This window comes from Bos mutus, chromosome 20, assembly GCF_027580195.1.
Source record: "Bos mutus isolate GX-2022 chromosome 20, NWIPB_WYAK_1.1, whole genome shotgun sequence".
Lineage (NCBI taxonomy): Eukaryota > Metazoa > Chordata > Mammalia > Artiodactyla > Bovidae > Bos > Bos mutus.
In genome coordinates this window covers 21,069,565-21,141,653 of record NC_091636.1, presented here as the reverse complement: position 1 = coordinate 21,141,653, position 72,089 = coordinate 21,069,565, and positions in this window count along the sequence as shown.

Here is a 72,089-nt window from a genome sequence, read left to right as displayed (position 1 = left end):
GGATGGACTGGTTGGATTTCCTTGCAGTCCAAGGGGCTCGCAAGAGTCTTCTCTAACACCACAGTTCAAAAGCATCAATTCTCTGGCGCTCAGCTTTCTTCACAGTCCAACTCTCACATCCATACATGACCACTGAAAAAACTATAGCCTTGACTAGATGGACCTTTGTTGACAAAGTAATATCTCTGCTTTTTAATATGCAGTCTAGGTTGGTCATAACTTTCCTTCCAAGGAGTAAGCGTCTTTTAATTTCATGGCTGCAGTCACCATCTGCAGTGATTTTGGAGCCCCCCAAAATAAAGTCAGCCACTGTTTCCACTGTTTCCCCATCTATCTGCCATGAAGTGATGGGACCGGATGCCATGATCTTCGTTTTCTGAATGTTGAGCTTTAAGCCAACTTTTCACTCTCCTCTTTCACTTTCATCAAGAGGCTTTTTAGTTCCTCTTCACTTTCTGCCATAAGGGTGGTGTTATCTGCATATCTGAGGTTATTGATATTTCTCCTGGCAATCTTGTTTCCAGCTTGTGCTTCTTCCAGCCCAGCGTTTCTCATGATGTACTCTGCATAGAAGTTAAATAAGCAGGGTGATAATATACAGCCTTGATGTACTCCTTTTCCTATTAGGAACCAGTCTGTTGTTCCATGTCCAGTTCTAACTGTTGCTTCTTGACCTGCATACAGGTTTCTCAAGAGGCAGGTCAGGTCTTTCAGAATTTTCCACAGTTTATTGTGATCTACACAGTCAAAGGCTTTGACATAGTCAATAAAGCAGAAATAGATGTTTTTCTGGAACTCTCTTGCTTTTTCTGTGATCCAGCGGATGTTGGCAATTTGATCTCTGGTTCCTCTGCCTTTTCTAAAACCAGCTTGAACATCTGGAAGTTGACGGTTCACATATTGCTGAAGCCTGGCTTGGAGAATTTTGAGCATTACTTTACTAGTGTGTGAGATGAGTGCAGGTGTGTGGTAGTTTGAGCATTCTTTGGCATTGCCTTTCTTTGGGATTGGAATGAAAACTGACCTTTTCCAGTCCTGTGGCCACTGCTGAGTTTTCCAAATTTGCTGGCATATTGAGTGCAGCACTTTCACAGCATCGTCTTTCAGGATTTGAAATAGCTCAACTGGAATGCCATCACCTCCACTAGCTTTGTTCATAGTGATGCTTTCTAAGGCCCACTTGACTTCACATTCCAGTATGTCTGGCTCTAGGTTAGTGATCACACCATTGTGATTATCTGGGTCATGAAGATCTTTTTTGTACAGTTCTTCTGTGTATTCTTGCCACCTCTTCTTAATATCTTCTGCTTCTGTTAGGTACCTACCATTTCTGTTCTTTATTGTGCCCATCTTTACATGAAATGTTCCCTTGGTATCTCTAATTTTCTTGAAAAGATTTCTAGTCTTTCCCATTCTATTGTTTTCCTCTATTTCTTTGGATTGATCACTGATAAAGGCTTTCTTATCTCTCCTTGCTATTCTTTGGAACTCTGCACTCAAATGGGAATATCTTTCCTTTTCTCCTTTGCTTTTTGCTTCCCTTCTTTCCACAGCTATTTGTAAGGCCTCATCAGGCAGCCATTTTGCTTTTTTGCATTTCTTTTTCTTGGGGTTGGTCTTGATTCCTTTCTCTTGTACAGTGTCACAAACCTCTGTCCATAGTTCATCAGGCACTCTGTCTATCAGATCTAGTCCCTTAAATCTATTTCTCACTTCCATTGTATAATCATAAGGGATTTGATTTAGGTCATACCTGAACGGTCTAGTGGTTTTCTCCACTTTCTTCAGTTTCTGTCTGAATTTGGCAATAAGGAGTTCATGATCCTAGCCACAGTCGGCTGCCGTTCTTGTTTTTGCTGACTGTATAGAGTTTCTCCATCTTTGGCTGCAAAGAACATAATCAGTCTGATTTCGGTGTTGATCATCTGGTGATGTCCGTGTGTAGAGTCTTCTCTTGTGTTGTTGGAAGAGGGTGTTTGCTATGACCAGTGAGTTCTCTTGGCAGAACTCTATTAGCCTTTGCCCTGCTTCATTCCATATTCCAAGGCCAAATTTGCCTGTTACTCCAGGTGTTTCTTGACTTCCTACTTTTGCATTCCAGTCACCTATAATGAAAAGGACATCTTTTTTTTGGTATTAGTTCTGGAAGGTCTCGTAGGTCTTCACAGAACCATTCAACTTCAGCTTCTTCAGCGTTACTGGTTGGGGCTTAGACTTGGATTACTGTATATTGAATGGTTTGCCTTGGAAACGAACAGAGATCATTCTGTCATTTTTGAGATTGCATCCAAGTACTGCATTTTGGACTCTTTTGTTGACTATGATGGCTACTCCATTTCTTCTAAGGGATTCCTGCCCACAGTAGTAGATATAATGGTTATCTGAGTTAAATTCACCCATTCCAGCCCATCTTAGTTCACTGATTCCTAGAATGTCAATGTTCACTCTTGTCATCTCCTGTTTGACCACTTCCAATTTGCCTTGATTCATGGACCTAACATTCCAGGTTCCTATGCAATATTGCTCTTTACAACATTGAATTGGCTGAAATGAAATGGAAGCCAAAAGGCAAAGGAGCCCTGGTGAGAAAGATGGAAGGTGGTGTTATCTGCCCTCAGAGAAAGGACAAAAAAAGGCAAAAAGGCAGAGGATGGATTGAGGGGGTCAAGGGGTTGGGGATCAGTGAGAACTGGTAAACAGAGACTATAGCTCCTTAAACAGAGTCTCTTTGTCTTCAAGTCGATTAAAAAACATCTGTGGGCACACACATGCAAAACTGCAGGAAAGGCCACTGTGAGTGAGACTTGGCAGCTACTACAAGGAATACACTCTCTCTGTTGGGGGAAAAAGAAATAAACTTAAGAAAGTTAAACTACAGACTGAAGGAAAGTAGCAATTGAGTATAACAATATAAAAGAGGCGCTTAGCAGTACATGGTGATTGTCAGATTAATAATTATAGACCCTATATGTTAAAGGCATTCGAAGGATGAAAGATCACTCATTGTTTGTTACTGGAGGAATTTGAAAAAGGGTTTATGGACGAGGAATATTTTCAGTGGTACCGAAATCAAAGCCACCTTGACATTGGCAAGAAGGAGAGGCAGGCCTTCTTTGGGCAAATGGCACGAAAAGAGCATGGATGTCAACTTGAAGTACCTCTTCTCCTGCTAGGAGAGCTGGAGACCCTTCAGAGATTTTCAAAAATTTCAAAACTGTCCCAGGAAATTACCTATGAAAGAGCCTAAAGGGAATTAATTGGGTTGGGAGAGGTAGGAGTTGTGAATGGCCATTTCTTCACTTTCAACAAACAGTCGTTGAGGGCTTGGAATGTGTCAGACACTGCTCTGGATCTTCTGGTGCCAAGTAAAGTAAGACATTTTCTTTTTCCTTAAGGAAAGAGGATGGAAAAGTTAGCCAAGAGAGCAAGTCATGGATGTGCCCTGTAATTATAGAGTTGTGCAGAGATGATCTGTGAGCAAGTAGGAGATCATCTAAATGAGACTCAGGCATGGAGAGTGGAGGTGGTTAAGGAAGACTTCCTGGAGGAGGTAACACAATTCTGAGTTCTGAAAGGTGAGCAGGAGTTTCCAGTTGTGTATTCATTTATTTATACCCACCCTGCCACTTTCTAATAAAAGGAAATAAGATGATTCATAAGTAAGAAATGCACACAGCAGGGACTTCACTGGCAATCCAGTGGTTAAGATTCTGAGCTTCCTGGTTGGGAAGATCTAGCATGCTAAGTAGCACAGCAAAACAGGCAAACAAAAATAAAAACACACAGCAGAATATAAAGAAAATGAGATAAGACATAGGATGAGTTAATTTCACCTTTATATACACTGTCACATTTGATCTGAGAACAGCCTTGTGTGCCTGCTTGCTGAGTCACTTCAGACCTGTCTGACTCTTTGTGATCCTATGGACTGTAGCCCACCAGGCTTCTCTGTCCATGGAATTCTCCAGGCAAAAATACTGGAGTGGGTTGCCATGCCTTCCTCCAGGGGATCTTCCTGACTCAGGGATTGAACTCATGTCTCCTGAAGCTCCTGCATTGCAGGTGGATTCTTTATTGCTGAGCCACCAGGGAAGCCCTTACAAGCTTATAATTTTATCCTTATTTATTGGTGAGGAATTTAAGCCTTAATATTTAAAATACCTTGCCCACAGCACAGTCTTGACAGACAGTGTCAGAACAGAACCAGGCTAGTTTCACCCTAGAGTCTGTGATTTCCAGTCAAGAGATGAACTTGTGGCTTAGCTCCCCTGCATAGCGCCTATGGCTGGAAGGTGCATCACAGGGCAGTAAAGAATAGATGTGCATTTTGAAGGGTGAAGGGTAAACCAGAGAAGGGACTGGGAAGGGTGGCCCAAGCAGAGGATTTCACGTGTTTGAAGGAAGAGAGGTGTGAGAGAGCATCGCTTGTTGGAAGGACAGTAATAGCTCATGATGGTAGGAAGAGTCTTAATAGAAGAGCCGTGAGAGATGGGGCTGGGATAAGTAAGCACCAAATCTGAAGGGTTTTGTTTTCCCTTTACCTGAAGGTGGTGGAAGTTGTGGAAAGAGTTTAAGCAGGGAGTAATATGACTGGCCTAGAATTTTAAAAACCTCACTAGGACGACAGCGTGGGCAAGTCTGGGTCAGGACAGGACTGGTAAAGGGAGAGGAGTTAGGAGGCTTGCTGCAGTCACAGGGCAGGGTGACATGGGCAGGAGAGGATTCAACTGGGAGCTAATATGGAGAGACCATTAGACAGAAGTGGGCACCTGGATTTGGGGGCAAAGGAAACAAAGTCTCGTTGATCACCTAGTTGGGTGATACCATTTATGAGAAAGGGATCCTACAGAAGAGTTTGGAATTTGGGGGTGATGAAGTTGGATAATGATGGCCAAGAGTATCTGTTAAAGAAAATGAGCTTAGCTTTTTTACCTTTCTATTCTGTCTAATTGCTTAGTTTCCTGTTACCTTATAAAAAATGTGAGACCCCCAGAAAAAATATTGGTAGTCAATAAAAGTTGTTGCTATTTAGTCGCTAAGTCATATCCGAATCTTTGTGACCCTATGGACTGTAGCATGACAGGCTTCTCTGTCCTTCACTATCTCCCAGATATAATATATATAATCTATATGTATTATATATAATATGTAATAAAAAGTTAAATGTATTTATTTATTTTGATAAGGCTTTTTTAAATTGCAGAAGTGATATATATGCAGAAAATGTAGAAAATACAGACAAACAAAAAATTGTTGCTGTTACCCAAATACAATTTAACAATGACTTGTAACATTTTGATGAATATAATTTCAGTTTTTTCTAAGTACATATCTATTTTTTTTCCTAAAAACTTGAGTAGTGTTTTCATGATTTAAATATATCATGCACATCTTTCAATCACGTTAATAATTCCATAAGATTATTTTAGAGGCTGCATGGTATTCCATTTATGAATGTGCTGGATTCCTGTTGTGGACATTAAATTTTTTTCTGACTTTTTGCTATTATAAACAACAGAGCTGTAAAGTAATTAGAATTTAAATTTCCTAATTAACCATTGGTTTTTTCAAATTACAATTTAGATTATGAAATTAAGTTTGGGCATGCTTTGCTTTTATAAAATAGTTGTACAAAGAAGAGTTGTTTTTAAAGTGCTCTGAAAGAAATATATAATGTTCTTTTTAGTTTTCAAGGGAATTAAATGTAGCAAAGGAAAATAAACTGATGTAAATATGTATCAGAGGAAAATAATTATAAAGGAAATTGGTATGGCCATCAAAAAGAAAGTGTGGAAACTATTTTTAGTGAGGACAGAGACTATGTTTCCCAGTGAGATTCCTTTGTTTAATAACTTTTTCAATGTTTTCCCCAAGGCACACAAAAAATGTGATCAACTCTTCAAAATGATCTAGGAGTTGATCAATCTTGTAAATAATTGCAACCATAGTTAAGTTCAACTTGCTTTTGATTGTGTAAATTTTTTACATATATCTATTAAAGCCTTTGGAGAAGGCAATGGCACCCCACTCCAGTACTCTTGCTTGGAAAATCCCATGGACCGAGGAGCCTGTTAGGCTGCAATCCATGGGGTCGCTAAGAGTCGGACATGACTGAGCGACTTCACTTTCACTTTTCACTTTCATGCATTGGAGGAGGAAATGGCAGCCCACTCCAGTGTTCTTGCCTGGAGAATCCCAGGGACAGGGGAGCCTGGTGGGCTGCCATCTATGGGGTCGCACAGAGTCGGACATGACTGAAGTGACTTAGCATAGCATAGCATTAAAGCTTTTGCTTAATTTAGAAGCAATCTTTGGAGCCAGACAACACATTGTAGACTCTCTTTTTCTGGCTCATCATTACCCTTTTCCTCAGAATTCTTACTAACTACACTCTGTGCTAGGCGCCATTGTCAGACTCTAGTGGGCAAATATTTGATATTCCTCTTCCCCAGTGAAGATGTCGCAGACTACTGAAAGAACTGTTTCTGGTCTGTCTGAACAAAGCTAGAGTCTTGATCCAGCGTAAAAGGAATGTAGGAAGCCAATGTTAAAGGGGTGGTCTTGTTCAGACAGCAGATTCCTCCAAAGTGTTCAGAAAATTGCTCATAACTCTAATCACCAAGACCTCTGGGCCAGATGTAGATACATTTCACCAGTCTCAGCTCCCATTTTCCATTGCAAATATCTTTTATTCTAAAATGAAATAATAGATAATATAACCTAGTCCCATACATAATTTTACAAGATAGCCTTTTACGTATAACAAAGTGAAAGTTTTAGTCACTCAGTCATGTCTGACTCTTTGTAACCCCAGGGACTGTATTGTAACCCACCAGGCTTCTCTGTTCATGGGGATTCTCCAGGCAAGAATACTGGAGTGGGTAGCCATGCCCTCCTCCAGGGCATCTTCCCAACCCATGGGTTGAACCCAGGTCTCCTGCGTTGCAGGCGAATTCTTTACCGTCTGAACAATGAGGGAAGCCCTAAGTATACCACAAAGGAGAAATTAAAATAAAGCAATTTATAATAAATATGTATTGTAGTCAGATGGTGACACTTACAGAATCACTGTGACTGTGACAGCTACAAATGCAGACTGAGACTGAGATAATGTATTAATGGTTCAAATACCACACGTGGCATTGTCAGTGAGAAAGTGATTTTCCAAAATAATAAACAATTCTGAGTGAAGTTACGAGTGAGAAAATGTCCAGTCTTCCTTGCATTTATGTGGTAGCTACATTCCTAGAAAATTCAGTGCATTTAAAACAATTCAAAAAGACTCTGTTTTACATATAAAATGAAGCTGGGTTTTAGGCTCAGATCATTGTAAACAGTTTTTTCACCTACGAATGACATTCAAAGCTATCTCTGACATGGACAGTTCTTTGTCTGCATAACTGACACAGATTGTTGGATTTCCTTAATCCCAGAACCCTGACCAGTTATACCCTTTTTATTGTGTGAATGAGAAACACCCACAAAATTACAAAGTGTCCCCTTGCTGCTAAGTCGCTTTAGTCGTGTCCGACTCTGTGTGACCCCATAGACGGCAGCCACCAGGCTCCCCCGTCCCCGGGATTCTCCAGGCAAGAACACTGGAGTGGGTTGCCATTTCCTTCTCCAATGCATGAAAGTGAAAAGTGAAAGGGAAGTCGCTCAGTCGTGTCCGACTCTTAGCGACCCCATGGACTGCAGCCTACCAGGCTCCTCCATCTGTGGGATTTTCCAGGCAAGAGTACTGGAGTGGGGTGCCATCACCTTCTCCGAAGTGTTCCCTTAGGAGGGTAAATTTCCCCTATTTCATCCCAACCACTGCTTTAACAGATTCTCTCTTTTTGACCCAGAAGGATTTCCCTATGAGGTAGAGAGAAACAGGTTAAGCTGAGTTATGTTATGATTTTTTAAAAACTATAGTAAAAATACATATAATACAATTTGCAATTTTAACTCTTTTTAGTGTACAGTTAAGTGATATCGAGTACATTTACATTGTTGTACAGCCATCACCAGCACCCATCTTTATAATTTTTCACATTTCATCCTGGATTTTTTAAAAGGAATCATGTAGTGTTTTCTTTCTTTTATTTTTTAGGTCTTCCTAATAGTGCCTCGGAGAAGGCAATGGCACCCCACTCCAGTACTCTTGCCTGGAAAATCCCATGGACAGAGGAGCCTGGTAGGCTGTAGTCCATGGGGTCTCTAAGAGTCGGACACGATTGAGCGACTTCCCTTTCACTTTTCACTTTTCACTTTTATGCATTGGAGAAGGAAATGGCAACCCACTCCAGTGTTCTTGCCTGGAGAATCCCAGGGACAGGGGAGCCTGGTGGGCTGCCGTCTATGGGGTCGCACAGAGTTGGACACGACTGAAGTGACTTAGCAGCAACAGTGCCTACCTTGGGCATTGGTCTGTTTCTTGGTTCTGATCAGGCCGGATCTGTGACTCAGGTTTTTGTCAGATTGGCTGTGTGTTGACCTCTGCCTGTGCTGACACACTCCTACCCCTACGGGGGCAACCACACATCTCCCCCGCTCCCACAGGCCATGGTCTCCAGGGCTCGGCCCCTGTGTCTAAGGCTGAGTAACTCTATTATTCCCCATTAATCTCCACCCTAGGAAATTCACTTCTCCCTTGTTGTTGCTCAGTCACTGAGTTGTGTCTGACTCTTTGCGACCCAGCACGCCAGGCTTCCCTGTCCTTCACTGTCTCCTGGAGTTTGCTCAAACCCATGTCCATTGAGTTGATGATGCCATCCAACCATCTCATTCTCTCTCACCCCCTTTATCTCCTGCCCTCAATCTTTCCCAGCATCAGGATCTTTTCCAATTAGTTGGCTCTTTGCATCAGGTGGCCAAAGTAATGGAACTTCAGCTTCAGCATCAGTCCTTCCAATGAATATTGAGAGTTGATTTCCTTAAGGACTGACTGGTTTGATCTTCTTGTAGTCCAAGGGACTCTCAAGAGTCTTCTCCAGTGCCACACTTCGAAAGCATCAATTCTTTGGGGTGTAGCCTTCTTTATTGTCCAAGATTCACATCCATACATGACTACTGAAAAAACCACAGCTTTGACTATACAGACTTTTGTCGGCAAAGTGATGTCTCTATTTTTTAATATTTCAATTGGTTTTATCATTTTAGACCTCTTTATTTTCAACCTTACATCCCTGTTTTGTTGTTTATATCTGAATATCTTAAATCACATCTTGTTAGGCTGCATAGTTGTTAGATTATGGCAACTTGGGCATGATGGGAAGAGCACTAGCCGTGGAGTCAGAAGATGTGAGTGTTAACTCCAGTTGTGTCACATGCTAGCTGACAGAGAGGGCAAGAGCCTTCAGTGCTCTGAAACTCTATTTCCTCATCTGAAAACAATAGAACTGGTCACCAGATACTCTACAACTTCAAAATTACATGTTTCTAAATTAATTTCTTTTTTTAATTTTTAATTGGAGGATAATTGCTTTACAATGTTGTGTTGGTTTCTGCTGTAGAAAAATGTCTAAATTAATTTCTGTGAAAATAGTATCTGCTTTCCTTGCTTCACAGGACTGTTGGGTCAAATGTAGATGAAAATCATAAACACGTAGGTATCATAAGACAGCCCAGAGTGTAATAAAAGATGCTTAAACATGCTTTTTTAAATGACAAAATACAATAAAACAAACTACTAATTAAGATTCTAAAAACATAAGGCTGGATAATGCAACCTGCAAACTGGGGTATGGTTTGTTTTACTTAGTAGGGATCTGGTGCTCAATGAGTGTTTGTTAAAAGAATGTAGGTGCTCTAGAAAAGTTGTGTGAAATCTCAATTTTAAGGAGACTGGGACTCAGATAATTAGCATGAGAATAAGTTGGAAGTCCATGGAGAAGTGAGTCCTGGAGTGTGAACAGATATGTGAGGTTGACTTATGCTGGCTGTTGTGAGAACATAGCTTGTCTTTACTGGCTTTGAGTATTATCCTAAAAGTGGGCCTGACAGGGATATTTTTCTGTGAAAAGAGAGGCTACCACCTGAAGGAGCTGAGATAGGAGAGCTGAGGAGTAATGTGTCGTGGAGTGTTCCGCTCCCATTTACAGAGCCCTTGCAACGTTTGATGCTGGATGGTTAAGTCATAGACCTGGCTGGTGCTGTGCTGAGCCGTATGAGAGCCTGAGGCAAAAGGAAGAATGTGTACTACATACTGTCTATAACTAGGTACATGGTTGTATGTAGTTTTTCAAACTGGTGAATGGCTTTAGTGAAAATGTTATCAAAGAGTTTGCTCCCATTAAAGCCCACAAAGTAAAATGAAAATGAATTCTAGCTTTGGTATAAATAAAATATTTAAACTTAAAATAACGTGTTGTAAGTAGTTACAGCTACTTTTCAATTTTTAAAAATTTCTGAACTACTTTGAGGGCTTCCCTAGTGGCTCAGATGGTAAGGAATCTGCCTACAATGCAGGAGACCTGGATTCCATTCCTGGTTCGGGAAGATCCCCTGGAGGAGGGAATGGCTACCCACTCCAGTATTCTTGCCTGGAGAATTCCATGGACAGAGGAGCCTGGTGGGCTACTTGTAATGTTCTGGAAAAAACTACATGTATAGACGGTATTGTTATGTAACCCTGATAGCAAGTAAACAGAAAAACATATAAAAACATGTATATCGGGGTACACATTTTCCCTTTCGTCTTAGCGTCCCAGTGTAGCTTGGCATAGCCTTCTCAGATTTTGTTTTTATTTAAAACCTTGTTATTTTGTTCACCATGTATTTTTTGGCATCATGTTAGATACTTTAAAATATTTGCATTAAAATACCGTTAATCTTAATTACTGAGTTTTGGTTTCCCCGTAAATTCTGTGCTTTAGGTGAGCGTTTTGTTGCTACACCCTAGGACTGGCCTTGGTCCCAACCCTCAGTGTCAAGTAGCGATAATACAGATCTGCCTTGGGAGCCATCATCTTGCTCTCTGTGCTGGAGGAGACATCCAAATCCTGCTAATTTCCCCTCAGTCCAAGTGAATCCAGGAAGTCATATGGCACAGGCAGGTAAAGCATGAGCTTTGGGGTTAAACAGACTTGGAATCATACCCTGCTTTGCTTCTTTACCAGCAGAGCTATTAACCAATCTGAGCCTGTTTGCTCATATCTAAAAGGGGTAAATAATTTTTCAGCAACAGAGATAATTAAATGAGATAGCTTATGTAAAGCATCTGGACTTGACAAATGTTAGCTTGTCCCCTTTCCTATTTTATTTTTTTAAAAAGTATTTATTTATTTGGCTGTACCGGGTCTTTATTTATTTGGTTCCGGCATTTAGGATCTTTATTTGCAGCATGTGAGATCTAGTTCCCTGACCAGGGTTCGAATTTGGGCCCCTTGCATTGGGAACGCAGTCTTAGCCACTGGGCCACCAGGGAAGTCCCTCTATTTTAGAGATAAGTGAATTTACTTACAAACGTGGAGCTGCTCAAGGATGTGATCCCAGAAATGCCAGTGTCCAGATTTGCACCCAGTGTAGTGAGTGTAAATCCTGTGCTGGTTTCACAAATGGCGCTCGGTGATTCTAGCTACAGCTGGGCTGTGTCTTTCCAGTTCAGTTAAGTTCAGTCGCTCAGTCGTGTCCGATTCTGTGACCCCATGAATCGTAGCACGCCAGGCCTCCCTGTCCATCACCAACTCCCGGAGTTCACTCAGACTCAGGTCCATCGAGTCGGTGATGCCATCCAGCCATCTCATCCTCTGTCGTCCCCTTCTCCTCCTGCCCCCAGTCTCTCCCAGCATCAGAGTCTTTTCCAATGAGTCAGCTCTTCACATGAGGTGGCCAAAGTACTGGAGTTTCAGCTTTAGCATCATTCCTTCCAAAGAATACCCAAGACTGATCTCCTTTAGAATGGACTAGTTGGATCTCCTTGCAGTCCAAGGGACTCTCAAGAGTCTTCTCCAACACCACAGTTCAAAAGCATCAATTCTTTGATGCTCAGCTTTCTTCACAGTCCAACTCTCACATCCATACATGACTACTGGAAAAATCATAACCTTGACTAGATGGACCTTTGGGATATATGTAATTCCTAGTTACACTGCCTGAGAGAACTTGGATTAGCAGCTCTAGAACAGAAGCGTGATGAACCTGCCCAATCTTATTTGGGAGAAAATAAATTTAACAATTAGAACAATCCCAATATATGTTTGGGGGCTTCCCAGGTGGCTCAGTGGTAAAGAATCTGCCTGCCAACGCTGGAGTGCATGTTGCTAATTCGCTTCAGTCGTATCTGATTCTTTACAACCTTATGGACTGTTGCCCACCAGGCTTCTCTGTCCATGGGATTTCCCAGGCAAGAATGCCGCAGTGGGTTGCCAGGCCCTCCTCCAGAGGATCTTCCCAACCCAAGGATTGAACCTGCATCTTTTACATCTTCTGCATTGGCAGGAGGATTCTCTACCACTAGCGCCACCTGGGACACAAATGCAGAAGGTGCAGATTCAGTCTTTGGGTCCTGAAGATCCTTTGGGGGAGGGCAAGGCAGTGGAAGAGCCAAATCCTAAATACTAGGCCACCAGGGAACTCCTCTTCATGTTGTCTTTAAACTATCAATTATAGCTGCCAAAACCTAAGCAAAAATATGGGAGAAGTAAAATTTTATTCAATGATCGAATACCTGTGTCACATATTGAGGTAGGTGCTAGGTTTCAGTTGTGAATGAGGCTAAATTGTTATCTTCAAGGGGTTTATAATCTAATGAGGGTGTGGAGAAGAAACAGCAATTGAAACACAGTGGTTTTAAGTGCTTTGATTTGAGTGCCATGTAAAACTGTGGGTCACCTAGTCAGTGTGGAGAGAAGAGAGGTTTTCACTGAAGAGGAGCCAACCACATTGTGGCCTGAATGTGCATAGATTTAGCTAAATTCAGGAACATGGATATAGAGTGGAGGCAGCAGGCATTCTGCTGCTGCTGCTAGACTGAGACAAAAAAACTGTCAGAAAACTGTGGAGCCAAGAGAGAACCTAGAAATTCAAGTAACTCAGAACGGCTAGCTTAGAGTACAAGAAACAACTTAGACTGTATCAAGAAATGCTTTTTAAGCCACACAAGAATTTGGCTATAGACTGAGGGCAATGGGGAGCGGATTTGGAGCAGATGGCAAGAAAAAAAGATTTGCATTTTTAAAAATGCTTAGAAGTCCAGTTAGGTAGCTTGTGATATAATGCAGATTTGAACTGATGGTGGCCTCCATGATATAACTGGTGGCAATAGAGGATGGAGAGGAATGGACTGGATCAAGAGAAACTGAAGGTAGAATTGATGGCATAGGGTCATGGCTTTGACACGAGGGAGAGAAAATCCAAGATGATATTCAGGTGTCTGGTTTAGGTGCTTTGCTGGGTAGAGGTGCTGTCCATTGCGAGATGAGGAGGTTGTAGCTGAGCAAGAGAGGCCTGTAGCATAAACAGTGAAGAGGTCCTTCAGGGGGTTGGATAGATAGCATTGGCACTCAGTGGGGAGATCTGACAATTTAAGTGTTGACTGAATATGCTTAATAGTTGACACTGTGGATAAGATTACAGAGGGAGAATGGATCACCAAAGGAGAATGTATTATGTAAGAAAATCATGGAAGACAAATCTCCAGGAGACCTCAACATTTAAACGATACCATTTTTGGCAGCTGTTCCAAGTAAACAGCCTGGCATCTGGAACTCCACATTAAGACACAGGTCCCATGAAGGGTGGGATTGTCCTCCCTTTTGGATTATTACACACCCTGTGAATGAAGCATGGGTTATGACAGTAACAGAAAATTTACAAATGAGAAAGAAAAATAATTTGTTAGCTTCCCGCCTCCGTACCCATTCATTTTTTCTTGTGTTCATCTGGGCTTCTCCACAGAACTCAGAATCGATGCTAAGCCATCCCTCAGGATTCACCTTCGGCTTTTGTTTTGGTCAAAAGATGATAGTTCATGTCATGTTTGAGGCAAACACGTGCTGAGACTTAAGGGCCCTCATGAATTTTGTGTTGCGAGAGAGCCTTAGAGAGACCCCTGATCAAGGGCTCAAAGGGTATGAGATCAATTGTAGAACAAATATTAATATTAAACTTCCTTGCTAGCTGCCCGAGAAGAAGGTTTCTTATTTCAGGCCCCATCAGACTGCTATTTCCTAGGCTTGTTTTTAAAAGCAAAGCCCAAACTTATTTTTGAGAAAGGACAGAATTAAAATTCAGCAGATAGTTATTCATGTTGAATAAATAAATTCCTCCTCAGAAAGTGAAGTCATCCTTTCCCTCGGGGATTACAGAACTGCTTACAATCACGTTATCCTCTGATGGAGAGCTCAGCCTTTGAGACATTTTGCTCTTTTGAAAGAGGAAATCAGGCACCTATCATCTAAATGTATGTGATACACGCTGATTTCTACTACTAAGTCTGAAGATTTTGAGATATACAAGTAAATGTTTCTTGATCTGCGATCTCCCTAAAGTAAATGTAAAAATGCCACGATCCTGAATTGAAGAATAGATCGTATGGTTAAACCAGCAAAGATAGCAAACCCTGTGTGTGCTCAGTTGGGTCGGACTCTTTGCCACCCCATGGACTGTAGCACACCAGGTTGCTCTGTCCATGGAATTTCCTAGGCAAGAATACCAGAGTGGGTTGCCATTTCCTACTCCAGGGGAACTTTCCCAGCCCAGGGATTGAACCCACGTCTCCTATGTCTCCTGTGTTGGCAGGTAGATTTTTTACTATTGTGCTACTTGGGAAGTCAACAGTCCTCTTTTAATCTTCTGACACCACGTGAGGTATCTCATTATTTTGTGCCTTTCTCGCCCCATTTCTCACTGTGCTGCTGTGCTATGCTCTGCTAAGTCGCTTCAGTCAAGTCCGACTCTATGGGGTGCAGCCTGCCAGGCTCCTCTGTCCGTGGGATTCTCCAGGCAAGAATACTGGAGGGGGTTGCCATGCCCTCCTCCAGGGGATCTTCCTGACCCAGGGATCGAACCCATATCTCTTACATCTCCTGCATCGGCAGGCAGGCTCTTTACCACTAGTGTCCTGTTATCATGTCAGTGGTCTAATTTCTCAGGAACGGTTTCTTTTCCCACACAATTTTCCTCTGAACAATATGGCAGCCCCCTAGTTTGTCTTGATCTATAATCTGACACTACTCTCTGCAGATACATAAGCAAACTCTTTCTTTGGCCTTAGGAACCTGCTCATATATCAGATTTTGGTGGGATGTTTTCAACACAAAGGTGATGTAATGCAGTTAATTTTGACCCCCCCTGAACATGTGGGATCACCGTCACTGAGACCCACAGGCTTCTGGCCATCACACACTCTTGGAAGTGAAGTCATAACATACCCAGTGACAGTGTTTATCCTCAAGCGAATAACGGAATAAGAACAGATTGCATTCCTTGGATGCAGATATTTGGCTAAATACTCCAAAATATTTTTAAATAACATATATGAGAACATAAATTTCTAAACCAAGAAAAAGAGTACGATTGCTCTCTACCTTCTCTAAAATGGGCCTATTGTATTGTCATCTTGTTCACACCAAGGACCCTAATGATGTATAAAGTGTACTAATAATACATGAAAATGTAACTTCAATATGGTATAAATTTACTCAAAACTAATATACTGGTGATAATAAACATTTAACTAAGAAAAAAATTTGAAAAAGAAGGAAAAATTTGCTTCTTTCTCAGAATAGAGAAAGATTTTTGGTAGCATTCTGGAAGGCTCAGATTTCTTTAAAACATCTGTCTAGGGAAATGTGAACTAATTTCTCTTCTATTTTTTGCTCATTAACATTACTATTAGCAAACAAGTATATTCAAAATCATCCCATTGATCTTATAACTGTCTTTTGTGAAAATATCCTCAAGCTTTTCCTTTTTGTCCTGTAGCTTGAAAATACTGGAGTGGGGTGTCTGAATGGCTGATAGGGACTAAGGGAACTGGGAAATTAGGATTAGCCAACCTGTGGGGTTCTTTGGTTGGTAAGTGGTAAAGAATCCGCCTGCCAATGTAAGGAGACACAGGTTCAATCCCTGGGTCGGGAAAATCCCCTGGAGGAGGTAATGGCAACCTGCTCCAGTATTCTTGCCTGGAAAATCCTATGGACAGAGGAGCCTGGGGGGCTACAGTCCACAGGGTCACGAAGAGTCAGATGTGACTAAGCGACTGAGCGCATACACACGCAAGCTTGGAGAGAGACTGCTAGTCTGGCTTTCTAGTAGCACAGTAGACATATGGAGGGAGAGGCTTGGCTTCACACTTTCTATTTTCTGACCTTGTTTCCAAGGAACGAGGTCATGTCAAAAGTGAAGACTTCTGGAGCTTATCTAAAACTATAATAGAAATTAAAGAATGAAATTAAAATGCTGATTTCATGATAAATTCACAGCTTGGCACTCTTTCCAAAATCTAAGCAGTTCCCGCAAAGCAAACCACCCATCCCATTCAGACACACCCCACCCTTCCCTTTCCCCTAGAGCCTTCTGGTCATATCAGTTCAATGTAAGGCTTGCCGAGGCCATAAACACAAATAGGGGCAGGGGTCCCGCTCAATTTGACTGGTGGAACCCTGCTGAGATTGTCTTTTTTTTTTTTTCCCCAGGACATTTAATTAAGTCATAGGAGAGTTTCATTTTCTCTCTCACTTCATCTTTTCTCTTATCTTCTTATCTATTATCTTCAAATTTCCTAGCCCTTTCCTGGAGAGAACCATGACTTTTAAGGTACAATATATTGAGCACTTACTCTGTGTCAGGCACAATGCTAAGTGTATTATATGTATTATTCCATTTAATCCTCATGTGAGTTAGGGATTTTTAATTTCACTTTACAGTAAGAAAACTAAGGCTCAGCGAAGTTCATTAACTTGCCTAAGATCACACAGCTAGTCAGTGGTGAGGCTGAGATTTAACCCAAGTCTATCTCGCTCATAGGCCCTGTGTAACATGAACATCCTGCACGACCACTGTCCTCATCTCAGCTTCTGATCTTACCATGAGGCACCTCTGGCTTCTGAGATATCTCTCTTTGCTGTGACAACTCATGCTCGGGAGCTTGTCTAATATTCTTCACTGCATTCAAACTTAACGCTCAGTCATTCGACCAATATTTTTTGCATGCCTCTTTGTGCAAAACAGCCACTTTGACACTAGAGCTGTCCCGAGGGAAACCAAAGGCTCCTTAGAAACAGTGTTCTAACCTGGATTGCTATGGAAGTAACTCAAACAGCTCTTGTCCCCTCCGCTTCTATTCTTGGATGGATTTTGGTCTCTCCTTGGGTTAGAAATTCTTCATCTTCTTTTAGACTCTCTGAGGGAAAGGCTCATTCCTGTGCAGCCCCACCTCATTCTGCCCATAGCAAGCTTCCCTCCTGGCTCCACTCCCCACAAGCTTGCACCAAGAGTGGACAGCTGTGGGGCCCATGCTGTGTAGGGGCATGCATGCATATCCCCAGACAGGACATGTTCTCATCCTCTGAAAACCTAATGACTGCTTTCTTGCTTTAGTCACATTCTTTAGCTAAACCTTTTGGGATGACTAAGACCTTCTGTGCCCAGAAATTGGGAGTGGTTTTGAAAAGTGACCTCAACAATAAGATTCTAAAGATCCAAGCTTCCACTCCCACGTAGCTAAGTCTTTCCTTTTGTCTACTTTTCCTCCTCTTTGTGCAAACGTGATGCATCCTATTTGTGTTCAATGTGGCTCAGATTTCCAGCACCACTCATTAGGAATGTTGTTCCCTAAATACATAGGTGCTCTGTCTCCATATTCAGATAGTGAGTGGGCAGGAGGCAAGAGATGTCGAAATGTACAGCTTGTTTCCCTCTGTTGCTCTCACCAGACTCTGGTTTATTCTCTCTTCAGACACATTCTTTCTTATTTTCCAGTTGACAATAGTAAATATTACTTCAGAATCTAGAGCACACCTCTAAGTAAGAACTCCTTGGCTGAGAACGCTGTCAATTCCTAGTGACAATAGCAGGACTTATATCAAGTTGTAGGGGCACTGTGGCCACAGGACATGGTCACTACATGGAGGGTACCCCATCCTCACCTCTGGATAAGCGGGAAAGCCACTGACATGAGATTCTGTTGCCAAAATGGCTCTTTCACAATCGTGTTAGGGTGCCTGTAACTTCCATCATTAGTTACTTTTTTTTAAAAAGCCAGTTTCCCCCAAGCTGGTGTTTGAGGAAATACTAATAAGTGCTCAGTGCTGGAATACGTTTAGGAAACGGGGTTAAGCAAGCTCAGTACTTTTCTTAGCTGCAGGCTGCCAGAGCCCTTACCATGTGAATATGCATTATCACTGTTCACAAAGGGGTTTGTCATGTGTAGTCTTTCCCAGTTATTCAACCACAGAACCTCTTTTTTCATAGCAGCCTTATTAATAGCTCCTAGAACAAAGTTCCAACAATCATAGCCTGGCGAACACTGAATGTCTTTGTCCAAAGCTTTGAAGGTTTATGTCAAAACTGCATGTATTATCCCAGAGAAGTAATGGAGTTGACCACTATTATCCAAGAATAAGTGGGCTGAAATTAGCTGGCAAGTAATTTGGCATGGCTTCCTTTGCCATGATTTTGAATCCCTGTTCCACCATTGCTAGGTGGCTGAGGGCTGATGCTCCTTCCTCCTCTATGATTATTTTTTAGTAATTTTTGCTTGTTTATTTTTTGCTGCACTGGGTCCTCATTGCTGCGTGGGCTTTCTTGGTTACGGTGAGTGGGCTCCTCTCTAGTTGTGACGCACAGGCTTCTCGTTGCGGCGGCTTCCCTTGTTGTAGAGCACAGGCTCCCAGCGTGTGGGCTTCAGCAGTGTGGCTCACAGCCTTAGCTGCCGCACAATACACGGAACCTTCCCAAACTAGGAATCGAACCTGTGTCTCTTGCACTGGCAGATAGATTCTTAGCCTCTGGACTACCAGGGAAGTCCTCTATGAGTTACAATCCTCACCTTACAAGGTTTGGGTAGGCATCAGAGACAATGTTTGTAAGACCCCAGCAACAACTACCCTCTACCCTCCAAGTCCCCACAGAAAAACACTATAAGAAGCTTTGTATAGCTTAGACAGTCTTCAGCTTAGAAAGAGGAAAGATTTTCCTTCCTAACCTAATTGAACTTAATTCCTACCTACATCTTCTCAGAGCTTTTCACCTCTGAAAAATGTGGCCCTAATCAAACATGACTGCTAAATATTGGGCAGAGTGAGAGTGGGCTGGCAGAGAATTAAAAGGAAAAGTATTTCGTATTAAAATTTCCTGGTCCATTTAAAAGAGGTGTTTGATACAGAGAACTCTCACAGGAGTAGCCACATGAAGGCAGAATCAATGGAGCATGACTTGGATTTTGTAGAAATCTTTCTAGTGGGCAGTGAAGGCAAGCTGCTCGTAGGTGTTCCACGCTCTACTGCATCTTGACCAGCTCTGTAGGCCTGGAGACAGATGATTAAGAAGCAATTTGGGGCTCTGCCCTGTGATGCTGAACAGCCTCTCAGCAGGCCTCCCCTGAATGCACTTTGAAAATTATCAATAAATTCCTGAAGATTGCTTGAGTGTTATGCCTTATTAGTTAATATAGTTCTTTAGAATTTATAAAGGGCTTACTTTTAAATCTCTTTTCTCAACTGATTTAAAAAAAGACTATTTTATCCAAACATTAAAGATTTTTAATTATTTATTTTATTGGCATATAATTGACATATAACATTATATTAGTTTCAGGTTTTGTTGTTGTTCAGTCCCTCAGCCATGTCTGACTCTTTGTGACCCCGTGGACTGTAGCACACTGGGCTTCCCCGTCCTTCACTATCTCCCAAAGTTTGCTCAAACTCTTGTCCATTGAGTCGGTGATGCCATCCAACCATCTCATCCTCTGCCACTCCACTCCCTCTGTCACAGTCTTTCCCAGAACTAGGGTCTTTTCCAATGAGTCGGCTCTTTGTATCAGGTGGCCAAACTACTGGGGCTTCAGCTTCAGGATCAGTCCTTCCTATGAATATTCAGGATTGATTTCCTTTAGGATTGACTGGTTTAATCTCCTTGCTGTCTCAGGGACTCTCAAAAACGTGCAACATAATGATTTGATATTTGTATATTTTGCAGCATGAGCACCATAATAAGTCTAATTAACATCTATCACCATACAATAGTTGCACTTTTTTTTTCTTGTGATGAGAAGGTTTAAGATTCAAATATACAATGTAGTATTATTAACTATAGTCACCATGCTGCATATTATATCTCTGTGACTCATTTATTTTTCTTTTTTGTTTTTTTATTTTTTATTTTTACAATGTTGTGTTGGTTTCTTCCATACAACAGGTGAATCAGCCATAATTATTCATATATCCCCTGCCTTGAGCGCCTCCCTCCCCTCCCCCACCCCATGCTTCCGTGTCATCACAGAGCACCAGACTGGTTGTAACTGGAAGTTTGTGCCTTTTGACCACCTTAATCCATTTGGCCCACCCCCAACTTCCGGCCTTTGGCAACCACCAATCTGGTCTCTATACCTATGAGCTTGAGTTTTTTTCTGGCTTCCACATATACATGCGATCATATGGTAAGACTTCATTTTTTTAGAGCAGTTTTCAGTTTACAGGAAAACTTCCCAGAAAGTGCAGAGGGTTACCATATACCCATTCCCTCTCCCCTTCATAGTTTCTTCCATTATTAATGTCTCGCATTAGTGTGGTCTGTCTCTTATAACTGATGAGCCAATATTGGAGCAGTATTATTAAACCAAGTCCATACTTTATGCTAGGTTCTTTCTTTGCATTGTACAGTTCTATGGGCTCTTGACAGATACATGAGGTCGTACGTCCCCATTACAACATTGTACAGCATAGTCTCATCGGCCTATACCTGTTCTCCACCTATTTATCCCTCACCTCCTGGCAATCACTGATCTTTTTCTTATCCCTATGTTTTGCCTTTACCACACTGTCGTAGAGTTGGCAAAATTGATTTTAATCTTCTTGACAATCCTGTACTTGGACAGCTTTTATTACCTTCGTCATAGAGGAGATAAATTCACGGAGGTGAAATGACATACTTGAGTTCCCACAAATTGAGAGTAGCAAAGCCAGGACTAGAACCACACAACAGCGTGAACAGCTGCCGATCTCAGAAAGGGGTTCACTGCTGAGGACATAGACGGTTAGTGTGCAGGGGGTCTCTCAGCCCAGGCACTTTCATTTTTAACGGGAGCTAGAAGGAGGATGACTGCACATCTTCAAAGGAAACTGGATGTCTGACATTGGTTAGATGGGACTGAGAGGTGGCTCCAGGGACAATGGATCTTGTGCCCCATAATTAAGAAGGAAGGCCAGTCCCTGCCAGGCTGACTCAGAAGGCTTACTGAGTCATCCTATTTGTCCTCTCTGCTGCTATTTATGGGCTTCCCAGTTGCTAATGTTTGTTGGTTAAATGCTCACACGATCAGTCTTGCCTAAAGCAGTATTGCTATGGGGTGTTGGGAATAAATAGGGTGGCAGGTGTTGTGGGAGAGGCATTTTAAAAAATCTTCTAGTAGCTGATTCCTTTTTAAAGCTCTCTATGTTTAAAATATAAATATTCTGAAAGAAATAAAAGCCAGGACCCTTTTTTGTATAGAGTTGCTGAATGCTGAGACTTTCTGGGGTGTTGGGATTGGCAGGGGCACAGGTCAATATTACTGACGTTATTGATGAGAACAGCTCAGGAAATGAGACAGTGAAAGAGACAAAAAGACTGAAATGTGGTCACTTGACCATCTTAGGTGTGCTGCTGCTGCTGCTAAGTCGCTTCAGTCCTGTCCGACTCTGTGCAACCCCATAGACGGCAGCCCACCAGGCTCCCCCGTCCCTGGGATTCTCCAGGCAAGAACACTGGAGTGGGGTGCCATTTCCTTCTCCAATGCATGAAAGTGAAAGTGAAAGTGAAGTCTCTCAGTCGTGTCCGACTCTTCGCAAGCCCCTGAACTGTAGCCTTCCAGACTCCTCCGTCCATGGGATTTTCCAGGCAGGAGTACTGGAGTGGGGTGCCATTATCTTAGGTGTGCTTATTACTAAAACGAGACAGCAGCAACAACAAAACCCTCCTAGACCATTAGTCTGAGTCTGATGGTAGACAGATTGCTCATGCAAATGGAATGACTGAGGAAAGATTAATGAAGGGCCTCTACATAGGTGTGGGCAGAAGTAAGGGAAACATCCTGGAGCTCCATTACCACCCAGGCCTGAAGATGCAAATGGGTGGGGTGGAGGGCAGCTGCTAGAACCCAGAGAAAACTATAGTTCACAGAAGGCTGCCCGACTCCTCTGAGCCCTTTGATCCAGGAAGATGTACACACAGAGAGGGATCCAGGGAATAAATAACACCCTCCTCCAGCCCCTGCCACGTCTCTTTTTTTTCATTCTATTCTCTGCTGCTGATGCCTCCCATTGGCCAAACCCCGTATAAGACAGAGACCAAGAAAACTCATAAGATGCAATCCATGAAGGCCAGCAAAGGTCCATCTAGTCAAAGCTATGGTTTTTCCAGTAGTCATGTATGGATGTGAGAGTTGGACTATAAAGAAAGCTGAGCGCCAAAGAATTGATGCTTTTGAACTGTGATGTTGGAGAAGACTCTTGAGAGTCCCTTGGACTGCATGGAGATCCAACCAGTCCATCCTAAAGGAAATCAGTCCTGAATATTCATTGGAAAGACTGATGCTGAAGCTGAAACTCCAATACTTTGGCCACCTGATGTGAAGAACTGACTTACTGGAAAAGATCCTGACGATGGGAAAGATTGAAGGCAGGAGGAGAAGGGGACGACAGAGGATGAGATGATTGGATGGCATCACTGATTCAGTAGACACGAGTTTGAGTAAACTCCGGGAGTTGATGATGGACAGGGAGGCCTGGCGTGCTGCAGTCCATGGGGTCGCAAAGAGTCAGATACGACTGAGCAACTGAACAACTAGTATAAGTTCCCTGAACTTACTGATGGTGGTCAGTAGAGGTGGTGAAGAGTGGTTGGTGTGGATACACTTTATATGGACATTCGTACTCTCCTTTTTAATCAAGGATGAATTAGCCTTCTAAACTAAGATTTTCTTTTGTGGAAGGAGTTCACAGAACTTATACTAGTTGTTCAGTTGTGAACAACTCGTGAGCGTGAACAACACGCTCAGTCGTGTCTGACTCTTTGCAACCCGTGGACTGCAGCACACCAGGCTTCCCTGTCCTTCACTATCTCTTGGAGTTTGCTCAAACTCATGTCCATTGAATCAGGGATGCCATCCAATCATCTCACCCTCTGTCGCCCCTTTTCCCTCTCGTCCTCAATCTTTCCCAGCATCAGGGTCTTTTCCAACGAGTTGGCTCTTCACATCAGGTGGCCAAAGTATTGGAACTTGGAGCTTCAGCTTCAGCATCAGTCCTTCCAATGAGTATTCAGGGTTGATTTCCTTTAGGATTGACTAATTTGATCTTTCAGTCCAAGGGACTCTCAAGAGTCTTCTCCAGCACTTCGAAAGCATCAATTCTTTTGTGCTCAGCCTTCTTTATGGTCCAAGTCTCACATCCGTACATGACTACTGGAAAAGCCATAGCTTTGACTAGATGGACCTTTGTCAGCAAAGTGATGTCTCTGCTCTTTAAGATGCTGTCTAGGTTTGTTACAGATTTTCTTCCAAGGAGCAAGTATCTTCTAATTTCATGGCTGCAGTCACTGTCTGCAGTGAAGCCTATGAAATCTAGCTAAAGTGAAAGTTGCTCGGTTGTGTCTGACTCTTTGCGATCCCATGGACTGTAGCCTACCAGGCTCCTCTGTCCATGGAATTCTCCAGGCAAGAATACTGGAGTGGATCGCTGTTCCCTTCTCCAGGGGATCTTCCCAACCCAGGCATTGAACCCAGGTCTCCCACATTGCAGGTGGATTCTTTACCAAACTGCAGTTGGGTAATCTATCCTTTCTCCAGGGGATCTTCTTGACCCAGGGATCGATTGGAGTCTCCTGAACTGCAGGTGAATTCTTTACCAGCTGAGGTACCTAGAAATGAAAGCCTAGAAATCTGCATTTTGTGACTCAGACTCTGAGTTAGGTCACGCAGTTAGCATTACTCCCTAGTGGTGGATAGCTGAAATTGCAGATGTAACAAATGTACACACAACGCTTTGAGTTCTTCATGTATATGTTATGGGCTTCCCTGGTGGCTCAGACGGTAAATAATCCACCTGCAGTTTAGGAAACCTGGGTTCGATCCCAGGGTTGGGAAGACCCTCTGGAGAAGGGAATGGTAACCCACTCCAGTATTCTTGCCTGGAGAATCCCATGGGACATATATGAATTCTTCATATGTATTTGTTACAGTCAAAGTAACAATCTTTTACATTTAAAATAGAGCTGGTTTTATGGGAATAACCAAGTGGGTGGAAACTTCTTTTCCAGTGATTATCTACACAGAACTTTCAGAAGTATCAAGATAAAAAATAATTGAAACTTTGAAGGTAGTCATTAATCTGCTATTACAGTATCAGAGAGCAGTAATAGCGCTAAATCCCCAGTCCAGCTGCTTATTAGCATGCTATAAGATTAAAGTAATTGCAACTGTGGAGATAAAATAGAAAGATAGTGGAATTTTCCAAAAATCATAGAAAGCCAACATTTACTTAGACAGCAGACTTATACCAGCCTTGGATGAGTAGCAGTACCATCTCCAGGAGTGTGTATTTCTTTTAACCATTGTTCTATCTTGACATGAGTGAGTTCTTAATAAGAATTTTGTTCGCTTGTCATTTGGGGTTGCAAATTTCTCCTTTAAAGCCCCAACCAAGACTAGCCCAGCATGTCCTGCTGTAGCTTTGCTTGAGCACTCAGATAACTATCTCCCCTGGATGTTCTGGAGTGGAACAGAGGGCAGCTCAGTATTTGAGAGCTCAGGCTACATGCGGAGGACAGATTCCAAAGGGACGTCTGCATGGGAGTACTGTTTCTATGCTCTGGTTGGCTGGAAGGCGCCTCCAGCTTCACTGTCTGTTTGTTAGTTTATTTGCTTGTTTCTGTTGAATGATTATTATCAGAATCTTCCACAAACATTCATCCTGCATTTTTGCTCACACACACACACCCATTCTCTGTTATTCAATATAGGCTCATATTTGAGTTGGAAATCATACAGTATATATTTCTTACATTCTAGACAAGGCAACTGAGGTGTGAATAGGGTAATTGCTCTGAGTTTACATAAAGGGATAGCTGTCCAGCTGGGGCGAGCGTGCGGACTGTTCACGGTGGCCCAGAAGCGCTGAGAGGACAGGGCGCTTTCTGGGGCCGAGCAGCCCCTCAGCATGTGCTCGTCCTGTCCTTCCTTCATCCATTTAGGTGGGCCCCCTCTCCTCATCTGTGTGACACACACAGTTGTGTGTCTGTAGCTTCTCTTGGTTTTCTTTTTTCTGCAAATTCCCTTCCCCTTTCCCATCCTGCCCAGCTGACACGATATGAAGAATCAGGTAAATCAAACCTTACAAAATCCTTTGTTTTAAAAATAAACACAGACGAAACCTCAGCTTCCCAACCATCACCAAGTAAATTATGCAGTGTTTACTTGTGTTACCTCATCTTGATTTATTTTTGTAGGTTCAGCCTCTGAAAAAAAGTAAATGAAAAGTTTATTTGTACAATTGAAAGAAGAACTTGAACAGGAAAGGTGAGCTGAAAGATCGCATAACTACTTAAGAGAACGTGAAACATAAATCTGGACATGCCCACATGTACTTTTCCATTTAAAAACAAGCCTAAGAAGCCAGTGGTGCATTCATTTAATTTTTTCTTCGAGACTCCTGTCCCGTCTCAGCTTTTATACCTGGATTAAGCATTAGCCTGCCCTCTAGTGGTGTTGCAGACACATACGTGCACATGCATCCAAGAGGAGCTTAGGTTGTCCAGGGACACAGCTTGAAAAACTCACTCTTAGAAGGAATGCTTTAGTCGCTTTCCAGTAAATGCAGTAGGTGGAGACACACACTGGAAAACTGGAACATAGTCACCCTTGTTTTCATTTGGCTCTCAGAAGATTGCTAGGCATCCACAGTTATTGCAACTAAGCCTGACCATAATTTATTTGTGATGCTTCATATTTCCTGCTTGTTTTTAAGTCTTGAAAAATATTAAAATATGGAGAGTTAAAGCAATGCAGTTTCTAAATCTGTTGCTCCCCTCCTACACTCATCTATATTAAATATCTACTGTGTGCAGAGATTTGGGATGAGATGGAGATGCAAAGATTAGTGAGAAACAGATCCTGTCCTTAAAACTATGATTGAGTGAGCAGACATATTTGGACATAATTACAAAACACGGCAGTGGTATATAAACATGTATAATTTTATATGTATAATATTATTATATATTGAATATATAAATAAAAGTATGTATTTAAAATATTTTATATCAGTTCAGTTCAGTTGCTCTGTCATGTCCTACTCTTTGCAACCCCATGGACTGCAGCATGCCAGGCTTCCCTGTCCATCACCAACTCCTGGAGTTTACTCAAACTGATGTCCATCATGTCGGTGATGCCATCCAACCATCTCATTCTCTGTTGTCCCCTTTTCCCGCTTTCAATCTTTCCCAGGATAAGGGTCTTTTCAAATGAGTTGGTTCTTTGCATCAGGTGGCCAAAGTATTGGAGCTTCAGCTTCAGCATCAGTCCTTCCGATGAATATTCAGGACTGGTTTCCTTTAGGACTGACTGGTTGGATCTCCTTGCAGTCCAAGGGACTCTCAAGAGTCTTCTCCAACACCACAGTTCAAAAGCATCAATTCTTCGGTGCTCAGCTTTCTTCACAGTCCAACTCTCACATCCATACATGTCGACTGGAAAAACCATAGCCTTGACTAGACGGACCTTTGTTGGCAAAGTAATGTCTCTGCTTTTGAATATGCTGTCTAGGTTGGTCATAACTTTCCTTCCAAGGAGTAAGCGTCTTTTAATTTCATGGCTGCAGTCACCATCTGCAGTGATTTTGGAGCCCCCAAAAATAAAGTCTGTCACTGTTTCCCTTGTTTCCCCATCTATTTGCCATGAAGTGATGGTACCGGCTGCCATGATCTTTGTTTTCTGAATGTTGAGCTTTAAGCCAACTTTTTAACTCTCCTCTTTCACTTTCATCAAGAGGCTCTTTAGTTCTTCACTTTCTGCCATAGGGTGGTGTCATCTGTGTATCTGAGGTTATTGATGTTTCTCCTGGCAATCTTGATTTCAGTTTGTGCTTCATCCAGCATGGCATTTTGCATGATATATTGTGCATATAAGTTAAATAAGCAGGGTGACAATATACAGCCTTGATGTACTCCTTTCCCAATTTGGAGCCAGTCTGTTGTTAAGAAGCAACACTTAGAACTGGATATTTTATATATTTTCAATTATATATTAATTTAAACTAGAAGGCAATGGCACCCCACTCTAGTACTCTTGCTTGGAAAATCCCATGGACAGAGGAGCCTGGTAGGCTGCAGTCCATGGGGTCGCTAAGAGTCGGACACGACTGAGTGACTTCACTTTCACTTTTCACTTTCATGCATTGGAGAAGGAATGGCAACCCACTCCAGTGTTCTTGCCTGGAGAATCCCAGGGACGGGGAAGCCTGGTGGGCTGCCGTCCATGGGGTCGCACAGAGTCAGACACGACTGAAATGACTTAGCATAGCATAGCATAAATACATATCTAGGGCTTCCCTGGTGGCTCAGCAGTAAAGAGTCTGCCTGCAATGCAGGAGACACAGGAGATGCAGGTTTGATTCCCGGGTGGGGAAGATCTCCTGGAGAAGGAAGTGGCAACCCAATCCAGTGTTCTTGCCTGGGAAATCCCATGGATTGCCCTGGCGGGCGACAGTCCATGGGGTCGCAAAGGGTCGGACATGACTGAGCAGCAGGCATGGCATGACATGAATATATATACCCACATGGAGCAGCTGTGGGCCAGGTCCTGTGCTATGTATGTCCACTTTCCATTTAATATTTATCACAGCTGTATCTTTTAACATAACAGGAAAAGGAAATTCAGAAAGATGAATTTGTATTAGTTTGCACAGCTATGAAACAGCAAAACTGGAATTTGAAATCAGATTTTCTGATTCCATCTCTATTTCAATTAACTTCAATAGACTTTTGTTGAAAGTCTACCAGGTGGCAGGTATTGTGCTATGAGCAAGAGGTACAAAGATAGGAGAGGCTGCTGCTGGCCTTGGGGTTGTAGTTTTGTAGGGGACTGGGCATACGGAGAAAAAATTAGGCTACATTATGGGAGATGTAATAATGGGAGTGTGTACAAATTGCTTTCTGAGAAAAGTAGCAAAGGCAGTTCATTGTTCATGTGTGGTCAGGCTTTCCATCAGGCAACATGGTTACCAGGCCATGACTGAACCGACCAGAAATCTGTAACTTGGCCAAAGGCAATCATCTTTGATTTTGCTTTTAAGCTCTGAACGTGAAAGTCACTCAGTCATGTCCAACTCTTTGAGACCCCATGGACTCTGCAGTCCACGGAAATCTCTGGGCCAGAATACTGGAGTGGGTGGCCTTTCCCTTCTCCAGGGGATCTTCCCAACCCAGGGATCGAACCCAGGTCTCCTCCATTGCAGGCAGATTCTTGACAGCTGAGCCACAAAGGAAGCCCTTTAAGCTCTGAGGAGGCCTAATATCACAGTTGTGGCCAACAGGGGTGACGACTCACTGACCCAACAAACTGATGGTCTCTCACTGGCAGTTTCCAGTGTGAGAACCCAGAAGCTAAAGAAACCAGACTAGAATTAGGAGTAAAAGTGGAGGTAAAATTGAACTTCCCTGGTGGGTCAGCAGTAAAGAATCCGCCTACAACACAGGAGACACAGGAGATACAGGTTTGATCTCTGGGTTGGGAAGATCCCCTGGAGGAGGGCATGGCAAACCACTCTATTATTCTTGCCTGGGAAATCCCATGGACAGAGGAGCCTGGTGGGCTACAGTCTGTGGGATCACAAAGAGTCAAACACAACTGAACAGGCACACATGTACACAAAAATTGAACTAGTAAGAAGCAAAAGCAGAGAGTTAGAGAAAGAGAGAAGCTCAACTGGGTGTGAGGAGAAAGCTCCCTCTTCTCTGGGGAGTCTATACTGTGACTTTCTGAGTGACATTCCAGGGCTCCATGGAGCTGGGGTGTGTAACTGTTGGTATGGATGCTTGCGCTTCCTTACAGTCTGAAGTGTCTTTACAATCACCCACATCATCTGAGGTCAGCCAAGACTGATCCTGGCGACAGAAAAAAGCCTAAGTCCTTCAGGACCAAAGCAGTCCAAGGGAGGCAGTGAGGAAGTGCAGCTGGATGGGTGGACCCAGTAAACAGTTCACCTGAAAGTGATGTTCAAACTAGTTGTGAGCTACAACTAGGAGGTTTCCAGGCAGGCAAAGGTGTGGAGGGTGCCCCAGTAGTTCAGTGTTTGTTCCAGTACTGAAAAGGACCAGTCGCAAAAATTTAATTTCCTGGCTCTCTTTCCAGCATAATGACTCCAGAAATTCAGTCACCCCAGCTTTGAGAGAAGAGAGTGGGAAAGGCAATTTTCTCTTTCATGGAAGCACTAAGTTCTGAAGCCTGGTGGCTCTGACTGTATGGTATGGCTTCAAATACTGGCATATTTTCTCAACTAGGACATCCCAGGTAGCTCAAATGGTAAAGAATCTGCCTGCAGTGTGGGAGACCTGGGTTCGATCCCTGGGTTGGGAAGATCCCCTGGAGAGGGGAATGGCTACCCACTCCAGTATTCTTGCTTGGAGACTTCCATGGACAGAGGAGCCTGGTGGGCTACAGTCCATGGGTTTGCAAAGAGTCGGACACGACCGAGTGACCAACACACATACACAGAGGATATCTAAGGGGCTTCCCAGGTGGTACTAGTGGAAAAGAACCCGCCTGCCAATGCAGGAGACTTCAGAGACGCTAGTCTGATCCCTGGGTTGGGAAGATCCCCTGGAGGAGGGGATGGCAACCCACTCTAGTATTTTTGCCTGGAATCCCATGGACAGTGGAGGCTGGTGGGCTACAGTCCACAGAGTCATAGAGTCAGACACAACTGAAGCAACTTAGGACACATGCACAGGATATCTGTGCCTTCAGGACTGTGTGGTTTGGGGCCAGGGAATAGTGTAACACTCCAGGGTATGTATGATGAGTCTTCTTGGAGTGCTATTATTACAGATGATTTGGGAGGAGAAAAGTTTTATGCTTTTACAATCTATACGTTTCTGTAATATACAAATCAGTATAAACCTGCTTTTCCATGTTGGTTTAATTTTCTTTATTGTTGCATGAACTTGAATAAAAGCCAGAACTCCTATGATCCCAGCTTGGAATTGCACTCACAGAAACCTGAACTTGTCTTCTCAATGGTAATTAAAATGTTATTCTGTATAAAAATAATCTTGATCTAATGTGAAGTGGTAGGCATATTTTGCATGTATTTTAGAGATATTTAGAGACAAATTACAAGGTTTAGAGAAGTTTCTGCTCCAGACTGTGGCCTTCAGACCAACTGGACTTATGTTTCTTTACCCTGATGAGAATGTCCGGGAAATGTTACAGAAGCACTTAAAAATATATATATATTTTAATTGGAGTGTAGTTGATTTACGATGTTATGTTACTTTCAGGTGTATCACAAGGTGAATCAGTTATCCATGTACATATATCTACCTTTTTTTTTTAGGTTCTTTTCCATATAGGCCATTACAGAGTACTGAGTAGAGTGGAGAAGCACTTTTGTAGGCTGTTGCACCAACTTCCTTACATTGTCTAAATTCTACCCATTAAAGAGCCGCATAGGTTAATTTCCTGTTTTAGTTTTTAATTGTGGCGAAAAACACATAACACAAAATCTACCACTGTAACCATTTTAAAGTGTACAGTGTAGTATTCTTTTGTTTTAGTTGCTAAGTTGTGTCCAACTCTTTTTTTGAGACCTCCTGGACTGTAGACCACCAGGCTCCTCCATGGGATTTCCCAGGCAAGAATACTGGAGTGGGTTGCCATTTCCTCCTCCAGGGGATCTTCCTGACCCAGGGATTGAACCAGGTGTCTCCTGCGTAGGCAGGCGGATTCTTTACCGCTGAGCCATGAGGGAGGCCCCCAGGGTAGTATTCTTAAGTAGATTCACATTGCTGTGCAGCAGAGCTTTTCCTTCTTGCAAAACTGAAACTCCATAGTCATTAACCAGCAACTCCCTTTCCCTCATATTCTAACAATCAACACTCTGCATCCTATTTCTATGAGTTTGACTATTTAAAAAAATTTTTTTAATTGGAGGATAATTACTTTACAATGCTGTGTTGGTTTCTGCCATACAACAATGTGAATCAGCCATAAGTATACATACGTCCCCTCCTTCTTGGACCTCCCTCCCACCCCGCCACTCCACCCCACCCCACCCCACCCCTCTAAGTTGTCAGGAAGCACTGGGTTGGGCTCCCTGTGTTATTCAGCAACTTCCCACTAGCTATCTGTTTTACATATGGTAATACATATATGTTTCAACGCTACTCTCTCAATTGAGTTTGGCTATTTTATATACTTCATGTAAATGGAATCATACAGTGTTTGTTCTTTGAGCATCATGTCCTCCAGGTTCATCTATGATGTAGCCTGTGGCAGGACTTCCCTTTTAATGCTGAATCATATTCCATTGTATGTATGTGTTCAGTCAGTTCAGTTCAGTTGCTCAGTCGTGTCCGACTCTGCGACCCCATGAATCGCAGCACGCCAGGCTTCCCTGTCCATCACCAACTCCCGGAGTTCACTCAAACTCATGTCCATCGAGTCGGTGATGCCATCCAGCCATCTCATCCTCTGTCATCCCCTTCTCCTCCTGCCCCCAATCCCTCCCAGCATCAGAGTCTTTTCCAATGAGTCAACTCTTCGCATGAGGTGGCCAAAGTACTGGAGTTTCAGCTTTAGCATCAGTCCTTCCAAAGAACACCCAGGACTGATCTCCTTTAGAATGGACTGGGTGGATCTCCTTGCAGTCCAAGGGACTCTCAAGAGTCTTCTCCAACACCACAGTTCAAAAGCATCAATTCTTTGGCGCTCAGCTTTCTTCACAGTCCAACTCTCACATCCATACATGACCACAGGGAAAACCATAGCCTTGACTAGACAAACCTTTGTTGGCAAAGTGATGTCTCTGCTTTTGAATATGCTATCTAGGTTGGTCATAACTTTCCTTCCAAGGAGTAAGCGTCTTTTAATTTCATGGCTGCAGTCACCATCTGCAGTGATTTTGTACAGTTTGCTTATTTACCCATCCACCTATGGGCACTTGGGTTGCCCCTCCCTCTTGGTTACATGAGCAGCGCTTCTATGAACATGAATGTACAAATATCTCTTTAAGACCCTGCTTTCAAGTCTTTTGAATGCACACCCAGAGTCAGGATTTCCTAATCATACTATTTCTAGTATTTTTAATATTCTGAGTAACCACCATAATGTTTTCATAATGGTTGCACAGTGGTCAAGGGTTTCTGTTTCTCCACATCACTGCCAACACTTGTTATTTTCTCTCTTTAAAAAAAAAAAAAAAAAGCATCTTAATGAATGTGAGGTGACATGTAGGTTGACTTTAAAGTGAAAATTCCCCTTGGGATGGGGGGTTATTTGGAACTTTCATAACTTCTGGTAAACTTTGATTTTAGCAACCAGCTGAGATGACTCGTCCAAGTATTAATACATGTCATTTTGATGTGGGGAAAAATGTTGGGACTCTAGAAGGAGATTCTGAATCTCCTCAAAGACTATAAAGTTTTCAAGCTGGAGTTCCCAGGAGCAGAGGCTGTCTGAGAAATCCCACAGATATTTCTCAGCTGTTTTGACCCTGAGGACATTTTTATTGAATGAATATAAACATTTTCGTCAGAATTATTCCTACATTGCTGAGACTATCATCAAGAAATTATTTTCTGGAGACAGCTCTTTTTAAGTAATTCACTTCTTTGATAAAATTTTGTACTGTTAAGTTAAATAATTTTTTTACTGCAATAATTTTAATTTGATTCAATTATCACATTTTTGTGTCCACACTAAAACTTCCAAACTTTAGGTTTGGCAATTTTGAATTTTCTTTTGTGATAATTTTCTACCAAATCTAATTTTCCTGGGTCAGGTTTTGCAGGTATAATATTTTGACAAGAAGATTTGATTCTATAGTCAACGTTTAAAGTCAATAACAAATGTTGCTGTGTGTTGTCTTTGTCAATTTTATTTTGTGTTATTTCTACAAAGTGTAATTTTAACTGGGTCAATTCTTGTACTTTTGAGAACCACCAATATAATGAGATTTCTTTAGTATTTTTTATCATTATCAAATTTAACATATATAGTTTTAGATATTCTATGTTTGATTCTGCATGGATTATTTCTACCGTGTCTAATTTTTTTCCTGGGTGACAAGTTCAAAATGTACTTGAAGTCAGATATCAAGGTCATAGCATCTTGTTTTCATCCCTGATTAAAAAGTGGAGTATCAACATGTCGGAGGCATGGATTTCATGGGTGAATTACTGGTTTAGAAGTGAGAACTTCTGCGTGTCTGTCCTTGCTGTTCTCTTACCACTCTGGGTCTATAAGCTAATAGTGTTCATCTAAAATAAAGTGATTTTAAAAAATTATTTATTTTGGGGGTGCTGGATCTTCGTCGCTGTGTGGGCTTTCTCTAGTTGTGGCAAGTGGGGACTCTAGAGATGCGATGAGCAGGCTTCTCACTGTGGTGGCTGCTCTTGTGAACAGGCTCTAGGGCGCTCAGGCTTCAGTGGTTGTGGTACCCAGGCTTACTTGCTCCATGGCATGTGGGATGTTCCTGGACCTGGGATCAAATCCATGTTCCCTGCATTGGCAGGCAGATTCTTAACCGTTGAACCACCAGGGAAGTTCTAAAAGAAAGTGATTTAAATACATGATTTCTAAACCCCCTTGCAACTCTGGTTGTCTATGATTTGAATTCCTATCTGTAGGGGTTGTCCTATTCGACCATTACTTTGCTTCTTATTTAATCTCCCCGCCCCACCCCTGTCATCTATCAACCCAGTGCCTCCAGACAACCACCCAGCCTGTGCTCCCTCAGACCTCTTCAAGGACCTGTGACCTTCCTCTCACTCTTCTCAACATTGTTCCTATCCAGTCTTGGCTCTTGACCTGCCCCTGAGATGCACCATTAGATTTTCTGAGCCCAGTCTACGGTGCATCTGATTGAGCACCTGCTGACCTGGTTCAGAGCAGCCTCCTCTAATCTGAGCTCATATTCCTAGAAGCTGCAGGGTCATCAGTGGCCAGGCTGAGCCCCAGTCCCTGGTCAGTCTTATTCCTACCACTTCTCTCTTTCGGTTGGACATGGAGGTGAATCTTGGGGTTATGTGAGTGTAGTTTAGGGTAAACCATCCTTGGGGTGGGGAAGGTAGGATTCTAGGCAAGAAGAAGAGACAGGAGGGACCACATCACTTAGGATCCCAGCAGAAGACAGACAGACAGCTTACACTAGACCAATGTGACTACTTGCAAAGGTGTGGGCAGTGTACAAGGAATCCGTTATGAACAGCGTGGGCTTCCCAGGTGGCTCATCTGCCTGCAACGCAGGAGACACGGGTTTGATACCTGGGTTGGGAAGATTCCCTGGAGAAGTGAATGGCCACCCTTTCCAGTATTCTTGCCTGGAGAATTCCATGGACAGAGGGGCCAGGTGGGCTACAGTCCATGGGTGGCAGAGTTGGACACGACTGAATGACTAACACACACAGCAAAGGACAGTGCAGTACCACTCGATTCAGTTAAAGCTCCTGAGCTCCAAAGGGACCAGTGACTGGAAGCTGGAAGGCGAGAATCACAGAGGTGACTGCAAGGCCTCCCTGCAGAGAAGGAGCCAGAGGCATGAATTCCCTACCTCCTTATCTACCTCCCTCCATCTTATCTCCTGTCAGGGACCCCTAACTGGCAGAACTGGGCTGGACTAGAATATTTTCAAATTCAAAGTTTTGTTGACCTGTTTTGTTGAAATAAAATTCAGTAGAAATTAAAACACACACACACACACACAAACACCAAGGGAGTTCACAGATAAAACTCACACAGCCAGTGTCTGCAGACAGAGACTAGGGTGAGAAGGATGGCAAGTAAGTGACTCAGGCATGGTCTGCTTTTACTATCTGTTCACATATGTTCCAGCGAAATCAGGTTAAAAGGAGTACCCAGAAAAGACTTACAGGAGAGGAGGGTCAGCATACCTGCTTCATCTTGGATGAGGGTTGAGCTGAATGCATGTGACCTGTGTTAATTCCGTTGCTATCATTATTTCCATCACATCTTTCCCTGCCACCTGCTTTCTGAATCATGACTCTTGTCCTGTAGTGGACCTGCCACAGCAGAAGCCTGGGTTGGATTGATTTTTCTGGTCCCTAGCAAGGCTCTGAGGAGTCAGCTACAGTGGGAGCTTAGGGGAGGGCAGGATGGAAACCCTTGGATATTCAGGTGGGGTAGAGGGAGTTCTAAGAATAGAGGAAAAAGGAGGGGAGAGAGTGTTGAAAGTGCACCAGTGGTACACCTGGCCAGGGGCAGACCTAGGCTTACCTAAGAGGGCATTACACTGAGATGAGCATTTACAGAGCATTCTGGTGCGCTTTACATGGAACAATGCCACCTCCACTGCCTGAAATGCAGAGTACTGAAATGCCTTCCCAGGTGGTGCTAGTGGTAAAGAACCCGCCTGCCAATGCAGGAGACTTAAGAGATGTGGGTTTGATCCCTGGGTCGGGAAGAGCCCCGGGAGGAGGGCATGGCAACCCACTCCAGTATCCTTGCCTGGAGAATCCCGTGGACAGAGGAGCCTGGCGGGCTACAGTCCACAGGGTGGCAGAGAGTCGGACATGACTGGAGTGACTTAGCTCACACAGAGATGCTGCTGGGACTGTGGAGGGGATGGGAGGACAGTGGGGGCACGCTCCCCCTCTTCAGAGTCCATAGCACAGGGTTCTGCCTCCAAACACCATGTTTCTGCTGTAAATACTATGGCAAACGGTCAGTTTGAAACTGAGCTCAACTTGTAGAGAAGAAGAGAGGGCTAAATGAGTGAGAGAGAGAGAATGAGAGAGAGGGAAAGAGAGGGAGAGAGGAGGCTGATTCTCCATCCCACTTGTTTATGGACGAGTTGGTTCTGTTGCTCACCTCTGATGTAATCAATGATTCTTATTTGTGGGTAGGTGATGGGGAGGGGGTGGTGGGGAGGGGTGCCCACACACAGCTGGAACAGAGTAGGCTATGGACTGAGCAAGATCTTAGAAACACATCTGTTACAATGAAGCTTTCCTTCTTGTCAGTGACACAATATGTGGTTAACATACTCTCTTGGGAATATTAAAACGCAATATAATACATGCCTGTGGCAAGTAATCTTTCTTTCATTATATACCCTGGGCAGTGCCTGCAAAGAAAGGCATGGTTTGGTCAGTAGAGGGAAGAGAGATCAGAAATCCACGTGAAGGCGATAACCACAGCTCTCTTACTTCAGGATGTAGCATCCACCTTGATTAGCATCACCAGTTCTAAAACTTCATCAGAAGGAAGAAGAAAGGAGGTAAAAGGAAAAGAGAGAACGGAGAGGAAGAGTTTTATTGTCAAGTAATTCCCCGAGGGAACGACATCTCCTGAGAGTCTGAAGCACACTCTCCCCTTTCCTTCTGTGATTTTTTAAATCCCCTATGAAGAAATCTGTTAATTTTGTATGAAAAAACAAAATATGTTACTTCTTCCTGAGTACTCTATAATGGTATAGGAATGTGTATCATTTCCTCTCCATAATTTTGAGTATATTTTTGAAGACTGACATATTCTGATTCTTTAAGAACAAAACAATGCAATTTGAAACTGACTGAGTGACAGCAGTCAAAGTTCTGAAGTGATGCAGTTCACTTCGGAGCTTGTTCGAAATGTCATTAGAAAACCAACATATAGCAGGTTGTTATGGCAACTGGAATACTGGAGTTTATAACATCACTGTAATTAATGTTATCCAAACGTTATTAATCTTTCAATATCACTCACATTCTCTGAAGGAACAGCAGCTCTGGCTCTCCCAGGATTTTTCAATAGTGTAATCTGTTGGAGCTTTCTTTGCATTTTATTTTTTTCAAGTAGATCCTACCCTGACTCTGCTTTAGTGAAATTAGCTATTGTTTCTACTCTTTTACTCATTCTATTTTGGTTGCTCTTTTTTTGATAAAACTTGAAATAAAATGGAAAAAAGGGATTACAGCTAAAATATAGAATAAAGCCCCGATAAAAAGGTTTATGTATTTAAAAGCGAAGAACTTGAGAAAAATATTAAAATATTTTGCATACAGATTTGTAGTATTAACTCATATTTGCATAGCACTTTTTAGTTCTTAAAGCAGTTTTACATATATTATTTAATATAACAGCCTTGAGAACAAGTAATATTTGGGGGGAGCTTACTATGTGATGGTTAATGTAATATGCATATGTGAATTTTTTAGATCTCATAATAACTTGCAAGATAGGTGTGGTTTAAAAATATGCCTCTACAACTCAACAACAAGAACAGAAAACTTGATTAAAAAATGGGCAGAGAGATTAAACAGTTACTTGGTCATTCAGTATTGGTTGTAAATTAAACAACTGCAAAACTGATGGCTTATCTTGGTTTCTCTCCAACCTCCTAGCATCCCCTCTCTCATGGGTCTTGCAGGAACCAAGGCTTTCCTGTCATCCTCAGACCTGCCTACCCATCCCTGTACTCTTGCTCCAAAATATTCTCCTCCTCCTCCAATCATAACTCTTTCCTTTACTCTGAAAATTAGGGAATCTTGAATTTCTTCCTGTTTTTTTTTTGAGAAAGTGTAGTTATTTCCAGTTGATGAAGGAAAGCTCCTTTTTTTTACAGAAGAATGCCAGCTAAAAATTATAGCAAGAAAGATCAAATTAGAATAATCTCCATTTTACAAATTCTTAATGACAAATTGGGCACTGAAACCAAGAAGTGAAAAGTTATTGGGGAAGAGGACATTTTCAAAAATATAAAAGTAACTCCCCACAGATTTTGTGCTGGTTGCAAAGGGAAAACCATGCTTTTAGAGCAGATATCTGGCCATCATTAGCTTGACTAAGTGATCTAATTTCATGTTCTTATAGTGGGAAACCAATGATATATGTCCCTGAAACAATGCAATATAAGAAACACAGCCATTCATGAATTATGCTTTCAGATGTGTTTCATCTGAACCTAATCAAACCTATAGAGATAACTTACAGTTTATGATAAATTTAGGGGACAGAAACAAATTAAAAAACACCAGGAAGAAACAATCAGACAAATCTAGACTATGACCCAATCTGTAAAACAATTGGTTTGATTTTTTCTAAAGCTCAATGCCTTTAAAATAAAAAGGGTGTAAGGGAGTGCTCTAAATCAGAAGAGACTGAAAGGACGTAATAGTCAAATATAACCTTGATTAGATCCCCATTAAAAAGAAAAAAAATACAATATATCTTTGGGATGATTGGAGAAATTCAAATATGGTCTGAGATTGGACAATATCAGGGAATTGTTGTTAATTTTATTGTGTGTGTATATATGCAAATTATCAATTTATTACTTCAGACCAAACTCACCCTTCAGTAGCTGCTCTGCAATACCAGGCTGGACTCCTCAAGCATTTGTCCTTTACAAAAGTATGACCTTCAATATTACCCCAGTAGAGAGCAGAGGAGGAAGACTACAGGAGGAAGGGGCTTCTCTTCCTGGTTTCTGAATGCTGTGTTTTGTTTTGACTCCAGTTATCCAATTGGTCAGATGGATAGATGACTTCTTCGTCATCTGTTCACTTCAACCATACGTTCTCCAGGGAGGTCTGAACCACTTTCCCAAGTGTGTCCCCTCTTGGGTATTCTCTTTCAGCTCCAGAGTAGTCTGTAGAGTTCCTTTACATCTTCACAGTTACTCTCCTGTTGTAGCTTTACAGCTCTTGATTTTAAACGTCCCCTTCATGTGGTTTCTGTCTCCTAATTGGACCAGACAGATATAGTATAATACTGTTATTGTGGTCATTTAGGAGAAGATTCTAAATTTTAGAAGAGGCAGGCTGAAATAGTCAGGAGTGAATGGTCATGTTGTTTGCAACTTAATTCAAGTGGTCCAGCAACATATATGTATATGTATTGATCTATCTACATAGTGCATGCACGGATATTTGTAAATAAAGCAAATAGGCAAAATGCCAAGTGTTAGCAATTATTGAATCTGTAAGGAGGGTGTATATGCCTTTAGTGTATCACTTTTTTAAGTGTTGAGGGAAATCCTCTCTTTCTTTCAGAGTCATTGTTTAGTAGGAAAAGGGAGAGATTCTTTTATTATTTTATTGGTAGGACTGGTTGGAAGACTAGCCCAATTCCTTAAACCTGCCTATGCACCAGTATATTCTGGGAAGCTTTGAAAATTATGGATGCTCAGGACCTGCAGTGAAAGTCGCTCAGTTGTGTCCGACTGTTTGTGACCCTATGGACTATACAGTCAATGGAATTCTCCAGGCCAGAATTCTGGAGTGTGTAGCCGTTCCCTTCTCCAGGGGATCTTCCTGACCCAGGAATCGAACCCAGGTCCCCTTCATTGCAGGCAGATTCTATACCAGCTGAGCCACCAGGGAAGCCCAAAGTGAAAGTCACTCAGTCGACTTCCCTCATAGCTCAGTTGGTAAAGAATCTTCCTGCAATGCAGGAGACACTGGTTTGATTCCTGGGGGAAGATCCCCTGGAGAAGGGATAGGCTACCCACTCCAGTATTCTGGCCTGGAGAATTCCATGGACTGCAGAGTCCATGGGGTCTCAAAGAGTCGGACACGACTGAGTGACTTCTACTTTCAAAACCTGTAAAATTTTGTGAATCAGAATATCTAAGATCTGGTTATTTCCAGGGGATTAGAATTTTAAAGAAGAAGCTTGTCAGCCCTGATGGTAAGGGTAGGGTGCATTGCTAAAGTCTTCAAGGGGTTTTTGTAAATTATATGTGTTTGTTCTGAAATATTCTGATATGCTTTCTTAAGGGGGCGTGCTAGAATTTGAAGAAAGCTCTGTATTTCTATATATTCTTCTTCTTTCAAATAAAAAGGTTCTCCTTATGAAGCTGAATGTTCCCTGAAAGCCTCTCATCCAAATTGCTCTCTCATTGACAATGTATGTGGTTGAAAATTTGAGCAGTACTGCCCACGCCTATGTTCTTCTAGCTGTTCCATCCTTTTCCATCCTGTGTGGAGTTGCAGTAGAAATAGCAGGTGGTCCAGTATCAGGAAGTTCCAACCTCCTTTTGTAGCAAAGATACAGGGGGGAGCTATGTCCAGTATAGTCACACTGATCAGGAAGGTATAGATTAGCATCTGTTATCAAATGGATACTTTCATATCCACCTTTCAATAGTTCAACATTTTCCACTGTCAAAATCACAAATATTTTAACATCTTATTTCTACATTCACCCATTCATCTGTCCATTTATTTATTTATTCACTCATTCATGCATTCTTTCATTCATTATTATAATGGATACTGTTGACTCCCTGTTCAGATGCCCTTGAATTTCTTTCACGCTTTCCAGAGCTTTGCTGCTAGTGGCTAATATTTATTTTCTTCTTCAGAGGCTTTCTCTTGAGCTACAAGAGCTGAGAGGCAAGAATGCCTGACAGTTTACAACCCCTGGGTGGCCCATGACTGACTGATTAGAGAGAACAAAGCTCAGCTCTCTTGCCTCTGAGAGACCGTCAGTCTGAGCTGGAACTGTGCAATCGAGAGCTCCCCATTGGGTTAGGCTGAAGCTGGGAACTTCCCTGCTTCACTCACTCCTGTGTCACTTCCATAGCGAATAATTTGCACACTTATCCTTGCTTGGGATCTGCTTTAAGAACCTGACCTAAGACAAATATTTACTTACCTTTACTACAAATATTTACAGAGTATCTGCTAAGTGTCCAGCACCATTCTAGGTGCTGAGGATACAGCAGGAAACAAAATAAATCCCCTGTTTTTAAAGAGTTTTCATTCTAGGAGGAATAGAAAGACACATGACGCACACATGAGTCTGGTGATAATGCATGATATTGTGAAATATAAAGTAGGATAGAGTCCTGGCGAGTTGAGAGTTGGACCATAAGGAAGGCTGAGCACCAAAGCACTGATGCTTTCAAATCGTGGTGCTGGAGAAGATTCTGGAGAGTCCCTTGGACTGCAAGGAGATCAAGCCAGTCAATCCTTAAGGAAATCCATCCTGAATGTTCATTGGAAGGACTGATGCTGAAGCTGAAGCCCCAGTACTTTGGCCACCTGATGCGAGGAGCCGACTCAGTGGAAAAGACCCTGATGCTGGGAAAGATTGAAGGTGGGAGGAGAAAGGGGTGACAGAGAATGAGATGGTTGGATGGCATTATTGACTCAATGGACATGAGTTTGAGCAAACTCCAGGAGACAGTGAAGGACACGGAAGCCTGGCATGATGCAGTCCATAGGGTTGAAATGAGTTGGACATGACTTAGTGAGTGAATAACAACGATGGCAGTGATGGCAAGGTGCTATTTGAAACAGGGTGATCAGACAAGGCCTTTGCTAGAGTGGTGCTTGAACAGACGATCTGAATGGAGAGAGCAAGTGAGGCATTTGGGTATTTGAGGCAGGAATATTCCTGGCAGAAGACACAGGTGGTGTAAAAGTCCTGAGGCATGCACGTGTTTAGCACGTTTGAGGAATATCATGGAGGTCAGTGTGCCTAGTGCAGATGACAGAGGCAGAGTCTGATGGGACATGTGGCCCAGGGGACAGAGGAGGAGCTGGCGTCAGATCCTCTGGGGTTTTATATTTCACTGAGATGACTCTGGCTTTTACTCTAAACAGGATGGGGACCCACTGGAGGGTTTAAGAGGAGGATTCGTATAATTTTCTTTTCTTTTTTTAAAATTTAAATTTATTTAATTGGAGGGTAATTACTTTACAATATTGTATTGGTTCTGCCATACCAACATGAATCCACCACGGGTGTACATGTGTTCCCCATCCTGAACCCACCTCTCACCCCTCTCCCCACACCATCCCTCCAGGTCATCCCAGTGCACCAGCCCCAAGCATCCTGTATCCTGCATCGAACCTGGACTGGCGATTCGTTTCTTATATTATACATGTTTCCATGACATTCCCCCAAATCATCCCACCCTCACCCTCTCCCACAGAGTCCAAAAGACTGTTCTATACATCTGTGTCTCTTTTGCTGTCTCGCATATAGGGTTATCATTACCATCTCTCTAAATTCCATGTATATGTGTTAGTATACTGTATTGGTGTTTTTCTTTCTGGCTTACTTCACTCTGTATAATAGGCTCCAGTTTCATCCACCTCATTAGAACTGATTCAAATGTATTCTTTTTAATGGCTGAGTAATACTCCATTGTGTATATGTACCACAGCTTTCTTATCTATTCATCTGCTGATGGACATCTAGGTTGCTTCCATGTCCTGGCTATTATAAACAGTGCTGCAATAAACACTGGGGTACATGTGTTTCTTTCAATTCTGGTCTCCTCGGTGTGTATGCCCAGCAGTGGGATTGCTGGGTCATAAGTGGCTCAGAGGTTAAAGCGTCTGCCTCCAATGCGGGAGACCTGGGTTTAATCCCTGGGTCGGGAAGATCCCCTGGAGAAGGAAATGGTAACCCACTCCAGTATTCTTGCCTGGAGAATCTCATGGATGGAGAAGCCTGGTAGGCTACAGTCCATGGGGTCGCAAAGAGTTGAACACGACTGAGCGACTTCACTCAAGGCAGTTCTATTTCCAGTTTTTTAAAGAATGTCCACACTGTTCTCCATAGTGGCTGTACTAGTTTGCATTCCCACCAACAGTGTAAGAGGGTTCCCTTTTCTCCACACCCTCTCCAGCATTTATTGCTTGTAGACTTTTGGATCGCAGCCATTCTGACTGGAGTGAAATGGTACCTCATTGTGGTTTTGATTTGCATTTCTCTGATAATGAGTGATGTTGAGCATCTTTTCATATGTTAGCCATCTGTATGTCTTCTTTGGAGAAATGTCTGTTTAGTTCTTTGGCCCAAATTTTATTTTCACTTTAAAATTTCTGTGTTTAGAATAGCCTGAGAGGCAGGAAGGAAGTGGAGAGATAAACTGGAAGGCTGATGGGCAAAAATCCAGTGAGAGGTAACTGGGCTTCTCCGTGGCTGAGTGAGAGAGGTAGTCAGGTTCTGGAAATGTGTTTCGGAGGTAGACCTGATGGCTAGAGGTGTGAGGAGAAAGAAAAAGATATCTTATTTGACCGCATGGTTTTTGTCCTGAGCAATTGGAAAAATGGGTCTCTATTGATGTAGGGAAGGTAGAGGGACAAGTTGTTTCCTTTATGTCAGTGATTCAAATTTTATTTAAAAAGCTAGTCTTCAAAATGTGATGCACAAATCTAAAGATAAACAGCATAGATAAGATTTACTTGATTACATAAACATCTCAAACTTCTATATTGTGAGAAAACTTGAAAGATAAATTAAAACTTTAAAAAGTATTTTAAACCTACTTGACAAAGGATTTATGTCCTTATTACTTAAAGAAATCTTACATATTAATGAAAAGTGTATCTTCAAAAAGAAACGGGAAATATATAAATACATAATATTGTTGTTGTTGTTCAGTCGCTTAGTCATGTCCGACTCTTTGCAACCCCATGGACTGCAGCACAGCAGGCTCTCCTGTCCTTTGCTATCTCCTGGAGTTTTCTCAAACTCATGTCCTTTGAGTTGGTGATGCTATCTAACCATTTCATCTCCTGCCGCACCCTTCTCCTTTTGCCTTCAATCTTTCCCAGCATTAGGGTCTTTTCTAATGAGTTGGCTCTTCCCATCAGGTGGCCAAAGTATTGGAGCTTCAGCTTCAGCATCAATCCTGCCAATGAATATTCAGGGTTGATTTCATTTGGGATTGATTGGTTTGATCTCCTTGCAGTCCAAGGGACTCTCAATAGTCTTCTCTAGCACCAAAATTTGAAAGCAACAATTCTTTTTTAAAAATTTTAAATTATTATTATTTTTTTTTTTACTTTACAATATTGTATTGGTTTTGCCATACATCAACATGCAGAAAGCAACAATTCTTTAATGCTCAACCTTCTTTATGGTCCAAGTCTCACATCCATACATGACTACTGGAAAAACCAAAGCTTTGACTACACAGACCTTTGTCAGCAATGTGATGTCTCTGCTTTTTTAATATGTTGTCTAGGTCTGTTATAGCTTTCCTTCCTAGGAGCAAGCATCTTCTAATACATAATATAAATAAATATAAATGTGTAAAAAGATGGAAAATCTCATTTATAATAAAAAATTCAAAATAAAAATGGGATAACTTTTTACTTATAAATTTTAAAAAATGGATTATGCATAGTATTGGTGAAGGTTCAGAGAAGTGAAATATTCAACATTTCATGACTGGAAATGCATATTATTTTTGCAACAAGGCAATACGTGTCAATATTCATGTTTTTCTAACCCATTTATTTCACTTCTAGGAGTTTAAGGTAAAAAATCTGTGTATGCCAAAAAATGATGATGTATCCAAAGGATTGAATTTTAATAATCTTAAAAATCATAATTTAAGAGATATTGTGAAAAAACAAAGTAAGAATCTTATGTAGAGTATAATCTATATATTCATAGAAAAAGTATGAATATATACTAGAAAAAGATATAAAAAGTAGTGAAAATAGTAATATGAAGCTGGAGGATCGTTTTTAAATGCTGCTTTGAATTTTTCTGTTTTTAACACTTTTACTCATAGTGAACATTTATTTTCTTTAATCAGGAAAATTAATCCTCTAATAATGTTCTTAGAAAAAATTATTTCTCTGTTACCTCTCTCCCTATCTCCAGCTCAACCCCTCACCTCTCCTAGGTCAGAAGGCCTGATTCTCTTTCACTCAAGCCTATGGAACTCCTTTGTACATGTAAACCAATTGTCTGATGTATTCAACACTTCCACACACTCTCTTGGATCCTTGGCATGGATTATGTTTTTTAACTTTTTGGCCAGCTTCCACTAGAGAAGCTAAAAAGCCTGAATGGTACCTTCCCAACCTCCTGTGAGTCCACGGCATGGGCATATGTTCCAGGTTCTTACTAGATGTACCTGCATTAATCTTGGCATTGCAAGCTAGAGATGCACAGAAGTGAGACCACAAGGAATCCATTTCCCCGGAACCAGTGTTGGTAGTGGTGAATCCAGTGTCCAGAGATGGAGGCAGTGGTTCTAAATGTGGGGTTGTATCCTTGACCGTTGTTTCTGGTGGTGTCCAGTAATGGTGCCCCATGTATTTGGTGTTGGCATTGTAAACCAAGGAAAGTGTCTAGCTGCTGAGGCCCTTCTAAATAAATCCACCAAGAGTTGGTTAATGTGTATTGCAATGAAAAACTCCAATGTATACACATGTTTCCTGAATTTTTTAGGTCATCTCCCTCAAAGCCTCATCGTTTGAGGTCATTCCCTTTCATATTCCACCAGTGATGGACAAGGGTTTATTTCTCTGCCACACTGTGACCACCACCTCTGACCCTTCACCTTGATTTCATAGCAACATCATCCACTTACACTCACCACTGCTGTCCACTGACTTCCAGAATCACTTTTGTGTTCAGCCTCTTGTTTTTATTCTCCAAAACATCTTCATTCTCTTTGGTGATTCACCGTCCTTTTCTCAACTTCAATGATCTTTGTTAGAAGATGGTTTTGAGTGAATCAAGAAGACACTGAGGTGGGAGAGACAGGTGGGAGAGAGCAGGCTCTGAAATGTAATGTGTCTACCTACAAGTTAATACTCCTCACTAGTGTTAGTACTAAAGCTGAAACCAAGGGAACGAAAACTAGAGAAAGGAGCAATAGAAGGATGAGTCGACATCTAGCGGCTGAGCTCATACTCAAGGTGTAAGAGAGATGTGCTAAGTCCAACACCATCACCGTAGAGGTGGAATAGGCTTGTACCACTGATATAACAATAAAGATCACTAGCATTTGTTATTTTGTTACCCTCTGAAATTTTTAGCAATAAAGTCCCTTGGAAATCTTAAAATGAAACTATATGCTTGTTTAGGAGCAGAGGCCAGGGAAACAAATAAGAATGTAGTGTTTTGCAGCAAAGGAGAGAAATTCAGGTTAAAACAAAAAAAAGCTGATAGAAATGGAATGAACTGGTAGTAATGAATGGGAACTGGGGACTGAACTGGGAACAATCCTCAGGTTTGAAAGTGGATGCATCTGAAGGAGGATTTTGACATCATAATCTATTGGCCTCTCCAGCCAACCACAAGCATGTGTCTTCCTTGGACTTTTTTTTATCATTCAGACCTGTTCCAGCTCCAGGGACTCCAACTTGGAGCTGCTTCTCTTCTCCTCCACGAACAATGTCCCTATCCTCCATACCTTCTACATACATCTTCCTTGTCTTCCATAGATTGACTACATTGCCTGAACCTTTTCTTTAGCTTGATAATGACTTTGAATCTGTTGGTTTCTCCCTTTTCTCCCTCTTTATTATGCTTCTCTGGCATGCACTTGTGTTCTTGTCTGGAAGGCTTATAGTCTTGGAGCTGCTTTAAATCTGCAGATTTCTGTCTGCTTGTCACCCATGCTGAACCTCATCCTTGAGTTATCCCTATTGTCTGTATCTGATGAATGTGGTGGCATCAACAACAGCTGTTGAAAAGGCATGAAAACATAGTAACTGGGCCCATTTTGTCTAATTGGTTCTTCTCTTTCAGACCTTTCCCCTATATGTATGTGAAGGTTTAGTGGCTAAGTCACGTCCAACACTTGAGACCTCTATCCATGGAATTCTCTAAGCAAGAATACTGGAGTGGGTTGCCATTTCCTTTTCCAGAGGATCTTCCCGACCCAGTAATCGAACCTGGGTCTCCTGCACTGCAGGCAGATGATTTACCGACTGAGCTATGGGGGAAGCCCCCCAATATGTATGCTGCTGCTGCTAAGTCACTTCAGTCATGTCCGACTCTGTGTGACCCCATAGACGGCAGCCCACCAGGCTCCTCCATCCATGGGATTTTCCAGGCAAGAGTACTGGAGTGGGGTGCCATCGCCTTCTCCGCCCCATGTATATACTAATGTATAAAAAAAGGAGAAGGAGGCAGCAAAGGATAGATAGATAGCATCACCGATTCAATGGACATGAATTTGAGCAAACTCTTGAGAGATAATGGAGGGTATAAGAGCCTGGCATGCTGCAGTCCACGGGGTCACAAAGACATGACTTTACAACTGAACAGCAACACCATGCTAATGCTTGCATGTAGAATTTTAAACTTATGTTAGTTTATTTTTCTCACAAAAATGGGATTATAAGTACTACTCTTTTTTTTTTCCTTGAGAATGTCTCCTGGGCATCTTTCCATATCATTACATGTATTCTACTTCATTCTTTGTTGAACAGCTGCACAGCATTTCATTGTAAGAATTGTATATATTTTATTTTCCCAATTTCATATTTAGGTTGCTTCCAATTTTATTTTGCTATTTAGACAATGCTGCAATAAATAACCTTGTGCATATATCTTTTTGCACCTGTGTTTTTCTGTAGGATAATTTCCCAGTAGTGAAATTGCTAGTTTAAAGGATCTGTGCATTTTATAGCAAAGGAAATAATTGGCAAAATGAAAAGACAATCTACTGAATAGGAGAAAATATTTGCAAATGATGTGACCAATAAAGGATTGATATCTAACATATATAAACTACTCATATACCTCAATATAAAAAAAAATCAAATAACCCAATTTTAAAAAGGGCAGAAGAACTGAATAGACTTTTTTCCACAGAGGAAATGCAGATGGCCAACAGGCACATGAAAAGATGCTCAACATTATTAATCATCAGGGAGAAGCAAATCAAAACCACAAAGGTGAGATATCACCTCACACCTGTCAGAATGGCTATCATCAAAAAAGATGCAAATAGCAAGTGTTGGTGAGGATGTGGAGAAAAGGGAACCCTTGTGCACTGCTGGTGAGAATGTAAACTGGTACAGCCACTGTGGAAAATACTATGGAGGTTTCTCAAAAATTTAAAAATAGAGCTACCAGCAATGACCCAGCAATTCCACTCCTGGGTGTACATCCAAAAAAACCTCAAAACACTATTTTGAAAAGATACGTGTACCACAATGTTCATAACAGGATTATTTACAATAGCCAACATATGGAAGCAACCTAAGTGTCCATCCACAGATGGATGGATAAAAAAGATGTTGTACACACACACATACACACACACAATGGAATACTACTCCAACATAAAAAAGAATGAAATTTTGTATTTGCAGCAACATGGAGGGATTTAGAGGACATTATGCTAAGTGAAATAAGTCAGAGAAAGACAAGTAGTACTGTATTATGTCACTTACATGTGTTACCTAAAAAATACAACAAGCTACTGCATGTAACAGAAAAGAGGCAGAATCACAGATACAGAGAACAAATTAGTGGTTTCCAGTGGGGAGGGGAAGAGTAGTATAGGGGTGGGGAGTTAGAGGTATTAATACACACCAACGGGTGTAAGACAGGCTCAAGGATGTATTGTACACCGTGGAGAATATAGCCAATATTTTGTAATAACTGTAAGTGGAACAGTTAAAAGTTAAAAAAAGTTTTAAAAGTAACATTTAAAAATTGTTTAAAAATAAAGCAATTAAAAATTAAAGATCTGCACATTTAAAATCCTGATAGATATTATTACATTGCTCTCCAAAAAAGTTATCCCAGTTTACAGTTATCAAACATGTGTGAGGTAGAGTATGGCTCTGCTCCATAGCCTTACCTGGATTCTCAAGGCATCTTGGAATTCCTATTTATTTTTCACCGATTCTCTATTTTATTGCCTAAATAGCATTGCTAGGCTGTTTCTGCAGCCTACCAGGCTCCTCCATCCATGGGATTTTCCAGACAAGAGTACTGGAGTGGGTCATCAGTGCAGTGGGGTCGTTAAGAGTCGGACACGACTGAGCGACTTCCCTTTCACTTTTCACTTTCATGCATTGGAGAAGGAAATGGCAAGCCACTCCAGTGTTCTTGCCTGGAGAATCCCAGGAACGGGGGAGCCTGGTGGGCTGCCATCTAGGGGGTCGCACAGAGTTGGACACGACTGATGTGACTTAGCAGCAGCAGCAGCAGGCTGTTTCTGAGGTGCCTAATCTAATCCTGCCTCTCTAATCTCAAGAACTGACCTAACTGTCTCCTTTGCCACCTTCAGTGTGGTTGCTGTTCATACTCTTTCTTGTTGCCTCGAGATCTGGAACTTGTTGCTACAGTTCCACACATTACTTCTGCATTAGGAAAAATGGGGAAAGATATCCCTTTTATTAGGAGAACAAAGCCTTCAAAGAAGGCCCTAGTTGACCACCTCTTACATCTTTTAGACATAATTCAGTCCCCTGGTCATTTCTAGCTGCAATAGGAAATTGGGATACTTAGTACCTGACAAAGGGGACCAAGATTGCCATGAATATGTGTACCAATTTTGATGTATTGCTTAAGCCTAGGCGTGCTGCCACCCAGCATAAAATGAAGATTCTGTTAGTATGGAAGAAAGGAAGAATGGATATTGAGTAGTAACCCACAATATTTCAAACTGACAGAAAGATAAGCTTCATTACAGTAGCAAGAAGACAATTTTTTTTACATAGTCATTATAGCTCATTCTGATCAGGATAGCTTTAAATTATACATGTACATTTTTTCTTTGCCAAAGGTGTCATTTAATAAGGCCTAAAGTTAAATTGAAAGCAAAAGCATAGTGAGTTTTTTGAAGTATTTATCTTATGTTCTTGACTGAAGAGATAAATTTAGTAGTTGTTTCTCAGGTAACTAAACTTTGCTGTCAGGATTAGTTTTTTATGTATTTAATTTGCCTTTAAACCTGGGTTCTGTGCGAAGTTCCATAACTGCTTTAAAATATGGGCTTTATTAGGGATATGAAAGCTGAGAGTGCAGTAATATTTTCTCCTTATTAACTCATCGCATGATACTAGGGGTGGGGGATGGGAACCCAGAGCACTCAGATAACCACAGTGAGAAGAGACATGGCCAAGCAACTGAGCCTTTCCACGACCCTGAAAAGAACTGAGGTTCTGCAAAGAAGCACTTGATTTGTTTACCCTCAAAATCTGTTGGTTTGGGAGTTGAATATTGAAATATTTTTTAAAAATAGTCACTTTTGTATAAGGATTTTCAGAGGTGTGTTTTGCTTTCCTTCTGACTGGTTGGTTGTTGTTTTGGAGGCTGGGGGTTGTTTCTAAATTTCACTTCAAAAGCTACTCTAGGCGGAGTTGATAAATGAATGTTGCTCTGGGGTCCACTTTGAAGACAATGTTATGGTCAGTGCTTTAGGCTGAACACATGGTTAGCACTTTATAGTTCACAAATCTGTATCTGTGACTTTATTGATAGGTCTTGGGTTAGTTAGGGTTCTCCAGAGAAACAGAATCAATAGGCTGTATTAGGACACACACACACACACATTTTAGAATGCTCACTCCAACCTTCCCTCCCTTCCCTGAGGTCAGAAGGCTTTGTGGTCTGCCAGCGCCCAGCCTTGCTCAGCTCCCTCTCCCTTTTCTCTCATACCAACATTTCTTCTAATATCCAGACTTGGCATCCACTTCTCTGGAGATCCAGACAAACACAGCAGTATTTGTTTCTACTTATTCCCAAGTAATCTATGAGAGTGAGTGTTTTGCTTCATCATTGTCAGCATTTGATAGTTTCAAAATCTGTGCTACTTTGAAAAATTTAGAGTGTGTGAGGAAAGAGAAGCCTTGGATCCTCCTTCAGGGAGAGGAGATGGACTTCCTGCATTCCAGATGGGAAAGTGGAATATATTTGTCCTTTGGAATCTTATTATAGATGTTACCCAGGTTCTAATTTATTTGCTAGGATCCTATTTCAGGTACATTATGATTAAATGGGATTGCCTGGACTGGCTTGAGAGTCTGTGTGTGCCGGGCTTACTTGATTCAGTGACTCTTTGCGGCCCCAGGGACTATATAGCCTGCCAGGCTCCTGTGTCCACTGGAATTCTCCAGGCAAGAATACTGGAGTGGGTTGCCATGCCCTCTTCCAGGGGATCTTCCCAACCCAGGTTCTAACTACGTGGGTGACACTATCAATATTTTGGGAAAAAGCATTTGAAATTTCAAACAGTTGGTTCATAACTACCCATGTACACACACTGGAAGCTGAGGTGGCCTGTACTGACATGCAGTGGGAGCACAAATGTGGTAAAGTATAAAACATAGGGAAGTAATAACTCAATATCATAACAAACTGTAAGAAAAAAAAACGAAGTGTGACGATTGAGATAATTCTTGCTGCATATCAAGCAGTAACTTGATATGCCAGTGAATTCCTGTCTTTTTATGTTAAGAGGAATTTTGGTCAAGCAAAACCTTACACAGACCCTGTATGTGAAAGAGAGGAAAAGCGACAGTGCTCTGGCTTCAGTAGGGATGGAGGTTGGAGCTGGTGTGCTCATCCCACTCTACCTGTGTGTAGCTGCAGGAGAGCTCCATGGAACCTCTGGGTCTACAGAACACAGTTTAATAACACTGTTAGAGATGACTCTCTTTCTTGGGCTGCTAAGCAAATCCAACATCATGCTAAGTTGTGAACTAGAATCTGTCAGACCCCTCTGTCCATGGGGTTCTCCAGGCAAGGATACTAGAGTGGGTTGCTGTTTCCTCCTCCATGGGATCTTCCTGACCCAGGGATCGAACCTGCATCTCTTATGTCTCCTGAATTGGCAGGCGGGTTCTTTGCCACTTGCTACACCTAGGAGGCTCAAGCATCTCATGGGAGCATGGTGGACAGCACCCAGAGACGGTAATATTTTAAATGTGTGATAACTCATCTGTGATTAATCAGATGTCACACATGCTGGTCTTTGCCCTCTTGGAGTACAGATTGCTTTGTTGGTCTCCCCGCCTCTGTATGTTACTCAGGAGGTAGACACCTGCAGGTTATGGTTTCCAACTTCCTGTTGGGTTTGGCCATTGGGAGGCCAAGGCCAAAGATTGCTGGCAGAAAGTGAAGAAGACAGAGTACTTCTCTTCTCTCCTATCCCATTCTCCCACTCATCCCCTCCCCATCTTTGGTGATGTCTCTAGAAGGGACCATGCCTCTTCTGCAGCTCCAGTTCCTCTGGATTGACCTGCCATGGGTCTAGTCTCTGACAGGGGGTACCAAAAATCTAAGAAACATGACAGAAAAATCTTAAAACTGAGAAACTTCTGTTCACTCACTTAATCATTTTTTCCCCTGATTACTGGGGGTAAGAGGGAGAAAAAGCATCCTTTTTCTATTTTTAGCAGTGGAATGCCCAAGAAGCAAGGTTTGAAATCATGGTATTACTGAAACAAACGTAATATTTTGACTTTTATAAGCTTTTGGATTTTAAGAGAAGACTATGTTGAGGATCATGTTAGTTGGAATTTGGGACTATTTTGAATCCCTCCCCATAACAACAGGGATCTGGAGAGGTGTCCCAGGAATAAGTAAATGTGCAGAACAGCTTCAGCTCTCCTGTCTGCCATCATTTCCCTACCCAGATGTACAGCACAAGTTGAGTCCTTAAAGTGTTTATTTGCGTACTCTGTTGCTCAGCGGTGTCTGACTCTTTGCAACTCCATGGACTGTAGCCCACCATGCTTTTCTGTCCATAGGATTTCCCAGACAAGAATACTGTAGGTTGCCATTTCCTCCTCAAGGGGATCTTCCCCACCTAGGGATTGAATTAGTGTCTCCTGCATTGGCAGGCAGATTCTTTACCGCTGAGCCACCGAGGAAGTCCAAAGTGCTTAGAATCTTAGGTTATTTTATGCACCTTTACATCTTTCCTGGTTTATAAATGGAATCTATATTAATTGGATCTCTTGATTCTGGGAAGGTTTGGGATCTAAATGCCAATACAATCAGCTTAATGTCTCAAGATTCTGAGAGTTTCTAAGGAGACACTAGGAAGGGGTTTGCTTTCTGAGCAAACAAGTGCATTCGAAAGGGAAAGATCAGTTGCTAAAGAAAGAAGGATTCCACACCCTCTCCTCTTTTATACAGAATCTTTATTCTGAATGTCATTTGTGTATTGACAGGAAAGACCGTGTTAGTTCCCTTGACTTCCACATGGACATCATGGCATGGATAAAATCTTCTAAGATTCTGTGAAATGGACTTCTCTTTGTCTTCTTATAAATTAACTCAGGACCACAAAGGCTCACAGTCACTAAGCGGGCAGTCATTGCCTTGGTAATAGAAGAGTCTATAAATTTTCAGGGAACCTTCTCTTGGGAGTAGAGTTCTTCTTGCCTATATTGAAGTGGCGAGCATTAGAGGAAAAGTTTTCTTAACTTTGGTGCGTGTGTGCTCAGTTGCATCTTTGTGATGTTATAAACTATAGCCCACCAGGCTCCTCTGTCCATGGGATTTTCCAGGCAAGAATACTGGAGTGGGTTGCCCTTTCCTCCTCCAGGCAATCTTCCTGACCCAGGAATCGAACCCACGTCTCCTGCATCTCCTGCGTTGCAGGCAGATTCCTTACTGCAGAGCCACTGGGGAAGCCCTTAATTTTGGTAAGAAAGACCAACTTAAAACTACTGATGTCATTCTTCCCTGCCCAGTGTTGCCCTAATCTAGGTCCTAGTCTGTGGCCCAGTCCCTGAACCAAAAGAATCAAGCTTGGAGCTAAGAAGTCACCTTCTCTTCATCAGTACTGGCCCATGGAATCCGAAGTGGCCCTGTAGACCTGGGCATGGGGTGGCCCACTCAGCAGTAGCCTCTTTGCTTACCCCCACCATCTGTCCCAGGTCTAGCTAGGAGTCTGCTCTGGTTCTCGGTAGTCACCTTAACTCTGTTGAAACCAGAGCCCTGCCCTGAGTTTAGCTTTTTGTCCAGGGCTGGCCTTCCCAAGCCTTGTCTGCCCTCTTTCCCTGGTTGGCTGAGGTCTTGCTTCAGCCAGATGGACACCTCTCCCCATCATTCCCAAAGCAAGATGCTGCTATATACCTGGAAATCCCTAATGCCAGGTTCTGATTAACAGCTCAGATTCTGTGAGTGTCAGCCCTCCCAGGGACATTGTAACGTGGACTGCTGTTCCCTCTTCTGGGGTGCGTGTGTGCTAAGTCACTTCAGTCATGGCCCACTCTTTGTGACCCCATGGACTGCGGCCTGCCAGGCTCCTCTGTCCATCGAATTCTCCAGGCAACAATTCTGGAGTGGATTGTCACGCCCTCCTCCAGGGGATCTTCCTGACCCTGAGATCAAACCTGCATTTCTTGTACTGGCAGGTGGGTTCCTCTTCTGGGGACACATCCTAAAATTTGTTCAATTCCCTCCTAGCTCCAGTCTCACTTACTGTCTCTCCCTTCTAGACTGAAATTAGGTTTCCAGGTTAATGCTGCGACATTTCTACCAACTGGGTCTTGACATCTAGGTAATAAGAAAGAGATATAATACCCAGTTTGATTTGGAATGGCATAAACTTATAAATGTATATGCAGTCTCTGTGTATGTGCACATTTATAAACTGGAAATATCTTTTTTCCTGATAGAATGAAATTATTGTAAAAAACTTAAAGTTCCCCCACCATAATTACCCCTCTGAGTCATAATGTTAACAGCTTATATTGGTATTATCTCCCCAGATCTTTTATAGGGAAGTATAAATTCAAATATATATTATAATTTAATTAAGTATAAAATGTATATTTAAAACATAAATTGGATTATATTTTTCTGTAGTTTGTTTTTCATTTGAACTTCATCATTTATTGTTGGACATCATCCTGTTCTCATTTTTATTTTATTTTTTTCTTTCTAGTACTTTTCTCATTTTATGCATTTAAAAAATTCTTTTTAAAAAATTGTTTATTTTTAATTGAAGGACAATTGGTTTACAGTATTGTGTTGGTTTCTGCCAAACATTAACATGAATCTGCCATAGATATACATGTCTCCTCCCTCTTGGACCTCCCCCCATCCCCCTCCCCATCGCACCCCTCTGGGTTGTTACAGAGTGCAGGTTTGAGTTCCTTGAGTCAAACAGCAAATTCCCATTGGCTATCTATTTTACATAGGGTAACGTATGTTTCCATGTTACTCTCTCCATACATCATTTTATGTATTTTAAAAAACGTTTTATTTTATACTGGAGCATAGCTGATTAACATCCTATTCTCATTTTAAATCTGAATTCTCTTTGGCTCACCTTCAGAGTAGTCTGTGATTTAAGTATGAAAGAATAATTCTTCTCTTTTTATAGTCTTTTTTTAGGGCGGGGTTATTTATTAAATTATTTATAGTGATAGGTTTTACAGAAATACATGTTTTTTATTGAGACCATCAAAACCCTCAGTGCCTAAACAATTCTGCTGATTAAGTGGAAAACATGTGAGGGCATGTCAAGCTGTCAAGCGAAAGAGAAGGCGATCTCTCCCTAATGTAAATGGATTACATAAAGACCTGACCTCCCATTGCAGCAACTTCTGGTATATCATGCTCTAAAGGCCAGGTAGATATTACTCTGCAAGGTTCTTGTAGAATGTTGAACTTTTAAAACGAAGAACCAAATTTTAAAACTGTCATAAATCTGAGTCTGGCTTTCAGAAGGCAAGAATGCTATTTTTAGTGTCTGGATTGCAGTCTTTCCCTTTGGTAGTTGATGATGACTGCACAGTAAGAATGAAAAATGAAACTTTCAGAGATTGGATCGCTAAGGAGATTGAAAATAACACCCAGACAGTGAAGCCTTTGGGTCACTAATTTGAATTCAGCTCAGCTCAGTGATGACTACAAATTGTTCTGTCTGATGGCAGCGAGGCTTGCAGAAAATACATTCCTCATGGTTATCTGTGTTAATTCTCTCTCTCTGCTTGTTGGAACCAGGTTTGCTCATTTTCGATTGTAATCCCCTAGAGGGCAAGGGCTACAGCTGCATAATATGCTTTTTATACCTTCATTTAGAAGAGTTGATTAGATGATTTTGATAAGGGAAATGAAGAAATGCTTTTTCTGAGGTGAGCTGGCTGGTGTGAAATCCTGGCTCCAAGCATTCCTGTGAAATATGCGCATCATCCCTTCTGGTTTGTTCTGGGTGGCCATGGAAATAGTTTAGTCTCATGCAATGGCAGATAGTCTCCTTTTATAGTCCTGTCAGCAAATGCTACAGCTCAAATCCTGAAATTTAAACACACATCTCTCTTATCTTTTTGATTTGCACACATCTGCTGGAATCCAACTTGACATCCACCTTTTCTGTTGTCTTCCTTACTCACTTCAGCACGCCTTGGCCATAACACATTAATCCATTTGTCTGTTAAATATTAATTTCATCCTCCGCTGATACTGATTTTTTTTGTTTGTGTGTGTGAATGTGTCCTATCTCTCTATGTAGAGCAAACATTTTGAAGGTCAAGACCATTCCTTATATCTTTTTGTAACCTCCCCAGAGAAGGCAATGGCACCCCACTCCAGTACTCTTGCCTGAAAAATCCCATGGACGGAGGAGTCTGGTGGGCTGCAGTCCATGGGGTCGCTAGGAGTTGAATACGACTGAGCAACTTCACTTTCCCTTTTCACTTTCACGCATTGGAGAAGGAAATGGCACCCCACTCCAGTGTTCTTGCCTGGAGAATCCCAGGGATGGGGGAGCCTGGTGGGCTGCCGTCTGTGGGGTCGCACAGAGTCGGACACAACTGAAGCGACTTAGCAGCAGCAGCAGTGACTAGTACAATGTTTGCTATAGTACATGCTAGTATTGGCAGATTTTATTAAACATTGTTGAATAATAGTCCTAGAAATTTTCATAGTCTTTTATGATAACTGATATTATATGAACTGTGCTTCTTTTTTGACTCATTTAATGTTATATTTTCAGTGTTATGGAGGCAGTGCCCATACATTCATGTAGATTGTATACTGTACAAATCTAGAGGGGCCTGTTTACATAGACAATCCTATGGTGATTGGAGGCTCTAATTTCAGGCAATTTCAGGCTCTAATGGCTCTGGAAAATGGAGATCAAAGAATGATGGCGCCGTGCTCAAAAATAAAACATATGTCTGTAACTGCAAAAGGCTACACAGATAAGAATAAGTCACGAGTACACTTGCTTTTGAACCAAAACTCAATAGAATAGGGATAACATTTTTCAACAAGTGGGTGTTTCCACTCCTTCTACTCCACTTTGCCATCCCAAGTAACTAAAAAAACAAACAACAAAAAAAACTTCCTTGAAGATTCAGTTTACTCCTGTCCTTAGCCCTCTAAATAGTTTATTTTTTGTCAACCCAGGTTTGGAGCGTTTGTGATGCAGAATCAGGAGATTCTATTGAGACAGACAGGATTAGAAAGCAGAGAGGACAAGAGAAGGAAAAATAATGCAGGGTCCTGACTCCTGCGGTTGGTGGAGAGATTGAGAGAATAAGAAGCTCAGATCAGGGTAGGCGGGGGGAGAGAGGAGAGGGCAAGGTGCTTCAGGAAGTGCTGCAGACACGTTACAAAGTGGACTCTCTTTATGCCTGCATATCAAGATAGGTTAGGTTCTGCTGTAGTTGCAGTGTGCAAACAGCTAAATCTCTGGCCTCACACAGCAAAGTGTATATATGCCAGTCCCAATCTCCCAATCCATCCCACATCCCCTTTCTCCACTTGGTATCCATGTTTGTTATCTGAATCTGTTCTAACAAAAGCTCATTTCTTACTGAACATCTGATTCAGGTACCACCCGACCCGTGTGTGCAGGAGTGCTCTATTTGGTGACTTTGTGGCCTCAACTGCTTTGATCTGGACTCTGCCTTCATAGGAATGGCAGGGGAGGAGGGGACAAGGAGACCTCACAGTCTTCAAAGCTTTAGCCAGGAAGAAATTTTTACCTGAAGCCCCAAGGCTGCCTGACTGCAGCGGGGCTGGGAAGCAGTTTTACATAAGCCTGGGAAGTGGAAACTATATAGATGGGCTCTGCTAATACCTACCTCTGGCTCTTCAGAAGCACTGGAAGGACTGGAATTGCTTTTGCTTTTGGTGGCTGATGGTGTCTCTTACAGCTATACAGGCTATACCTCTCTGAGACTGGGCCACAGAGGCCTTGGAATTTATTTGGCTTATACAGAAAAAGACAACTATAGGTTATAAAACTTCCTTAAAAGTTTCTAAAAAATACAATAAAGTAACTGTCATTCTGCTAAGTATTTATTATAAGAGCTTTTGAAAGTTTCTGTCCCCTTGCTCTCTCTTTTTTTCCCTTTAGTGAGAAAATACTCATGAATGCAATTACTTCCATGACTTATTCAGAGGAAGTTTTAAATTTGGTTTTATTTCCTTTGTTTCCTTGATATTCACTTTATTAGGCATCTTAAGATGGAGAAAAGGTTATAAATTCCCTTCAGTGTCATTGAAAGGAAGCCTGTCTAGAATAACATAAATGTGATGGTCATTCATGATTCCTTTGAGCTTTATGACTCTTCCAGGAAAATAAAGTCTGTACTGCAAATTCATAGGAGAAACGAAGCTGGCAGCATGTGTCTAATGTGATTTCTTAGCAAGTGTATTTTAGCAGAGGACGAAAGATTATAGAACTACATACAATCTTTTTTTTCTGCAATTTCCTCAACAGAAACCACTATATTTTAGGAGAGATCATCTGATTATTTGTGTCTTGACAACATTTCGACAGTTTCAACAGGTGGTCCATACCATTAACAACAGCAATGAAAACCTAGTTGTCATAAATAAGAGCAAGAGAAGGCACGATTGAATATTTCAGTCTGCAATTACATTTTATGCATAATTAGTCATAACTTGAGCATCCAAACATAGATGCTTGCGTAATTAATTATGACTTATTTAAAAGCACTCGGGTTGTGACACTTTGTTCTTCATTTCCTGCAAATCAAATTACCGAAGTTTTCATTTCATTTAAAAATAATTTTCCCTGCTTAATTTTTTTTTTAATTTCAATGGAGATATAAGGTTGATTACAGACTAAATAACTGAGGCAGTAAGGTAAACACCATGAAGGAAGGGAGGGAGGGATAATATCTGAAAGCCTAAGATTGCAGAGGGTTAGAAGAGCTTGCTCTGAAGCTGGGGCGGAAACTGAGGATAGGGCTGGCAGGGCTAAGTAATGAATGATTTTCATGGTGTTTTTGATTGGGTTATCTTAGCTGAGAAAAGATAACACATTAAAAGAAATAACACAGATGAAGAAAGCCTAATGATCAAATGATTAAACATTTAGAGACAAAGCTAACTGCCATCTTTTGAAACACATTCATCTGAAATATTCTGTTAACCAATGAATGTGTTATTTTTAGTAGATTTAGATGGTGTTCCTTCTTTACTGATAGAGTCCATGGATTGTTGGAAGAGAGTCAAGATGTACCGCCTGGACGTGTGCTTTGGCCTTTTCTCAAAGATTATGTGATGCCACCTTGATAACTTTGTCCACGGAAAGGGCTTTTAACTGTTGGCAAGTGCCTTTTCTGTTTCTCAGCTGACTCAGTGGTAGAGAACCTGCCTGCAGGAGATGCGGGAGACAGGTTCGTTCCCTGTGTCAGGAAGCTTCCCTGGAGGAAGAAGTGGCAACCTACTCCAGTATTCTTTATTCTCTCTTTATTTACTTTTAGTGGGAGGATAATTGCCTTACAACATTGTGCTGGTTTCTGACATACACGAACATGAGTCAGCCATAGGTATACCTATGTCTCCTCCCTCTTGAAACTTTCTCCCACCTCCCACCCCATCTCACCCTCTAGGTTGTAACAGAGTACCGGTTTGAGCTCCCTGAGTCATACAGAAAATTTCCACTGGCTTTCTGTTTTACATGTGAAAAATGTGTATGTTTCCATGCTACTCTCTCAATTTGTTCCTCCCTCTCCTTCCCTCGCTGTCCACGAATCTGTTCTTAAGTCTGCATCCCCACTGTTGCCCTGCAAAGAGGTTCATCAAAACCATCTTTCTAGATTCCATATATATGCATTAATATATGGCATTTATTTTTCTCTTTCTGAATCACTCTGTATAATAGGCTCTAGGTTCACCCACGTCATCAGGACTGACTCAAATGTGTTCCTTTCTATGGCTGAGTAATATTCCATTGTATATATGTACCACAGCTTCTTTATCCATTCATCTGTGGATGAACATCTAGATTGCTTCCATGTTCTAGCTATTGTAAATAATGTTACAATGAACATTGGGATATATGTGCCTTTTTCAATTATGGTTTCCTCAGGGTATGTGCCCAGTCCACTCCAGTATTCTTGCCTGGATAATTCTATGGACAGAGGAGACGGATGGGCTACAGTCCAGGGAGTTGCAAAGAATTGGACACGACTGAGAAACTGAGCAGGCATGCACTCAGGTGCCTTTTCTGGCGTGATCAGGCTTGAAAGCCAAATGATTTAGACCTACTAGGCTTCTCTGTATATAAACACAGACCAGTGCTTCTTAACCTTTCCTGGTAAGTATTCCTCAGAGTATGACATTGAATTGATATCTCTAGAAGTCTGGGACCATATTCTAACCATGTATCAGAAATAGGAAAATTCCTTACTTTTATATGTTAGAAATTCATGTGAATTTTAAAATTCTATATCTATGTCTGTTTTAACATTAAAACAAACTTTTAAAAACATAAACTGTGGGAAAACATGAAACTGTTTTCTGCCTAACTCAGTGGTTAATAAGTGACATCTTTTCCAACAAGTCTCTCCACCGTGGAGATGAGTGATGGAGATTATCACAATACATCAGTTTTGGTGTCCAGGAAATCTCTCTTCTCAATATTTCAGACCCAAATTCATATATATCAGGACATAAATATCTGCAGACTTTTTAGAGTTTTATAAGCTATGTTGACACTCCAAGTGGAGGTTCAGGGCATTTTCATGCAACAGTTGATGACATCTCACTAATTAACATTTCATTGAGAGCTGCTGTGATGTGGCTAGCTGAAATTATCTGACCCATTTTTACCACTTCATTGACCCCAATGAGAAGATCAAGAGGCAGGTGCTTTGGGGTGAGGCATTCTTAGTAAACAAAATCTACTGTTAGACTGTGTAACAGTCTTAATATATTTCACTACTCCTACCGCTTGTCACAGATTTGATGTTAATTGTACATCTGTCTATGTATTCAGGCTTCCGTAGTGGCTCAGATGGTAAAGAATTTGCCTGCAATGCAGAAGACATGGATTTGATCCCTAAGTCAGGAAGATCCCCTGGGGAGGGGAATGGCTACCCCCTTTAGTTTTCTTACCTGGAGAATCCCATGGACAGAGGAGCTTGGCAGGCTACAGTCCATGGGGTCACAAAGAGTCAGACATGGCTGAGCCACTAACATTTTTACAAAGGGCACAATAACTGTAACATGCCTGAATCAGCTTCAAACCATTCTCTTCAACCCCCTGTCTGTGGAAAATTTTTCTTCTGCATAATTGTTCCCTGGTGCGAAAAAGGTTGGGGACCACTGCTATAGTATAACAGTTCCCCTGGACTAAGTGTGAAAATACAGGGCACCTCTCTTTTCTGAATTAGAAGTCCCGTATTGGCAAGGAGATTTTAAAACTGCTAATGGGGATGAAAATCTCACGGGAGAGGAATGACCCAGAGGAAGGCTTCTGCCTTCCTTCTGCCAAAGAGAACTGGTCTGAGAACTGCTCTCAAGCATCTGCAAAGCTAGGATCTTGGATGTCCAGATCTGGAGATGGGTGAGATGGCATCAAGGTTTTCCTTTAATAACAAGAGCCCTTCACACACTGTTGATTCAAATCAAAGGGATCCACATCCGTTTTCACATCTCACTGATTATTTTGTATATGGTGCTACATGTTCACTTAGGCTCAGAATTGCATCCATATATTTCCAGCTTTCTATGATCTATTCTACTTCATTTGCTCTTCTGAAATATTTCCAATTATTTGGGTGCCCAATTGTTCGTGAAGTGGTCTCTCAGTTTGTGCCGAGAAGGCATTTTTAGAAAAAAAAAAAAAATTTGTCATGATGATGATGATGTTATATGCTGATTTCAAAAAGACCTGACCATTTATGCTCATTGAGATATTAAATGATTTCCCTACTTCCAAACTTTGAAAGAATCTTTCTTTCAAATCTTTTAGTAATTTTTCTTTTGTGGTTGATGAGGTCTTCTTAGCTGATGAGTTGCAACAGGAGAGTCTTTGTAACCGATCAGCCTGTATTCGGAGAGCTTGAATGAAGCAATTGGGCCCAACTAAACTTTTAGTTCACAGATTTTGGAGATAGTGGTGTCAATCAGAAATGAGGATGCCATTCTGGGATGAGGGTCTGAGAGTCTGAGAGGTCTTTTTCAGCCTCTACTTACAGTCTTCTGACATAGTAGACAGAGCTGCCTGAAAATAACTCATAGTCTCTCATTGTCTTAGAGGAAACTGTAGTCAGATTCATCCTAGCTGTTATGTAGGATGTTGATATTTCATTATTTGTCAGGTCAATTGATGCTGGACATAAGAGGAAGATCCCCATGACAGCACTGACTTAAAGTATCTAGCAAAGCTTAGACTCAGCAGGGTCATTGGTTAGGGTCATTGCTAGTAAGGAGTGCCTTTGTGCAAAGTGCAGAAAAGCTACTCCTTAGGGCAAATGAATGACCAAAAAACACCCCTGCTTTAGGGTGGATGCAGCCCATCCCAGATAGTGGTTTAGATTTGAGCCCCCTCAGACTCTGTCCCCCAGGTACCTTCGTACAGTGTTCTAAGGTGCACCCTGGGGGTCCCTGTTGATATACCTGACAAGAGTGTTATAGGAGTCCCAAGACACCACAAACAGAGAGGATGCCAGCAGTCAGATAGGTTGAAAGGAGTGGAGGAGTGAGAAATAACAGATTCCTCCTGGTAATAGTACTAGGGGATGAGACGGTGGGAGGAGGTTGAAATTGGGAGGGTATTGTCAACCATGGGAATAGCAAAGGGTTTTTTCCCTTCTTTTATAAACTTGCTTGGAATGTCAGTTTTGGAACCTGATAGGAGCCATCCCTTCCTTGGTACCTATATTGCTGGTGCCTATCTTCTCCATCTTTGTCTTCTTAACATCCCTTACCAGGCCTAAAGGGTCACGACTATCGAACACAATCACATTCGTTTTATATTAGACACTATTTATGCTTAAAATAATAGATTCCTGCAAATAAAGGTCAAAGTGATATTTGAGAAATTTCTTCTTTCTTCCTGTTCTCTTACCTGTAGTACTCTTGATCTTCTTCTAAGTTCTCCTTATCCTTCATGCCCAGCTCAGGTCTTATCCTCTGCTAAACTGTCTGCTGATCACTCCAGGTGTATGTAGACTTCCCTGAACTTTCATTACTCTACGATCTGTACCATATACTTATAACCCTCAAGTTGCTTTATGCGTTGAGATACTTTTCTTCCATAACGTTATCAGTTTGTTGAGGGCAAGGGCCACACACATTGCAGTTACATCTTCAGTGTGTCTTGCAAAAAGGAAAGTGAAAGAAAAGAAAGTGAAGTAGCTCAGTCGTGTCCGACTCTTTGCGACCCCGTGGACTGTAGCCTACCAGCCTCTTCCCTCCATGGGATTCTCCAGGCAAGAGTACTGGAGTGGGTTGCCATTGCCTTCTTCAGGGGATCTTCCCAACCCAGGTATCGAACCCGGGTCTCCTGCATTGCAGGCAGATGCTTTAAACTCTGAGCCACCAGGGAAGCCCCTCCAAAAAGGAAGTGCTCACTAAAGCTTTAAACTCCTAAACTTTAATTCCTAACTTTAAATGCCTATGCTTTAAAACTCTAAACTTTAGAACTACTAAACTTTAAACTCAAACTGGTTTGAGAAGGGCTGGAATTGAAAACCTCAATATATGACTTTCCATTACCTGTGATAAATTGAGAAAGTGATATATTATGGAAAACTAAACCAACACACAATGCTAAAAAGTCTTGCAGTCAATTGTTTTCACTCGTGAAGACCTCACTAAGGGCTTCTGACCTGCAGCTAACTAGATATGTTGGTGTATCATAGCATTCTTCTTTGCCGGAAGTCTAACTGGAATGTTAATGAAGACCGAAAGGATGGAAAGGAGATGGCAGGAAGGTGAAGGAGGGGACACTAGAGGCCTGGAAAATCATCAAGGGGGAAGCTACCAAGTGACAAAATGGACAAGAAAATTCTGACGAGCAAATTTCAGAATTTGCATAGGAAAACTGGTGGTCTTGCAGAGCTTTAGGGAATAAATCATTCTGGGCAGTTAAGCTTTCTACATGGCTGGGGACTAGATTTTTTTAGTATGAAAACTTGTTTATTTTAATCATTTGGGGTAGAAATATTTTTGAAAATGTGTTACAGATTTTAGTAGACATTTAAGGGTGACTATTTAACTTACTATGGAGAAGGCAATGGCACCCCACTGCAGTACTCTTGCCTGGAAAATCCCATGGACGGAGGAGCCTGGTGGGCTGAAGTCCATGGGGTCGCAGGGAGTCGGATATGACTGAGCGACTTCACTTACACTTTTCACTTTCCTGCATTGGAGAAGGAAATGGCAACACACTCCAGTGTTCTTGCCTGGAGAATCCCAGGGACGGGGGAGCCTGCTGGGCTGCCGTCTATGGAGTCGCACAGAGTCGGACACGACTGAAGCAACTTAGCAGCAGCAGCATTTAACTTACTAGCAATAGCAAATTACTCCAAAATGTCAAGGCTTAAAACAACAAACATTTATTATCTCACAGTTTCTGCGAGTCAGGAATCAAGTATGGCTTAGCTAGGTGTCTGTAGCTCAAGGTCCCTTGTGAAGTTGTAGCCCAGCTGTCATCAGGTCTCATCTGGAGGTGTGACTACGACGGGAATGGAGATCCACTGTCAAGCTCAATCATGTGGTGTTTGGCAGATCTTGGTCCCTTGTCACATGGGCTTTTGCACAGAACTGACTCATGACAAAGTTTAGGGCAGACCCACAGCAAGTGATTTAAGAGATCACACGTGGGACTTCCTGGCAGTTCAATGGCGAAGACTCTGCACTTCTTGTGCTTCCACTGCAGGGGGCGTGGGTTTGTTCCCTGGTCAGGAAGCTAAGATCTCACATGCTGTGAGGCATGGCCAAAAATAAAATAAAGTAAAATAAAATAATACAGAAACTGATAGCACCATTAAAGAAAAATATCTCACGTACCTAAAATGAAAGCCAAAATCTTTTTATAATTTGCTTTTGGAAGTGATAGCTCACCACCTTTTTCTATTTTATCCTTTAGAAGTGAGTCTGTAAGTCCAGCCCACACCCCAGAGTAGGGGATCACACAAGGTGTGAATACTTGCAGTCTGCCGACCACAGACCTTTGATAGTCATGTTAATGTTGCTTGCCTATCGGCAGGTTGATTGGAACAAGTGAAAGTCACTCATTTGTGACTGACTCTTTGTGACCCCATGGACTATAGAGTCCATGGAATTCTTCAGGCCAGAATATTGGAGTGGGTAGCCATTCCCTTCTCCAGGGGATCTTCCCAACTCAGGGATCAAACCCAGATCTCTCTCATTGCAGCCAGATTCTTTACCAGCTGAACCACAAGGGAAGCCCTGATTGGAACAGGGGTGGAGAATATCATCTCTTCTGGGAATTTGAAGGAGATGCAGGGAGAATTAGCCAGTCTCTGCATGTGTTTCATTCTGAAATAGAAAACTTCTGGAGATGTGGGGTATCTATCTTGCCTGGGAGAGAGGCATGAAAGTGAAAGTGGCTCAGTCTTGTCCGACTCTTTGTGACCCCGTGGACTATACAGTCCATGGCATTCTCCAGGCCAGAATACTGGAATGGGCAGCCTTTCCCTTTTCCAGGGGAATCTTCCCAACCCCAGGATCGAACCCAGGTCTCCCACATTGCAGGCGGATTCTTTACCAGCTGAGCCAGAGGGGATTGAGAGAGGCACAGTGTGATCTATTCACACTATGAAGTAGACACTCGTAAAGAAGCAGAGACGAGACATGAGCAGGGAGCATTCTCTGGATTCCCATCTGCTCTTCTGACTTGTGTTTCATGAAACATCTCCATAGCCCTTCCCTTTAAAAAAATTCTTTATTTAAAAAATATTCATTTACTTGGCTGCACTGGGTCTTAGTTGCAGAATATGGGATCTAGTTCCCCAACCAGGGCCCCCTGCATTGGGAGTGTGGACTCTTAGCCACTGGATCATCAGGGAATTCCCTGTAGTCCTGTAATAGAATTTCCCCTGATTCCTCCATGACCTTCTCAGCTAAGTCATGTCGGTTCAGATACTTGCTCAGAGAGAAACCTTCTTTGTCATCTTACATATAACATGATAAAGAGAATTTAAAAAATCTTTATGGACATTAATTTCACTGCTATTTAGTGAATTCCTACTCCATGCAAAGCAGTATCCTAGACAATGGGAATACTGTGGTGAACAAGATGGAAGAGACCCCTTCTCTCATGTATCTTATTGTCCAGTCCAATCATTTTTAATGCTGATGGATTAGAAGGTTAAGATTTACTGATGTGATGCTGTTTATTTACCTCTACATCAAATAATTCCATGCTTTTGAGCTGCTTTTTAGATTTGGTTTCCATATTTTACGTTTTCCTTCTTGGCTTCTACAGTTTTTGAGGGAAAGAAGGGTGTTATTTTATTGTGGGCCTAGGTGGCTCTAGTGGTAAAGAATCTGCCTGCCAATGCAGGAGACATAAGAGACATGGGTTTGATCCCTGGGTGGGGACGATCCCCTGGAGGAGGAAATGGCAACCCACTCCAGTATTCTTGCCTGTAGAATCTCATGGACAGAGGAGCCTGGTGGGCTACATCCATGGGGTCACAAAGAGTTGGAAACGACTGAAGCGACTTAATACACACACACAGATATTAGGTGTTCAAAATTGTTAGCCTTGTGTGTAAAGTAAGAGTAAATTGTTTATAGAGTTGTTTACATACTTTCATTTATCTGTTTCGATGCTCAGTAGCCTTTCTTTCGTACTTTCTTTTTTCCATCCATGCTCTAGATGAGTGAGATTTCTGGAGACAAAAGGAGTCACAGTGAGGTTATGTACTTATTTCAGTGATTTGTCAAAGCTCAAAACACTTTGAAGGTATGTAATCACTGAGAAGTTTCAACTTGATCGTGTCACACCTAATGAGCAGGAATTGAATTCCTATTCAGCAAATATTCACTCTTTTCCCTCTCCCCGTGGGGAGAAGTATTTATCCGTACTTCACAGATTTTGGGTTTGGCAAAGCAGTTTGCTTTGGTCAATGAAATTGGAATGGATATAATACAAGCAGAGGCTTTAAACGTACGGGTGAGGTCTGGCTTGGTCTCTTGCATTTTTGTGATTGTGCAGAGAAGAGCATGCCTTAGATAGCCACCATCTCTTCAGACTGGATCCCAGAATGAAACTGTGGAGCAGACACAAACCCAGCCTGAACCCTGGAGCCAAGCCCTTAACTCTCAGCCTGAAGCAGAGCTACTCCAGCTACTCTGCGACCCTCGACTGAGAAAGGCACATGCTTGCCGTCATAAACTGTTGTTTGGGATGGTCTGTACATAACATTATTGCAGTAATGTCTGTCTACCACAGCCAGAGGGGCAAAATAATAGAGCATATTAGTAGACCGAATAAGCCCCCCAAAAATGCCCATGTCCTAATCCCTTGAACCTGTGAATGTATTATCTTAGATGGCAAAAGGGACTTTGCACATGTGATTAAGTTAAGAATTCTGAGATGGGGAGATGATACTGGATTATTCCATTGAGTCCAGTATAATCTCCAGGGGTCCTTAGAAGAGGGAGGGAGGAGAGTGAGAGTGAGAGAGGGGGATGTGATGACAGAAGCGGAGGTCAGAGTGACCAGGCCACGAGGCAGGGAGTGGGGACAGGCTCTGCAAGCTGCACAAGGACACCTTTTAGAAGGAAACATCATTGACGATACCTTGATTTTAGTTCTTTAAGATCTGTTTTGGAAAAAAAAAAAAGATCTGTCTTGGAGTTTTGACTCTAGAATGGCAAGATAATAAATTTGTATTGGTTTAAACCCCTAAATTGTCATAATATGTTAAAGCATCAACAAGAAACTAATACAAATATATTAAGATTTAATAGATAATTAATATTTCTCTCCCTGTTAAAGGAAAATGCTTATATTTAGAGTAATATACTATAGCATCATCCTACGAATGTGTTCAGTAAGTATCCTTTCCAAAGTCAATTGCAGTATATTTCCATTTTTATTTAATGATTGAGTAATAAAGATGATGGCATTCATTATTTTCTAAGTAGATTGTGACTCACTCAGAGGAGTCACAATTTGTATTGTATTAACTGCATATAGGTAGTTTGTATTAACTGCATATAGGTGAGGGTAGGGTAAAGTTTGTCAAAATTAATAAATATTAAAGATATAAAATATTTTGTCAGAAATGCAGATTTATTACTTTCAAGTAATACTTTCAAGTAATTACTTTCAAGTAATACACATAACTAAAATTATATTAATGAAGAGCTAGTAGAGGTTCCTAATCTTTGATGCTTTAAAAATATACCTGCCTATACCCTACCCATGTGTCTCCCTGGTGGTACTAGTGGTAAAGAACCTGACTGCCAATGCAGGAGACGTAAGAGATCTCTGAGTTCAATCCCTGGGTTGGGAAGACCCCCTGGAGAAGGGCCCAGCAACCCACTCCAGTATTCTTGCCTGGAGAATCCCATGGACAGAGGAGCCTGGCGGGCTACAGTCCATGGGATCACAAAGAACTGGACATGACTGAAGCGACTTAGTCTGCACACACACTCTACCCATAGAGATTTTGGTACAGAAAAAGCAAAAGAGGTTAGGGTTTGGGGAATCTGTGGTTTTTTTCTCTTCTATAAACAATTTATTATTTATAACTTGCAGATGTATGTGAAAGTACAAAGTAGTTCCTCACTTTTTGGGAGGTTACATACTCTCACCTAGACTTAATAATCACTACTATTTTGCTTTATTTGCTTTATATGTTTTAAAAACGTTCTATCATGAAATTTCAAGCTTAAAAGTAGAGACTATCATACAGTGAACCCCTATGTGCCATTGACGAGTTTCAATAATCACTAATTCATGCCAAGCCTGCTTCACCAGTGCCACCGGCCAACTCTCTCCACCCACCACTGGCTTATCTCAGATACATTTTTGTGAACAAGTATTTTAGCCTGCATTGTAAAATGATAGAGGAGTCTTTTAAAACATATAACTCCGATGTAAGCATCCAATTCAGTTCAGTCAGTCGTGTCCGATTCTTTGTGACCTCATGGACTGCAGAACACCAGGCCTCCCTGTCCATCACCAACTCCCAGAGCTTGTTCAAACTCATGTCCATCGAGTCGGTGATGCCATCCAACCGTCTCATCCTCTGTTGCCCCCTTCTCCTCCTGCCTTCAATCTTTCCCAGCATCAGGGTCTTTTCCAGTGAGTCAGTTGTTTGCATCAGGTGGCCAAAGTATTGGAGCTTCAGCTTCAGGATCAGACCTTCCAGTGAATATTCAGGACTGATTTCCTTTAGGATTAACTGATGAGAGCATTATTCCTAATAAAACTAACACTTTTAAAATATGTTCACAGAACCGATTCAGATTATGTATAATCTCTATAGTTAATAAACTCCATAAGGGAGTTCCTGGTCTTCCATGGCTGTGAAGCACTGCTTTGAACACTATTTTATAATGTGATCTTATGAAAATACAAGGGAAGCTTTCAGAGGATTAAAGATGCTCAAACTCAGTTTGTTCTTTGAACTGTTTTATACATGGACATGAAATGCTTGTTGATATTGAATTTTTAAATTGATCAATTATTCGTTCCTATGGGAGGGTAGAGAGAAGGTGAGAGGCATGGTTTCTGAGCTACAGGAGATTACCATGTGAAGTAAAGAATGAAGAACTGAACAGAGAGTTTGAGACAAGAGGTGATCATACTTGCCTTGGGGGGACCAGGAGGCAGAACATACACAGTTGCCAGAGGTTGGCTCAGCTGTGGGCTCAGCTTGGCATCTTGGATGGGAAAGTTAAGCCAGTAGGATACGACACCAGGTCAGCGCCAGGCAGTGGTTTAGGAACCAGGAGACATTCCAGGGGAGAGACTGGAAACATGGCAAAGGCTGGCCAGCAGAGTGGCTCCAGCATCGTCCCATACCAGCAGTGGTCTGAGCTCATGGATTGTGTAAACATTCACATTAAATGGAGATGCACTGTGTATAGAGCTTCCAGGTGCGTAGTGGTAAATAATCTGCCTGCCAACGCATGAGAAGGAAGAGACATGGGTTTGACCCCTGAGTTGGGAAGATCCCCTGGAGAAGGAAATGGCAACCCGCTCCAGTATTCTTGCCTGGAAAATTCCCTTGACAGTGGAGCCCGGTAGGCTATAAGTCCATGTGGTCGCAAAGAGTCAGACACTACTGAGCACACACGCATGCACTCACAGTGTGTATCTGCATCTATGTATGTCAGACAGACATCTCCTGCCAAGGCAGGAAGTGAGATCCTTGAGCAGACCCCTGACTGGAGAGGGCAATATGGGCTGAGGAAATGTTCCTTTTTCCTGACCCTTACCAGAAACAATTGTAGGCATACCTCCTATTCACAAGGTATTTCTGACCCATTAACTGGAATGATTCTCTTCTTTAGCAGTCATGCAGAAGGCAGCCACAGTGAAGAGAACCTGCTTTGTCTGTTCTCCTCCAGGCTCTACCCCTCATCGTGCCAGGCTGCCTGTCTCAGAGAATAAAAGATGCTCACATGACAAGTGCAAACTGAGAAAAGAAGGGGCAGGAACAGGATACCCAAGGGCGCTGCTGTGGCACAATGTCTGGACAAGCTCCTGGAGACTGAACTGAGGTCGCTGGGAGCGGCGGAATCAGAATCCAGAACCTCCAAATCTAAGGCCTCACGGGACCCTGGCTCATTCATTTCTAAATATAAAATTGAAGTAATCACTGATCAAATGTGCCACTGAGAAGAATAATGAAGAGCTAATAATTGTTTTCCTTCCCATTGAAAGAAACACATCACACTCAGACGCCCATTTACAGATATTTTCAGTTAAAGTGTCACATAATATTTGTTATATCAGCAGGAGAATGGAAATCGAGTTGGCAGTGAAGTATTGCAGTGACAACTGTTACCTTGGAAACCGTAGTGAGCAATCATAATTACAATTAGCAAGGCTTGCACAAAGTATACATAAATACTCGTATGCCAGAGTTGAGTGTCATGTACACCCAACAGCAGAGTAAACGGTGTGACTGCTGCTTCTTTCTCTTTGACACGTCCTTGTAGAGAGTTAGGTTCCATTAAGAGATATCACAGCTTCTTTGAATTTAGGTGAATATATTTCCTTATGTGTTGGTTTTGGGGCTTGTAACATAATGACATTTGACACAGAGTGGATTACATGGAAGCTTCAGCTGACCCTTAGTTGAAGTATGACCTGAATGACTTTTAAACAAAGCCTGGTCTCAGAAGAAAATAAGGCAATTGTAAATAATAAATGGTGTCATAGCACAATTACAGGAGTGCTCTGGGGAAAAGTGCGGCAACACAGAAGGAATGGTTAAAAGGTGTGATTTAATCATTCTCAGCAACTTGACTCTTGGTTTCTTTATTGCCTTGGAAGTGTCCCTTTTGATCAGACCGTTCTGTCAAAATCACGAAGGAAGTCAGAGGAAGAGTGATACAATTATTCTCACTCGGACACAACCAGGCGTGTCCTGTCTTCTGCGAATTCTTTCATGAACAAGGGAGAAAAGAAGTGAAGTCAGGAGTATGTGTGAGTCTGTATTTCTGTACTCTTGTGGGAACAAAGCTTTGAAGGTAAACACATCGTCACAGCAAAACCATTGTTATTTTCAGGGCCACAGGGCACGCCAAAAACTTCATCTTCCAGCACACAGTAGAGTTTTCTGTTCGGCTT